At 44.3% G+C, this 72,089-nt stretch overlaps 2 protein-coding genes across 5 annotated transcripts; both read right to left on the bottom strand.

The window, feature by feature from the left end:
• Positions 1-26,780: 26,780 nt before the first annotated feature.
• LOC103640983 (disease resistance protein RPM1) lies at positions 26,781-32,059 on the bottom strand. 3 transcript variants are annotated; one of them, XM_008664412.3, is made up of 3 exons: positions 31,730-32,059; positions 30,482-30,526; positions 26,781-29,828 (listed from the first exon to the last, which is right to left on the bottom strand). In XM_008664412.3, exon 3 carries the CDS (start codon positions 29,796-29,798, stop codon positions 27,087-27,089), a length of 2,712 nt encoding a protein of 903 aa, XP_008662634.1. In that variant the 5' UTR covers positions 29,799-29,828; positions 30,482-30,526; positions 31,730-32,059; the 3' UTR covers positions 26,781-27,086. The 3 variants fall into 3 exon arrangements, with proteins under 3 accessions (XP_008662634.1, XP_008662635.1, XP_020401447.1); XM_008664413.3 differs by having other exon boundaries at positions 26,781-29,865; positions 31,730-31,909; XM_020545858.2 differs by having other exon boundaries at positions 26,781-29,825; positions 31,730-31,909.
• Positions 32,060-58,358: 26,299 nt separating this feature from the next.
• Positions 58,359-61,950, bottom strand: LOC100284281 (uncharacterized). 2 transcript variants are annotated; one of them, NM_001157176.2, is made up of 11 exons: positions 61,719-61,807; positions 61,304-61,365; positions 61,087-61,164; positions 60,547-60,620; positions 60,319-60,448; positions 59,735-60,097; positions 59,537-59,658; positions 59,285-59,420; positions 59,137-59,182; positions 58,944-59,052; positions 58,359-58,841 (listed from the first exon to the last, which is right to left on the bottom strand). In NM_001157176.2, the coding sequence occupies exons 2-11, from the start codon at positions 61,304-61,306 to the stop codon at positions 58,757-58,759; spliced, it is 1,146 nt and encodes a 381-aa protein (NP_001150648.2). In that variant the 5' UTR covers positions 61,307-61,365; positions 61,719-61,807; the 3' UTR covers positions 58,359-58,756. The 2 variants fall into 2 exon arrangements, with proteins under 2 accessions (NP_001150648.2, XP_035818969.1); XM_035963076.1 differs by having other exon boundaries at positions 58,401-58,841; positions 61,261-61,365; positions 61,719-61,950.
• Positions 61,951-72,089: the final 10,139 nt, after the last annotated feature.

Here is a 72,089-nt window from a genome sequence, read left to right as displayed (position 1 = left end):
CTCCGACTGAGTAGATCAGTGAACCGAGATCTTCCTGGTGGAAACCGATTCAACCGGTTTACAAACCGGTTCAACCGGTTTACAAACCTGTTCAACCGGTTTTCGGTTCTTTTCTCCCAACGGCTGCCAGCTTTTGGGGGATCCTTTAAATACCCCCCCCCCACACTCTCTCTCTTCATTACTTCTGCTCTCTCCACGATTTCTCAGCTTACCAAACTCCAAACAAGGGCATTCAATTCACATCTCACACCCGAAATCGCATCTCCTTCGATCGCTTGAAGGATCCTTGGTGTGAGGTGAAGTCGAGCTAACGCGTTGTCAATTTCATCTTGATTCTCCCATTCTCTTTGTTCTTGAGCTCATTGCAAACTTAACCTTGTGCAGATTTGTTACTCTTGGAGCCTTGTGTTCCTTGACAGTTAGAGGTAGCTTGGGAGTCTCCAAATTTGTGGACGACCCCAAGAAGTTTTTATTACCCGCTCTTTGAGCAAATTTGAGAAAAGATTGCCTTGACCTTGGTGGTCGGCTTGTGGAGGATTAGGGTTGGAAAAGACCCGACCCTTTGTGGGCTCCTCAACGAGGAGTAGGACACCTTTGTGGTGGTTGCCGAACCTCGGGTTAAATCGCGTGTTCTTGTGCGTTCTTGTTAAGTGCCTTAAATTGTTGGTTGGTTCATATTCATCTATTTGAGTGGATTTTCTGTAGGGCAAGTCATTAGCAAAATCTTTCACTACTTCGTCATATTTGTTTAACTGATTATTTAATCTAAGTTGAATAGGTTCAAACTTGTTCAGTTGTAAACAAAATCAACTGAACTGGTTTGCACCAGTGCAACTTTAATTTGACCTATCTCAAAGTTTTTAGTGAAAAATTTCAGGTGTAGCCTATTCACCCCCCTCTAGGCTACTTTCGATTGGTATCAGAGCTTCGTACCTCGTTTTACGCTTAACCGCGTGAGGAAACGATCATGTCTACTCAAAGGGACCATGTGGATCCTCTCCTCGAGGAAATCCCCATCACATCTTCCGACGAGGAAATAGACCCCAAGGTCCTCGACCTCGCCATGAAGATTGCCGAGAAGATGTTCCTCAAAATGAAAGAGGAAGATGCTAAGAAAAGAGAAGAAGAAGAATCAAGGAGAAGGGCCGAAGAAGATAAAGGAAAGGGAAAAATTGAATACAATGATGACCTAGTGGAACTTTTGGTGTTGAAGGTGATGAGCAAGGTAAGTCTCAACACCGAAGGATCATCTACCAAAAGTAAAGGTAACGAATTCAGTAATGTTCAATTTGATTATTCTAGAAATTTTATCCCCAACTTCTCTTCCGCCCCACTTGGAAAGTTACCAACTCTTAGTGAGTTGAACTATGACGAGTGGGCCGATAAGATGAAGTCGCATTTAATCGGTGTACATCCTAGTCTTTGGGAGATTGTCAATGTAGGTATGTATAAGCCCGTCCAAGGAGAAGAGATGACTCCAGAAATGATGCAAGAAGTTCACTGCAATGCTCAAGCGGTGAGCATAATAAAAGTAAGTCTTTGTCCGGAAGAATACCGGAAAGTCCAAGGAAGAGAAGATGCTCGTGACATTTGGAACATTCTTAAAATGTCACATGAAGGAGACCCCAAAGCTAAGAGACATAGAATTGAAGCTTTAGAGAGTGAGCTTGCTAGATATGATTGGACTAAGGGTGAGTCACTTCAATCACTCTTTGATCGATTAATGGTGTTGGTAAATAAAATAAGAGTGCTTGGAAGTGAAGATTGGAGTGACTCCAAGGTCACAAGACTATTCATGAGAGCATACAAAGAAAAGGACAAGAGTCTAGCAAGATGATAAGGGACCGTGATGACTATGAGGAAATGACGCCTCATCAATTATTTGCAAAGATTCAACAACATGAATCCGAAGAAGCCCCAATCAAGACAAGAGACTCTCATGCCTTGATCTCAAATGAACAAGACACCCCCAAGAAGAACAAAGACCACAAAGCAAAGAAAGTGGTCGAGACATCAAGTGATGAAGATAGCTCAAGTGATGAAGACACAGCTATGTTCATCAAAACATTCAAGAAATTTGTAAGGAAAAATGATAAGTTTCAAAGGAAAGGAAAGAAGAGGGCATGCTATGAATGTGGCCAAACCGGTCATTTCATAGCGGATTGTCCTAACAAAAAGGAACAAGAAGCCAAGAAGGAATACAAGAAGGACAAGAAGGCAAGAACAAGGGATATTTCAAGAAGAAGAAATATGGCCAAGCCCATATTGGTGAAGATTGGAACTCCGATGAAGAGAGTTCTAGCTCTGAAGAAGAGGAAGTGGTGGCAAACGTTTCCATCCAATCTACTTCAAGCTCGCAACTCTTCACCAACCTCCAAGACGACTCCTACACTCCAACTTGCCTCATGGCAAAAGGAGATAAGGTAACTTTATTTAGTGATGATTTCTCAAATGATGTTGATGAACAAATTGCCATGAAAAATAAAATGATTAAAGAATTTGGCTTGAATGGATATAATGTTATCACTAAATTAATGGAGAAGCTAGATAAAAGAAAAGCAACTCTTGATGCTCAAGAAGACTTGCTCATCCTTGAAAAGGAGAGAAACCTAGAGCTTCAAGAATTGCTACTCAATAAAGATGAAATGCTAGAAGCCTTGACTAAGGAAGTATCTTTAGTCAAGATAACTATGGAGGATAAAGAAAAAGAAGTAACAAATATGAAAACCTCTATAGCTAATCTTGCAAATGAAAAGGATGCACTTGAATCAAGCATGTTAAGCTTGACTGTCCAAAATTAAGAACTTCAAGTGCAACTTGAAAATTGCAAGAACATCAATACCTCATCTTTATTGATTGAATCTAAGTCTAGCTCATCAAATAATACCTTTTGCGAACATTGTGTCAAATACCATGCTTCTTGTTGTTTGACTAACCATGCAAGGAAGAAAAGCCCACAGGTGAAGGTCAAAGAAATATTAAAGGGATGCTCTAGCAAGGATGGGTTAAAGAAAGTTGAACCCAAGTACAAGTCCTTAAAGCCCAACAATGGAAAAAGGGGGCTTGGGTTCAACTCATTTAAGGAAAACCCTAGCATAGTGCATAAAGGGTGGAGATCCCCCAAGTTCATATAGGGAACCACCCTATATGATGCCTTGGGGAGGATTCACTCCTCAAATGACAAGTCAACTCAAGTAAAGGTAAACTTGAGTTCCACAAAGAGTAAGATGAAGGAAGCGGGATCCACAAGTGGAGAAAAATTTAATGATCCTATTTCTCACTCTTATCTTTGTGATTATATGTTGACTTGGGATTTAGGGAAATTGGTTGTTAAATATGTGGGTGCCTACACTAAAAGAAAAGTCATGAAAAGAAGTGTGTGGGTACCCAAGGCTATAACTAACACTGCAGGACCCAATTCAATTTGGGTACCTAAAAGCATAGCCTAAATTTGTTTTGCAGGTCTACTCCTCTGGTGGGTCAAGTTGGGTGCTTGATAGTGGATGTACAAATCACATGACCGGGGAGGAAGACATGTTTCATTCCTTGCAACTAACTCAAGAAGCACAAGAAATTGTGTTTGGAGATAGTGGCAAGAGTAAGGTGATTGGTATTGGTAAAATTCCTATCTCTGACCAACAATCACTTTCAAATGTTTTACTAGTAGATTCTTTAAGCTACAATTTGATGTCTGTTTCACAACTTTGTGGAATGGGTTATAATTGTTTATTTTCTGATGTGGATGTGAAGATCCTTAGAAGGGAGGATTCCTCAGTTGCCTTTACGGGTCGCTTGAAGGTCAAACTTTATCTTGTTGATTTCACAACAAGTAAAGTGACGCCTGAGACTTGTTTAGTGGCAAAGTACGACAAGGGTTGGCTATGGCATCGCCGGCTAGCTCATGTCGGTATGAGGAATTTGGCCAAACTTCAAAAGGATAGTCACATCATTGGACTAACAAATGTTGTATTTGAGAAAGATAGGGTTTGTGGCGCATGCCAAGCAGGAAAGCAACATGGAGTCCCACATCAATCAAAGAATATGGTCACAACAAAGAGGCCATTGGAGCTTCTTCACATGGACCTCTTCGGACCTGTGGCTTACATCAGTATTGGTGGTAGTAAGTATGACTTAGTTATTGTTGATGATTTTTCTCGCTTCACCTGGGTTTTCTTTTTGAGTGACAAAGGTGAAACCCAAGAGACCTTGAAGAAATTCATGAGAAGAGCTCAAAATCAGTTTGAGCTTAAAATCAAGAAAGTGAGAAGTGACAATGGGACAGAATTCAAGAACACAGGTGTCGAAAAATTCTTAGGCGAAGAAGGAATCAAACATGAGTTCTCGGTTCCTTACACTCCACAACAAAATGGTGTTGTGGAAAGGAAGAACCGAACACTAATTGAAGCCGCTAGAACCATGTTGGATGAGTACAAGACCCCTGACAATTTTTGGGCAGAGGCGGTCAACACCGCCTGTCATGCAATCAACCGCCTTTATCTTCACAAGATCTACAAGAAGACTGCCTACGAGCTTCTCACTGGTAACAAACCTAAAGTTGATTATTTTAGAGTATTTGGTTGTAAATGCTTTATTCTTAACAAGAAAGTCAAGAGCTCAAAGTTTGCTCCTAGAGTGGACGAGGGCTTCTTGCTTGGTTATGCATCAAATGCGCATGGATATCGTGTTTTCAACAATACCACCGGTCTTGTTGAAATAGTGATAGACGTGACATTTGATGAGTCTAATGGCTCGCAAGGGCATGTTACTAATGACATTGCAAGAAATGAAGAACCACCTTGTGAGGCCATAAAGAAGCTTGCAATAGGTGAAGTGAGACCTCAAGAAAAGGATGATGAGGAAGGAACTTTGTGGATGACCAATGAGGTTTTTGATGTGGGCGCAAAGGTGGTGGGTGATAAATCCTCCACCCAAGCAAACCCATCAACCTCAAGTCATCCAAGTCTTGAAGAAGGTCATCAACCCCAAAGGATGCCAACCGTGGTAGAAGATGAACATGAAAGTGTTGATAGTGAAGTGCCTCTTGATCAAGTGGATGTTGAGGAGGAGCAAATTCAAAGACAACCATCAGTGCCCCATCCTCGAGTCCATCATACCATTCAAAGAGATCATCCGGTGGACAACATCCTGGGTAGCATCAAGAGAGGGGTAACAACTCGATCCCGTTTAGCAAATTTTTGTGAATTTTACTCGTTTGTCTCCTCCCTTGAGCCACTTAAGGTTGAAGAAGCGTTGGGTGATCCGGATTGGATAACTGCCATGCAAGAGGAGTTGAACAACTTCACCCGGAATGAAGTCTGGTCCTTGGTTCAAAGACCCAAGAAAAATGTGATTGGGACAAAATGGGTCTTTAGGAACAAACAAGATGAACATGGCGTTGTTACAAGAAACAAAGCATGGTTGGTTGCCCAAGGCTACACTCAAGTGGAGGGACTTGATTTTGGTGAAACATATGCGCCGGTAGCAAGGTTAGAGTCAATTAGAATATTAATTGCCTATGCTACTAACCATGATTTCAAGTTATACCAAATGGACGTCAAGAGCGCATTCTTAAATGGACCACTACAAGAGAGGGTCTATGTGGAGCAACCACCGGCCTTTGAAGATCCAAGGAAGCCAAACCACGTCTATCTACTTCACAAAGCGCTCTACGGGCTTAAACAAGCCCCTAGAGCTTGGTATGATTGTCTTAAAGATTTTTTAATTAAGAATGGATTTACAATAGGAAAAGCTGACTCTACATTATTTACTCGCAAAGTTGATAATGAGTTATTTGTGTGCCAAATATATGTCGAGGACATTATATTTGGTAGTACTAATGAAAAGTAATGACGAACAGGTTTGAGATGTCTATGATGGGCGAGCTCAAATACTTCCTAGGATTTCAAGTCAAACAACTCAAGGAAGGTACCTTTCTATGCCAAACCAAATATACACAAGATATGCTCAAGAAGTTTGGCATTGAAAAGGCAAAGCACGCCAAGACTCCAATGTCATCAAATGGACATCTCGACCTAAATGAAGAAGGTAAACCGGTAGACCAAAAATTATATAGATCAATGATAGGGTCACTGCTTTACTTATGTGCATCTAGACCTGACATCATGTTAAGTGTTTGCATGTGTGCACGTTTTCAAGCTAATCCTAAAGATTGCCATCTTGTTGTCGTTAAGAGAATCCTAAGATACTTAGTCCACACCCAAAACCTAGGATTATGGTATCCTAAAGGCTCCCTTTTCTATTTACTTGGCTACTCTGACTCAGATTATGCCGGTTGCAAAGTAGATCGAAAAAGTACTACTGGGACTTGCCAATTCCTTGGGCGGTCCTTAGTGTCATGGAGTTCCAAGAAACAAAATTGTGTTGCACTTTCCACTGCAGAAGCTGAGTACATAGAAGCTGGTGCATGTTGTGCACAGTTGTTATGGATGAAGCAAACCCTTAGAGATTTTGGTTGTGAGTTTAATAAGATTCCACTACTGTGTGACAATGAGAGTGTCATAAAACTTGCAAACAATCCTGTGCAACACTCTAGAACCAAACACATTGATATTAGACATCATTTCTTGAGAGACCATGAAGCCAAAGAAGAAATCGAATTGTTTCATGTGAGCACTGAAAATCAACTAGCCAATATCTTCACAAAACCCCTTGATGAGACTAGGTTTTGTTTTCTTAGGAGTGAACTAAATATCTTGGATTCTCAAAACGTGGCATAAAACTAAAATTTGAATCATGATTGTTTGATATAAAATTGCTTTATGCACAAAATGACATGTGAAATCCTATTTTTATTGCCAAAGTTACTCATGTCACAAATATTGATTGTAGTTAAAGCCTTACCTGGCAATATCTCAAAACAGGTTGAGTAAATCGGCTGAGTAGGCCACTCAACCGGTTTTCCTCTGGTGAAAACCGGTTGAACCGGTTTTTGTCGCCTCTTCATCCGCGCTGTCAGTCAGCCCCGCAGTCTGCGCCGTCAGTCTCGCAGACTGCGCTGTCAGTCTAGCAGGAATTCCACAGTCAACATCGTTTTCTGTGCGCTTTAACTGTTCACACTGTAGCAAAACCTGGTCCGCTGACCAGCCGCCGCCTCCTCCTTTTTCTCCTCCCCTTCCTTCTTTCACTCTTTACCCATTCATTTCTTACAGCCGCCGTCGCCTCTACTTTTCCTCTCTCTCTCACACTCACACCACTCTCCAAATCCCATTTGTGCCATCAAATCCTTGGGAGTTTGTGAGAGATTTGTTGCTCTCGGCCTCCTTCATCGACTCCCTCACTTTCGTTGGGATTTCTGTGGTTGAATCATCAGATCAAGGTATTGCCTTATTTCCTCATGTTTTTAATCAATCTCACACCGTTCTTGATTATCTTGTGTATCTTTTCAAGGATACTATGTAGTTTAGGTGCTTGCAACACTTAAACTGTCTTGTTTTGTCTCGAACATTGTTTGAGTTTAGTAGTTTGGTATTGTTCGTTGTAGTTGAACCGGTCGCATGAACGGTTGAAGTGCATGCTCAATATCATACGCGTCTTTACTCAAACGTGTTTGTTAAAATCCTTGAACATCGATCTCCTTGCTCACCATTTGTTCTCCTTTTTATCTTAAGGATGGTGCATCGTAGGAACCCGTCAGTAGTTGAAACTGACTCCGATGATGATCAAGAAATCCGTGAAGAAACTCCTCTGTGTTCCAGACCAAGCGCGGGCGAGGATCCGGAAATGTGATGCAAGGTGGTGAGGCCTGAGGGTCTCATGGTGCTCGCGGTCGAATGGCCCAGAATCCCTCCGGTCGGTCTCGACCCGCGACAAATCCACATGCATGGGAGCCAACTAGTGATGATGACGGAGGCAAGGATGATGAAGTTGACCTCCCCTCTGCCAATGCACCCATTATCCGGGGGTTGGTTCTTCACAGGGCAGAGGCTCGTCGATCTGCAAATGAGCCTGTCACAGATTTCACTGCCAGCGGAGGGTCCGCCCTTCTCCAGGACATCCGATTCCAAAACCCTACATTGTGTATTCGTGATGCTAGGATCGATGGTAATCGGTTCTGGACCCTTCAGTATGTTGATTTTTTTAACTCTATGATTCTTCCCAAGAAGCATCAGCCTATTCTGCATTAGAGATACATTAACTGGGAAGGATGTGAAGCTATTGGTGATCCAGAGATGACACAGGCTTTGAGGGCTTGTGAGAGGAAGAAAATGAAGAACATTATGACATTCCAATATGATTGGAATGATGAGGTTATTGCTCAGTTCTATTCTACTCTTTGGATCAAGCTGACCGATGAGGAAAGTCCCTATAACTTTCCTTATCTAAATTTCTATATCGAAGGCAGCTGGTACAAGGTGTGCTACCGGAGGTTTGCTCATATACTTGGATTTTCTGATGAAGATACTTCTGGGGACAAGATTAAAATTCATGACTTTCGTCAACCCACCAAAGATGAAGCCCGGGATCTTCATATATCTGAGACTGGTAAATTTTGGGAGTCCACCAATCTGCATAAGTTTTACAGATATATTAACTCTCTCTGCAGAATAACTCTCATTCCAAAAGGAGGTAACCAAATGAATATCTTGGGAGAGAGCAAGGTCTTGCTCTCATTTATGAAGCCAAATAGTTCAGAAAGTATCAATGTTTTTGACATGATTTGGCAAGAAATTATTCATGCTGCCTGCTTCCCTCTCAAGGGATGTCTTCACGCCCCCTTCATCATGAAGATGATTGAAGTGGTGACTCAATTTCGCTATGAGAAAGGCACAAGACATCTATCTTACACCCCCTTCTGGATTGATCCAAACAATTCAACAGGGCGTCTGAGGAAAGCGTCCTCCAGCTCTCGTGGACCTGCTGCTGCCGGACCCTCGCATCCATCTCCTGGTCGCGGATCTCCCACACCACGTGGTCGTGGTCGAGGTCGTGGTCGCGGGATGGGTGCTCGTCTGGCCCATGGTATTGCAACATTCTTTTCCATGTGCAGAAATATATCTTCAGATGTGCATGAGATGGCTCGGCGGCAGCGGGAGACTGATGACAATCTTCGTCGTCAAGCTTCCTCTATGGGTATGCCATTTGCTCCCCGTTCGCCTGATGTGCCTCTTCATCCTCCTCCACCAGAAATCAATGAGTGGCACTAGCAGGCATATGGGGTGCCTTTCATGACTCCAGAAGATGAAGAAGAAGATGAAGAATTCTTTGATGATCGTGAGCAGTTTGCCCCACCTCCCCACTAGGGGATCCGGGTCAATCCTCTTCTTATCCTCCGCCCCAGGATCCTTCAGGAAGCTATCCTCCCCCAGCTCAGTCTGGGGAAGAACACTTTGCAACTCACCTGGCGCATCAGTTCTGTGGTCCGCCTCCTCCTCAGTGGTGATGTGTGGCTGGTGGTTCTCTCCTTTTTGGTGCTAGTTGCCAAAAAGGGGGAGAAGGATTCTCATCTTGGCAACACTTTTAATTTATGTAATGAACACCTGGTCTGTAATAATTATTATTCATCTAACTTGTGATGCATGTGGTGATGGCCTAGAGCCACAAACTTTTTAATGATGTGATGTGATGACCTTATTGTAATAGCCAGTAACATTTCATATCTTATGCTATACAATGATGGACTTGTTTGTGTAATGCTATTTTTTTATCATCACATCTTATTTAATTATGTTGCATCCCTCAGTTTTTGTGTATTGTGTTGGTTGTTCACTCTCTCCAAATATGTTGCAAATTGACATATCAAGTCAATATGAATATCACAAAACTCATGCACATATTTAGGGGGAGCTGCACATACACAACTACTTATATCTCGCCAGTGTTCTTACTTTTTAATTTTTATCTCTACTCTAGTTTGTTTTGGCATCAATCACCAAAAAGGGGGAGATTGTAAGTGCAATCAACCCTAATTGAGGGTTTTGGTGATTAAATGACAAAACAAACAGAGATTCTAACAAGTTTGCTCCTAGCATGTATACAGTTATTCTACAGACAGGAGAAGCACATATCTTATGAGTATAAAAATGTAAAGCACAGCGGATTTAAAATCTACATCATATGGCGTGCTCCAAGTGCTTGGAAACAACGGCAGTATTCATGTTATAATTCTTGAGTTATAGGAATCGCCTTTCAATTAAGAGGGATACGCATTAAGTTAAGTAAGTTATGCAATGAGCTCAATTCAAATTTCTTCAAAATCATCTTAGAGAACACTTTTCTAGATCATGAATGCCTTTTGAAAAACCACTCTTACTCCCCACAAAAGTTCCACCTTGGTTCACTTCAGAATTTTCAAAACTTGCTCTTCAGCTTCAAAAACCGGTTCAACCGGACCTGAAACTGGTTCAACCGGTTTCTGGACTGTTTCTCTGCCACCTCTGCTCTGACCAGTCTGACAGTCAGAGCTGTCAGAAAAGTCGTATGCAGATATTTTTTGGAAACCGGTTCAACCGGATTTTTTTCCCGGCTCAACAAGTTTTGAATCCGGTCGAGTCTCCGGCTGAGTAGATCAGTGAACCGAGATCTTCCTCATGGAAACCGGTTCAACCGGTTTACAAACCGGTTCAACCGGTTTACAAACCGGTTCAACCGGTTTTCGGTTCTTTTCTCCCAACGGCTGCCAGCTTTTGGGGGATCCTTTAAATACCCCCCCCACACACACACACACTCTCTCTCTCCCTTCATTACTTCTGCTCTCTCCACGATTTCTCAGCTGACCAAACTCCAAACAAGGGCATTCAATTCACATCTCACACCCGAAATCGCATCTCCTTCAATCGCTTGAAGGATCCTTGGTGCGAGGTGAAGTCGATCTAACACGTTATCAATTTCATCTTGATTCTCCCATTCTCTTTGTTCTTGAGCTCATTGCAAACTTAACCTTGTGCGGATTTGTTACTCTTGGAGCCTTGTGTTCCTTGACGGTTAGAGGTAGCTTGGGAGTCTCCAAATTTGTGGACGACCCCAAGAAGTTTGTATTACCCGCTCTTTGAGCAAATTTGAGAAAAGATTGCCTTGACCTTGGTGGTCGGCTTGTGGAGGATTAGGGTTGGAAAAGACCCGGCCCTTTGTGGGCTCCTCAACGAGGAGTAGGACACCTTTGTGGTGGTTGCCGAACCTCGGGTTAAATCATGTGTTCTTGTGCGTTCTTGTTAAGTGCCTTAAATTGTTGGTTGGTTCATATTCATCTATTTGAGTGGATTTTCTGTAGGGCAAGTCATTAGCAAAATCTTTCACTACTTCGTCATATTTGTTTAACTGATTATTTAATCTAAGTTGAACAGGTTCAAACTTGTTCATGTGTAAACAAAATCAACTGAACCGGTTTGCACCAGTGCAACTTTAATTTGACCTATCTCAAAGTTTTTAGTGAAAAATTTCAGGTGTAGCCTATTCACCCCCCTCTAGGCTACTTTCAGGACCCCATAAATGGTCCCAGACCCCTTCAACAGGACTGATGGCCTTAGACCCGCGACCTACACTGAGACAGGTCCAGGGATGCCACATGTCCCATAGGAGATGCTCAAAAGTTGCATGCGTGAGTTTGGACCCCCGTAGGGGTCCTGGACCCCTTAGACCGTACTGATGGCCTCAGACTCATGACCTGCATGAAGACAAGTCCATGGATGCCACATGCCCTAGAGGAGGAGATGCTTAAGGGATGTGCTTGCGAGTTCGGACGCCCATGGTTGGATCTTGGACCCCTTCGGTAGGAGTAATGGCCTCAATCCCGCGACCTGCACGGAGACAGGTTTGAGTTGGCTTCTGTTTGGCACCAAAATGAGCACGCGGACGGTCCGGACAGTCCGCGCTTGTAGGCCGGACGGTCCGCGTATGCGCAGAGTAGATTAGGGTTCCGAGTTTTGTGCTATGTTTGTTAGCTAGATTCGCGGAATTAGCTCGGAATCCAGTCGTGTAAAGGTCCAGCCCCCCTCCTCTATAAAAAGAGAGGTCTACGGCCGATTTGTAATAATCATCAATCGAATCAAACACTTCTATTTCACATTTTATCCTAGGAGTAGTTCTAGTCTAGTTTAGGTTTAGCCTCTCGATCTCCAATTTCTCGCTTCTCTTTGACTCTACACCGATTAGAAGAGTCTAGGTCGGCCTGCCGAGCCTAGACATCACCTAGGATCTCTCCTCCCCGATGGGGTCCCTCCCGGGAGCGAGATCCAGGCTGCCGCCGGCGACTTCCGCCGCCTCTGCGTACGCGCAGACCGTCCGGCCCCGAGGGCGCGAACCGTCCGACCGTCAGGCAGAGGACTCAGCCCCTGCGCCAGGTCGCGGACCGTCCGGCCCCAGGCCGCGGACCGTCCGCGCCTAACCAGAGAGCACCGCCACGGTTCTTGTTGAGTGTTTGGCGCTCCGAAAAGGCGTCAACATACTTTTTGGTGACTCCGCTAGGGAAAACACATATAGACTCATCAAATCAGCCCTCAATGGCCGGTTCAAGGGATAGCTCTGATATTTCCCCAAGCAACATCATAGAGTCGACTTGGGACACATTGCCGGCTGACGAACAGCTCCAGTTCGAGGAGCACAAAGAGCAGATGATCCAAGTGGCGAAAGCAAAGTTCTTGGCCAACTTTAAAGTGGACAGGAACAACAAGGTCGTCCGACATCGGGCGACAAATCCGGCTTCACTGTGACCCACGCCAGATATCCCCAATGTAAGTAATACAAACGAGCTGCAATCTCTTAAGAATTATGTAGATGAACAGTGTGAACAAATGCAAAATATCATAGGGGATATGCAAAACGATTATAGGAGACTAGTACGTGCATTTGATAAATCTAGTATAGCAAATTTTCCTTCACACGAGGTTGAATTAGGGGATAACGCACGTAATACATCGGCTAGAGGTTGTCACGACCAGTCACAACCCCTTTATGGGATGCCGATGGACACGTACCCTGAGCAACCGCAAATCGGCAGCAAAACAATCGATCTGCACATGGCCGGACCGTCCGCACGTGAGCACGAACCGTCCGGGCCAGCCACGGCCGGGCCCATTTTTAATGAGGTACCCAGGCACGCACCCGAGCCACCACATATGACACAGAACCCAAACTACCCAGTCGGACGGTCCGCATACAACGACGGACAGTCCGCGTATAACCACAGACAGTCCGGGTACATATCCGGACAGTCCGCGCATGAGTCTTTTGAGGAGGATTATTACCTGAATCCTCACCCGTCCCAGCAACACTTCCCATCACACTATGCAATGCACCAGCCCATTAATTCAAGATCCAGAGCCCAGGAAAGCTTTCCGGCCCCGCCTAGAAGGCCGGAAAGAAACGATCAAACCTATGAGCCATATAGGGCAAATGGAAATGCACCACGTAGCTCAAACCAATGGGGGGAAAGACAACATACTAACACCCAACCAACCCCACCTATGTTTGCCCAGAGAGCCGGTGGTCTTGCACCGGCTGCCATTGATATAGTGAGGGAAGAAATAGCCGGGGCGTTCCGAGATAAGCTCGGAGTAAGCATGGTCCCTGGGGGCAATCATATCGAAAACCTTATGACAGCCGATTTGATCACCACCCGTACCCACAGGGAACTAGGATACCCAAATTTGCAAAATTTTCGGGTGATCAAGGAAAAAACACGCGCAAACATATAGGCCAGTTCTTAGCACAATTGGGAGAATTGGCCGACACAGACGCATTTCGCGTACGTTTATTTTCATTATCTCTAACAGGAACCGCGTTTGCATGGTATGCCGCTTTACCTCCTAATTCCATTTCATCATGGGGGGATCTAGAACAAAAATTTCATGATCATTTTTTCTCCGGTGACTATGAGTTGGATTTGGTAGATTTAGTGTCATTGCGACAGGCAAAAGATGAATCGGATAATGATTACATCCGGAGATTCCGAGATACAAGAAACCGATGCTTCCAAATTCATTTAGCAGAAAAACAGCTAGCAGGATTAGCCTTTAATGGTCTACGATATTATTTAAAAGAAAGATTAGAAGACATCCAATTTTTTACACTAGCACAGTTACACCAGAGAGCTTTGGCTTGTGAAAGCCGGAGCAAAGAAACTGCTAAAACAATTCATCACAACGTACATATAGTAGAATGCGACCAAAGTAGCTCAGATGACGAATCAGCAGATGTGTATGCTGCTGAAATGGTTTGGCCAAAGCAGGCCAAATCTTCGGCTTGTTCCTCCTTACAGCCGGTTCAAAAGAAACAGCAAGAGGAGGTTAAGTTTACGTTTAATGTTGGTAAGTGTGATAAAATATTTGACGAATTACTCAAAAATGGCAATATTAAAATAAATCACACTGTTCCATCCGCCGACGAGCTAAAACGTCGTGCATACTGCAAGTGGCATAACTCATTTTCTCATGCCACTAATGATTGTAATGTGTTTCGGCGACAGATTCAATTGGCCATTAACGAAGGACGATTGAAATTTCAGGAAATGCAGGTGGATACAGAGCCCTTTCCGATGAACATGATCGACTTCGAGGGCAAGAAAGTCCTGGTTCGGCCAAACACAGCCGATAAAGGCAAAGGCAAAGAAACAATCATCGGCGATGCTAAAAAGGCCGATGGGGATTGTAAAGTTTCTTGCAGGAAAGTGGTGGACGAGAAGACTCCCAATGGAGGGGAGACTCTGAAGGTGACCATCACAGCCTCTAGCACTGGGGGGCAAGCGCAGACGGGGAGACAGTTGTGGGAACCCATGCTGCGCATCGCGGACAGTCCGCCATCTAGACGCGGACGGTCCAACGCTTCTCCGGACGGTCCGAAGAACTCCAGCAGACGGTCCGACCGTGCTCAGAACTCGCAGCGGCCACATACCTTCAAACCACGACGACCAGAGATAGGTACGTGGAAAACAAATACATTTAAAGTAGTTGGTCGGCTGGTCAAGCCTGGCCCAACTTTCGATCAATTGTTGTCTAAATACGTGAAAAAGAAGGCCGGTCCCAGTGACCGGCCAGTAAAGCGACCCCGCTCACCCATTCATGAGCAACGTCAGGTCAGGCCGATTGGACCACCCCATCAATCGAAAGAAATGAAAGGTCATACTGTACAATTGAGACCTAACATACCGACATGGACACCTCCACCCCCTTATCCGTCTATGCCATATCCATACACATACTTATCTCCACCATATGTCCCAAATCAAATGTGGGGCATGCCACCATATCCATTTGGGATGCCACAGTACCCCGCCTGGGGGCACCCCAAACATATGTTTTTGACAGGATGGCATCGCCAGTACAAGACCGATTGAGCGATGCTGAATCCGGTCACCAGGCACAGGCCCAACAAGATTGCCGGACTACTCGGCCTCCAAGGCCGACCAATTCGGCAGGGGGGCATATACCTGCAGCAACTCAAAGAACAACGAAAAAGGACATCATCAAAATAGGCACTGCAGATGTTGTCATACAGGAAGACAATAAAGGGCCGATGATTTTTGGCGAATCGGCCAACACAACCAAAAAGGATCCGGCTACCATCAAAACAGCCGATCCAAAATACTCCATGCCTCGATGGTGCCCAGCGGGATTGACACGGTCCCAAAAGCGGAAATTACAGCGCCTAAGACCAAAGGAGAGCCAGGAGAAGGAGGCAGAAAAGATATTCAATGACACACATCCACAGTACCCGCCACCACAAAAGAAATGGAGACCAAAAGCCGTTGAGGAAAAACAAACGGCTACACTTGTGCAGCACCCTGCAGATATGGCAGATAGCTCGACCAGCAAGGCTGGTCAATCTGCATCAGGCACGGACCATCCGGCCCCTGCGCGCGGACCGTCCGTCCTTCACCAGGAAGCCTCCAGACAACCTGCACCAGGCGCGGACCGTCCGGCCCTTCTGTGCGGACCGTCCGCCGTTCGCCAGGAAGCCTCCGACGACACGCCGACATCAATGGAAGAGGATGACCTGCTGGGAGAAGACCTGGTCGACTACGAGGCTTCTCCAGAACGCCCAGGTATGGATGTAAATATTATTACATTTTCCGCCGATTGTACTATTATCGGCGACGATGAACCTGTTGTTGCCCAGTTTGATTTTGGTCCTAAAGAAGCCGCCTTTACTAAACCAAAGGAATCGGTAAATCATTTAAAGCCGCTCTTCGTGCGCAGTCACATTGATGGGATACCGATTGCTAAGATGTTGGTAGATGGAGGGGCGGCTGTAAATCTAATGCCTTATTCATTGTACAGAAAATTAGGTAAACAAGATGACGAACTTGTCAAGACCAACATGACCCTCAGCGGTGTTGGAACTGATAGTTTGATCAAAGCCAGGGGAGTCACATCCGTTGAATTAACCATCGGGACTAAGACCCTTGCTGTTGCATTCTTCGTCGCTGATGTAGAAGGAAATTACAGTTTAATCTTAGGCAGAGATTGGATTCACGCCAATCAATGTATACCTTCTACATTACATCAAATGTTAATACAATGGGTAGGCGATGACGTAGAACAAGTACATGCTAATGTATCGGCCTGCATCGCTGTGGCCGATGCCCCTGTACTCTGGACTTATGAGACTGCTACATGTCTCACAGGAGTAGATTTTTCTGATTATCAATTCATAAGTATAGATAAGAAAGGTTTCATTCCTGTAATGCTAGAGCCGATGGAGAATTGGCTAAATCCTAAATAAAGTTTAAATGACGAATACACACAAAGTTCATGAGTCTTTGATCACGGACAGTTCGGCTTCCAGGGCCGGATGGTCTGGTCTTTCACGAAAAGGTTCGGACTCTAAGACCGAACATATATCACAGCAAAAGGATAGTATTACGGATGATCCGGTCCCCGAGACCGGAAAGTCCGCCGTCACACAAAGATCATCTAATTCCTCTGTGGGGAACATGATAGAGGAATTCAGAGATCTTGATAAACTAGGACAGGGGTTTACATCGGCCGATCCTTTGGAGGAGATTGACATAGGAGATGGTAAAACTCCAAGGCCAACTTTTGTAAACAAGACCCTGGAGACCGATCCTAGAGATGAGATGATCGGTCTATTGAAGGAATATTCAGATTGCTTTGCTTGGAATTACACTGAGATGTCTGGATTAAGCCGAGAGATCGTAGAGCATCGGCTGCCTATTAAATCTGGTTTCAGACCTTTCAAGCAGAGAGCTAGAACATTTCATCCAGATCTTCTCCCACGCATCAAGGACGAAATCCACCGGCTGCTAGAAGCTGATTTTATCGGACCTTGCAGATACGCAGAGTGGGTCTCCAATATTGTGCCAGTGGAGAAGAAGGAGTCAGGTAAGCTTAGAGTATGCATTGATTTTCGCAATTTAAATAGAGCAACTCCTAAAGACGAATATCCCATGCCCATAGCCGACACATTAATCAATAATGCATCAGGAAATAGAATTATTAGCTTCCTTGATGGTAATGCCGGATATAATCAGATTTTCATGGCCGAAGAAGATGCGTCTAAAACGGCCTTTATATGTCTAGGCTTCATTGGTTTATTTGAGTGGGTTGTCATGACATTTGGTTTGAAAAATGCTGGTGCTACTTATCAGAGGGCTATGAATTTGATCTTCCATGAATTGTTAGGAAACACTGTGGAAGTTTACATTGATGATATTGTAGTCAAATCGGCTGAGTTTAGTTCTCATATAGCTGATTTGCGCAAAGCCTTTGATAAAATGTGTCGGTATGGTTTGAAAATGAACCCACGTAAATGTGCTTTTGGAGTGTCGGCTGGTAAGTTTTTAGGATTTGTCATCCATGAACATGGTATAGAGATAGACCCTGACCGAATCAAGTCTATTCGGAATGTGGGACCTCCGACCTGTAAGGTCGAGGTACAGAAGTTTCTCGGCAAGGTGAATTATTGACGAAGGTTTATTTCTAACCTAGCCGGGAAGATTGATGCGTTCACCCCTATTCTTCGGCTTAAGAATGATGCCGAATTCACTTGGGGGGCAGAACAGCAAGAAGCATTTGATCTCATCAAAAAATACTTATCTTCGGCTCCCGTATTAAAAGCACCACGAGCAGGAGTACCATTCCGATTATACATTGCAGCTGAGGATAAGGTCATTGGGGCTGTTCTGACACAAGAAACTGAGGGGAAGGAGCATGTGGTGACATCTAAGCCGAAGGTTGGTGGATGCTGAAACAAGGTACACTTTTATTGAGAAATTATGCTTATGCTTGTTTTATGCATGCACCAAATGTAGATGTTATTTACTGTGTAGTCATTGCACTGTTTCTGGTCAAGCCGATGTGATCAAATACATGTTGCATAACCCAATTATGAGTGGTAGAACTGGTAAGTGGGCTTATGCACTCATAGAATATGACTTGGCCTATGAACCATTGAAATCTATGAAAGGCCAAGTCATAACGGATTTCATTGTAGAACATCGGATTAATGATATTCATAAACTAGACATGTCATACCTCACTATTACTCCTTGGACTTTATATTTTGATGGATCGGTTTGCAATGAAGGGCAAGGAATTGGCATCGTACTTGTTTCACCAAATAATGTCTCCTTCGACTTCTCTAGCCGATTGAAAACTTATTGCACTAATAATCAAGCCGAATATGAGGCCCTCCTATTCGGCTTGGAACTTTTAAATGGTATGGGAGTAAAACATCTGAAGGTATTTGGTGATTCTCAGCTGGTTGTCCAACAAGTGTTAGAAGAATATCAATGTTTTGATGGTACTCTAAATAGTTACCTTGAAAAATGTTGGAGCATAATCCATTCTTTTGACGAATTCAGTATTCGGCATATCTCTAGAGTTGAGAATCATAGAGCTAACGATTTGGCACAAAATGCATCAGGTTATCGGATAAAGAGAGGGAAATTTCACAATACTGAAAATCTGATAACCAGTGCAGAGTCAAATCCCCAGGTCGCGAACTGTCCGCGTGATGACGCCGGACCGTTCGGGGTTACCAGGGAAGTTCTCCTAATCGATTCGGCTGATAATGAAGCCGATGCAGGAGATTGGAGGACGCCCATAACTAATTATTTACGAAATCCCAACGTTAGGACAGATAAGAACATTCGGCGTACAGCTTTCAAGTATGTTTTGATGAGTGATGAACTCTACCGTCGAACAGTCAACGACGTCCTGCTCAAGTGCTTGGGCCCAGATGATGCTATATTAGCCATGGCCGAAGTACATGAAGGAATTTGTGGTACCCATCAATCGGCTCCAAAGATGAAGTGGCTGTTGCGAAGGTCTGGTTTTTATTGGCCTAATATGATAGCTGATTGTTTCAAGTACTACAAGGGTTGCCAAGTGTGTCAAAAATTCGGTGACCTACAGTTGGTCCCCGCAGCCGAATTACATCCTATCATCAAGCCTTGGCCTTTCCGAGGATGGGGATTAGACTTTATTGGGGAAATTCATCCTTCATCATCAAAGGGTCATCGGTTCGTGTTAGTTGCCACGGATTATTTCACCAAATGGATTGAAGCCGTTGCTCTGAAGAACATGACGCACAAGGAGGTAATTGAGTTCATAACTGAACATATTGTTCATAGATTCGGCATTCCCCAGACCTTGACTACAGATCAAGGGACTTCTTTTATGTCAAAGGAGGTACGTGAGTTTGCTGAATTATATAGAATTAAATTGCTTAATTCATCTCCATATTATGCTCAGGCCAATGGACAGGCCGAGTCTAGTAATAGGACATTGATTAACTTAATAAAAAAGAAGATATTGGATAATCCTAAGCATTGCCATAAGATTTTGTCCGAAGCTTTGTGGGCTCACAGGATATCTAAACATAGTGCTACTAAAGTGTCTCCTTTTGAGCTTGTATATGGGCAGGAAGCAGTGTTGCCTGTGGAAATAAGTTTGAATGCTGTCAGGTTCGCCTGACAAAATGATCTAACCATCTCTGATTATTACAATTCAATGATGGATAATATTGATGAAGTGACCGACAAGAGGGTGATAGCTTTGGGAGCAATAGAAAAGGACAAAATCATGGTAGCCAGGGCCTACAACAAGAAGGTCAAAGCAAAGTCATTTCAAGTAGGGGACCTGGTGTGGAAGACCATCCTGCCTCTAAGGAATAAAGACCGGAAGTTTGGAAAATGGTCGCCAAGCTGGGAAGGTCCTTATAAAGTAAAACAGGTAATATCTGGTAACGCCTATTTACTACAAACATTGCAAGGCAAGGATTTACCCAAAGCTTTGAATGGGCGTTTCCTCAAGCAGTACCATCCTAGTATGTGGCAAGATGCTTAAGAAAACCGATGTGATCACATCGGATTAAGGTGCTTTTGGTTTGCCTAGCTCCACCAAAAGGCAGGGGGCATATGTTTGGCACCAAAATGAGCACGCGGACGGTCCGGCCCTGAGGCCGGACAGTCCGCGGTCCGGACAGTCCGCGCTTGTAGGCCAGACGGTCCGCGCATGCGCAGAGTAGATTAGGGTTCCGAGTTTTGTGCTATGTTTGTTAGCTAGATTCGCGGAATTAGCTCGGAATCCAGTCGTGTAAAGGGTCCAGCCCCCCTCTATAAAAAGAGAGGTCTACAGCCGATTTGTAATAATCATCAATCGAATCAAACACTTCTATTTCACATTTTATCCTAGGAGTAGTTCTAGTCTAGTTTAGGTTTAGCCTCTCGATCTCCAATTTCTCGCTTCTCTTAGACTCTACGCCGATTAGAAGAGTCTAGGTCGGCCTGCCGAGCCTAGACATCACCTAGGATCTCTCCTCCCCGACGGGGTCCCTCCCGGGAGCGAGATCCAGGCCGCCGCCGGCGACTTCTGCCGCCTCTGCGTACGCACGGACCGTCCGGCCCCCAGGGCGCGGACCGTCCGGCCGTCAGGCAAAGGACTCAGCCCCTGCGCCAGGTCGCGGACCGTCCGGCCCCAGGCCGCGAACCGTCCGCGCCTGACCAGAGAGCACCGCCACGGTTCTTGTTGAGTGTTTGGCGCTCCGAAAAGGCGTCAACAGCTTCTTTCTCCTTTTACCCTATGTTGACGCTTGTTGAGTGCACTTGTCAACAAGGGGGAGAATTTTTGGGTATTTTAATGCTCCCGTCAAGGGGAGAGTTTTGGAGGCTCGAGGAGAATTTCATGCAAGGGGAAGAGTTTTCTGTTTTTGGAGGAACGTTTTTGGAAATGTGCATTTGTGGGAGATTTTAGTGAGTTCTTGTATACACATTTTTATGAGGATGTCTTGCTTTTTGTGAGGCTTTTCAGATGTGCTTCAGGGAGAGACATTTTTCTCAAGGGAAGCCTTTGAGCCATTCAAGAGCTTTTCGCTAGTTGTGTTGAGCCTTTGCCTCTTTCTGGAGGAACTAGCTTTGCTTTTAGCTTTTGTTGGTTTTGGCTGCTGGTTAGTGGTGTTGAGCCCTAATTTTGCCTCTTCTTGAGGACTAGCCTTTCTTGCTTGGTTGTCTTGAGTTATTGCCCCATCTCTTTGGAGACCAAGCTTTGCTCACTCTGGATGACTTGTTTGGCTCTTTTCTTGCTTTTGGTCATTTAGGTGAGCTTCTCTTCTTCATTCTTTCTACTTATAAATGTCCATGTGGTGGTGTTGACAATGCAGTCATCAAGGGGGAGATTGTGAACACAAAGTTGATTGGTCCCTTGTGGTTTGGGTTGATGATGAGTGATTGTCAACGGGTAGCGTCTCGGGTTGAGTCGTAAACTAACCGAGGCATGAATTATTGTGTTGTGCAACCATGTCTCTTGGCTTGTGATGTGTAGGTGTGGAGCACATGTACGGTGGTTAACGATGAAGGTGGAGGTCATGTAGTTTCGTGTCGATGGACCGGGAGCGGTGGTGAAGGACGAGCGCTGGGACTTGACTGAGGGACCAGAGTCACCGGGTGACTAGCCGCAATGGCTGACACCTAGGACACGCACCGGCGCGAGGATGTTGCAAAGCGGGTCGTGTTGTCGGCGTGACCGAGGACTGGCGGGACACGTGTCCAGGATGTGGGGGACGCGCACGAGGTGCAATACTCATGGGATTTGGTGGTTGAACCTCAAAAAATCGCCCAGCAATATGGACGGTGGGTTGTCGATCGAGCTTGGCCTCAAAACTCGGCGGTGGCAGTTCCAACAAGAAGTGGTGGCGGCACGTGGCATCACAGCAAAGGGTGCGTCAAGGCGAACCAACTTCGTGTGGAGCGCATGACCATTGGATCAAAAACCCAGGAGTTGGTTCATTTTTCCCCCGGTGGAGTGGATAAGCTCATGTATCCTAGGGGTACCTTAGTCTAGGTTAATAACTCTCTATAAATAGAGAGGAAGGGTTGTTGTTACAGCCATCTTGGAAGCCACATCTTATTGAGCACTAGTTTAGACTTCCACTTGTGAGAGAGCACTAGTTTTCTGTCTAGTTTTGCTCCTGCCAGAGATTCGCAAATAGTTTTGAACTGCATCTGTGTAATCTGCAACGATTAATCTAAGGAAGGGTGGCCAATAACGCCCACAACGTTTGTTGGCTCTCAATCTCAGTTTTGCTTTGCTTAAGTTTTTTAGTCATCTTGTTCTTGTGTTCTTCCCTTTCCTCTCTTTATGAATTTGTGAAGAACCATCACGTTCTTGTGTGAGGATTTGATTTAGGGATTGATTAGTAGTTAGATACACTTCTTAGATCACTACACATACCTTGTTGATGCAGATTTTGGTTGTGATTCAAGATGAAATCAGTTTGAACTCATTCTAGAAAACTCCATCAAACCCCCAATCAAAACAGAATTTCTAATCTGCGCTATGAGTTTTGAGTTTCTCGGGTTGGTACTTTAAGAATCATCTTCATTCCCCCGCACAATCTTTCTACGAAGTTTGGAGCAATTCTGCATTTTTCAATGCACGACACTGTTGTGGCCCGACACTGTCGGCCAGACGTGTGGCACTTCTTTTGGTTCGCTTAGCTTACCCAAAAGGCAGAGGCATGCGTTGAGCACCATATTAGGCACCTGGGAAAGCTGGACGGTCCGACCCTATGGCTGGACGGTCCGACCCTATGGCCGGACGGTACGCAGGTATGCCCAGATAGTCCGCGATCGTATCAGAACATGTGTATTAAACCCCTTTTTCATGCATTCTTATCCATCTAATCACGTGGATGTTGTTGGGGAACGCCTAGAAATGGGTCCAGACCTCCTCTCTATCTGTAATATATTTATATATATATATAGCCGATTATGTGTACCAACAATTGAACCAATCAATCTATATTTCATTCTTTTACTTTCTTGCCCTATGAGTAGCAGTAATGTAGCCTTCTTCCATCTCAATCTTCACCTCTCTTCGACTTTACATCATTTGGAGGCGTCTTCGGTGGCCTGCCGACCCTAAGACACAACATAGATCTCTCCTCCCTGACAGAGTCCCTTCCAACAGACTATCCGGACACCACGCGCGGACCGTCCGGCTCAGCGTAGGGAAGACCTGCTCCTACAGCAGGATCGCGGACCGTCCGGCCTTAGACCATAGACCATCTGTGTCGCTGTAGAGAGCACCGTCGTCGATATATCTCGTAGTGATTGGCGCCAGATCGGCACCAACAACAGAGTGATCTTATCTAAATAGAAAAAGGTCCAAATTATAATCTCCGTGTTTTCTATCAAAAAATGCGTCCAAGGACTGATTTTCTATTTAGCTTGGGGAGCCAGCTAACAAGCAGCAATAGTAGGACCGGTCTGACTAAGTCTTAAATGGGCCAATATAATTGGGCATGGCATGGACGCATGGTCTAGAGAGGCCGACCTACCAGGTCTCAATCCAGCCAGGTCAGGTACATTGGGCTGGCATGGGAAGGCACATCAAAGGCATGCAAGGGAGCAGGGGGAAGACGCCCTGGCAAGTTAGCTTTAGGTGAACCCGAAAACACAAGCAAAACCAAAGGTGGAACATATCTGGTTATTATAAATTTCATGATATTTGCATTCTATGGGTTGGAGTTTGTTACCTTGATTAATATCTCATCTTGCAGCAAATCATTTATCAAAAGTTCGGGTGTTCCTTTGAATTGCATTCTCAATAAATTACCATCTACAATTTTTTAGCTCTCTTTTTATCTTTTTTCAATGTCAAATTCTTGGAGAAGTGTTGGTCGCCTATTGAAGCTTCTGTAAGGAACCCTGTCCTTTGGGAGACCTCAATGGGGACATAGGTTTTTTTAACCAAAACTTAGTAAAACAAATCATGTCTCCTTATGTTCTTTACCATTTGCCGTGATTTGTTCTTCTCTTTCTCCCCCTCTAAGTTCTCTTGCTTCGACTTTAATTTGAGTCACTTGAGTTGCTCTCTAAGTTAATTTCATATTCATAAGAGAAACAAGTCCAAGATAACTTCTCTCCCTTCCACTACTCTGTGTTGATTATCTCTTACTCTAACCTCTAATTTGGGATTTAGTTTGTTTTAAGTGTTGAATTTTCAGGTGGTGCCTATTCATCCCCTCTAGACAATTATCAATGGTTGTACAACTTGGGATTGTTAACGGGATGTTTTCAAAAATCCAACAATTTCTACATTTTCATATGCATCGTAGCATTACCATTGCAACTTCCATGCTCCAAGTATCCGCTAGTTGTCACTTAATGGGCTGAATCACAACATGGGGGTTAGATGTTCTTGGTGGAGCTATTCTAATCGCTTGACAGCATTGCGGATAGTGTTTCTTATCTCTAAGATACAGTTCTCACATGTGTATAGTCCAATTTTATATTTCTTCTTTTGAGCATGGCTTTGGTATTTAAACGGCCTTGTAAGAGCATCCAGAAGAATAGTTTATGTTTTGGTTAGCATTTCACATTTGGATTTCCACAAAAAGATGAACGCCGGGGGGCGGGGGGGGGGGGGGGGGCGGGGAAGACCTTGACATATGTTTGTAGGCTTTCTATGATGAGTAGTTTTTGTTTTCCCAGTCGTATTACCATACGACACAGTGACCAGTTGCATGTTGCCCTTGAAGCGCGTTAGTGAAGAGCTGAAATGGCCCAAATGCCTCATTTGACATAGGTAAGTGGGTCATGTCCTGATGTTGTGTGATCACCTTTGCTTGCATGAGTGTAATGTCTTTCTCAATGGCATAGGAGAATAACTCAGTATACATTGTAGAGTGATTTTTAGTGTCGCACACATCGTACTCATACCATAATTGAACAGTACGACCATCCTCAATAGTTGCTTTGGAGATTCCTTTGAATGTATTTAGAGTTTTTAGCACATCTTTCCACCAGAAGGACCCCACCTTTTTGCTAGAAGGGACTATTCCAGATTTATAATGGTTATTCCAGACCAAGCTCACCCAAGGTAGCTTATGTGTGTTAAAGAGCTTGTGCAGATTCTTCATCAGCAGGGATTCATTATGTGTTGCCAGTTTGAGGATTCCCAAACCCCCTTGGATTTTTGGTCTGCATGTCAATCGTCATGCTGTCAAAGCTGTCTGAGATGGATTTTTTGCATTGGTACCAGCCCCTCTCCACAGGCAATGTTTCATGTACTTGTCTATGTGCTTAATCACGGAGCTTGGAAGCCTAAGGGTGCACATGTAGAAGGTAGGCAGTGATGAGAAGACTGAGTTGATCATCTGTAATCTACCAGCCTGTGATAAGAATAGGGAAGTTGATGCTATGTGTTTCTCAATTTTCTAGACTAGTGGTAGGAATGCTTCTAGATTGGGTAATTCCATGTAAGTAAAGGCGAAAGTCCCAATTTGGCACTGAAAAGTTCTGGCCAAAATAACCATCTTTTGATCAATCACATTGATGAGATATATATTGGATTTATGATAGTTGACACGAAGACTCATGGATTCAGCGAATGAGTTTAGGATTGCTTTCAGGAAAAAAAGTTGCTTCGGATAGGCTTCCATAACTAAGATAGTGTCATCAGCATATTGGATGATGGGGAAGTCTTGTCCACATGATTGCTGTAGAGGGAGCCTAAGAAGACCAAGATATTTTCCATGTTAATGATGGGTTGCAATAGATCAACAACAATAACAAAAAGGTGTGGAAAGAGTGGGATGCCTTGTCTAACTCCTCTTCTACAGTGGAATGGTTTACCAGGGACACCATTCAGAAGAATTGCAGATGTTCTAGAGTTCATAATCATTTTAGTCAATTTTAGCCACTTGGGGCCAAAACCTTTATGCTGCAGAATAGTATAAATGACCTCGTGCTGAAGTTTATCAAAGGCTTTCTTAAAGTCAAGCTTTAGGATGACCATTTCCTTTTTTTAAGTGCTTACAGAGATGCAGATATTCAAAGGACCATGTCAGCCAATCTTCTGAAGTCTGTTGGCTTGCTTACCAGTTGAATGACCATGTGAAAAGATCTATGACATTTATATTTTATATTTATATTTGTCATATTTTTTTATCATGAAATTTTTATATTTTCTTATTATTATTTCCTTCGGCGTGTTTGTCTGTGCTGTCTATAGCTGCAACAGGCAAAGAAACAATAAAATGCTGCTCTGGACAACTACAGAAGCAGCTAAGAAACGAGCGCGCCATTTTTCATATTTGTGTAATATATTATTTTTCCTTTTCACAGTAAGCCATATAATTGTTAAATAATTATGTTTCAACTTTCAATGGCATATATGATCTCAACAACATTTGTTCGTAGTATGATAAAGCTAAGCCTATACTCGTGGAGCTGAAAAATATGGCTGCAATAAGATTATACATGGACAAGTCGTAATATAAATCAAACTAAAATGTGATTTTATTTTGGATATGAATCATAGAGCGTCTAAAAACTTTGTCAAAAACCTGTTTGGGACGGTTGCAAAACAAATAGGAGTATTAGGCCATTACACCTAAAAAATAAGCATTACACTTATCCTCACTCATTACGTGTTAGTTTTTCATTCATGCATGACTCCACATGTTGTCACTACCTCTCATCACAACCAAGAAAATTATTCAACAAAATATGCATGCTACTATACAGTTTTCTTTGTCACACATAACACAACAAAAAATATAGATGCCCAAAATATAACAACCCGCTTACATGACAATTCACTGGAAATCAAGGAACCACTAAAGAAACTAAAGATATATAATCATTACAAGGACAGGAGAGCTTGTTGTCACATACATTCAATGTTGGCAATGTGCCGAACAAAGCCCTGGCAACTTCCCTCCAGTTCCTCCACGAAATCTGCAGGCATCTTTCGTGCATACAAGTGCTGAAGAGACCTAAGGTATACAAGGCCTTCAGGGACACTTTTTAGATTCCACAGCTCATGAAGTTCCAGGTATGTTAAATTTTCAATGGCGCCATCACTTATTTGAATTGACCTCAGTCTCTCAAGCTTGCCTAGGTAGAGTTGCTTGAGCTTTGGAAACCACCCAGAAGAGAAGATCAAGCATTCCCCATCGTATGCACAGTAAAGATTAAGGTAGACGAGATTTTCCATTTGACATAAGGAACTTAGGGGGTCGTGTGTTAGCTTAGACCAGCGCATTGTTAGGACCTTAAGTTTCTGAAAACCATTAGATACTGGAAAAAGCTTCCCTTCTGCCAACTTGCCGGTCAAGTAGAACTTCTCCAGGTTCTTGAGCGGCCTCAGCTCTTCAAAACTAAGCACTTCGTTACTCTCGCCAGGAGTTGCGACGGCTAGTTTGTTAAGGACAGTCATCTTCCTGATAGAAGCCCAAAGATCTGCATTGTGGCTTTGTATGACTCCAGTAATTCCTAAGCTTCTTAGTTGTGTCAGGTAACCAAGACTTTTAGCCAAATCTTTGTTGACTTTCACCTCTCGAAGAGTTTGCAGGTGCTTGAGACTGCGGATAGTACCACAAATTGATGTGCCATACAAGTCGTCACTCACAGACAAGTGGCGGAGGTTTGTGAGCATTGTTATTTCAGACGGCAACTCCCTCACACGGGCGAACCTGAGATGCAATGTCTCTAGTTTCTTCAGCCTTGCCACTGATCTTGGTACCTTCCTTACTTTAGTACGAGAGCAGTCTAGATGGTGCAGATTGAACAAACAAGTCATGGCATCTGGAATGTCCTCAAGGAGGGAGTACCTGAGGCACAGGACTCTTAACAGTTTGAAGTCCGATGAAGCGATGCTGATCCATGAAAGCGGCACGTGTTTGTCAAACAACAAAAATGAACGCAGATGCTGCGAAGACGGACCTGGCTGATAGATTTGGCCCCCACTGTGCACTGATACACGTTTTCCTACATCGCCAATGTCTGTTACATCTGGCTGGTCACTTACATGACCAAACCTCTCATTTCTTGATATGGCCAGTGTCATCTCTCTAACAAGATCGTGCACCTGGAATCTTCTTGGCCGTGAAAATTCATTCCTTTCCATCACTTGAAACAGTGAACGCCGTGTGAGTTCCTTGAGGTACTCCTCGGCCACTTCTTCCAGTGTAATCTCTGTTCCCCGGTCTTCCACAAAACCTTCAGCTACCCACAGTCTGATTAGACACTTCCGACGTATTTGATAGTCTTTGGGGAACAAGCCACAGTACAGGAAGCAATTCCTCAAGTGGCTTGGAAGATCATTCAAGCTTAGCTTTAGGACGCTCGATACGAAGTTGAGTTCTGGGTTATTTGTCAGTTGCCAATTAAGTTGATTGTAGAAGAGTCTCCACTCTTGTTCCTCCATTTCTCTGTATGACAGAAGGCTCCCTATGGCTACAATAGCAAGTGGCAGACCTTGGCATCTCTCGAGGATTTTGTTTGCCCATTGAACAAGGCCCTGAGGGCAGGTCGGTTCTTCCTTGCCTATCTTTGAGAATGCCTTTCTGCCGAAGAGCTTCCATGACTCCCCCTGTGAAAGAAGGCCAATTCTTATAGTATGGTTCAGCTCAGCTATTGACGCAACAGCTTCTGTTCGAGTGGTAACGATGACTCTACTTCCATAAAGATTCTTGACAAATACTCGATCAAAGAATAACCAAGACTCCCTGTTCCACATGTCATCCAAAACAACAAGGTACCTCTTGTCCTTGAGATGATTCTGGATCCTAGCAACCAAATGTGTACTGTCAGTTGCATCAGGCACATCTTGGATGTGGAGTTCCTTTATGAGCTTGTTCAAAAGGTCTTCGACTTGATAATTCAGTGATACTGTTATCCAGGCACAGCACTGGAAGTTCTTTCTAACTTCTCGTTTTCTATAGATGCCCCTTGCAAGGATTGTTTTTCCTGAACCGCCCATTCCCCAGATGGAGATAACTGCACGATCTGCACCAGCACCATCTATGCATTCTGTCAACTTCTTTACTTCATCTTCGTTGCCTACCATTACACCATCACCATCATCATTCAGGTAGGAAGATTCAGACAGGTAATTCTTACGACTGTTATTATGGCTTGATGATCCACCACCAGGTCCAACTACTGTGATGCCATATCTGTCTTTCAGAACTGTCAAATTTTGTAGGCGTGCTTGCACTTGCTTCAACTGAGAAGAAATGTCACTCCATGCAGTGATGTATCTCGAATGGTGGAACTTCTTCGCCAAGTATCCTGCGTTGTCCAGTTTTCCAAGTAGAAAGGCATATTCATCAATGATGTCCTCGACTTCAGAAGCTATTTTTCTTACATTCTTCAACCATGGTTTCAGAATTTTGTTACTTTCACTGTACGGGTCTGCTTGACTTATGTATGCTTGCATTATTTCGAACTCACTCTCAATTTCTTTCATGCTGTTCTCTGCTTCAAGTAAAATGTTGGCTCCTTTCCCTAATTTTGACTTAATTACACTCAATGCAGCTCCTCCTAAGGTGGTTGCGATTTTTTGAAGCACAACTAGTATCAAACCTTCTGCCATTCTTCTGGCCTTCAGTTATTTCACTCCCTTCTGCATGTGATTTTAAAACTTAGGTAGGTGAAAATACCTGTGAACAAGGCATACAGGTCTAAAGATAAATTCTTTCAAGGACCTGTTTGGGTTCTAGGGACTAATTTTTAGTCCCTTTATTTTAATCCCTTTTAGTCCCTAAATTGCCAAACACAGGGACTAAAAGAGACTAATTTTTAGTCCCTCTATTTTAGTCCCTTTTAGTCTCTGTGTTTGGGTAGGACTAAAAGAGATTAAAATGGAGGGACTAAAAATTAGTCCCTAGAAATCAAACGGTCACTTATTGCTCTCGTTTCCATTTTTAGCATGTTATCTATTTCTCCTACCAGATAATTCAACGTTCACTATATATTCAAGTAGGCAGACAGGTAATGTTCTTATGAGATAGGAACACATATATTAGGGGGTGTTTGGTTTCTAGGGACTAATGTTTAGTCCCTAGATTTTATTCTATTTTAGTTCCAAAATTACCAAATATAGAAACTAAAACTTTATTTTAGTTTCTATATTTAGCAATTTATACACTAAAAAGGAATAAAATGAAGGGACTAAATATTAGTCCCTAGAAACCAAACACCCCCTTAGAAGCACTGGTATGAAGGTATGTTTCGCTCGATACCCTAACATAGGCAAAGAAGTGGCGCTATTCTTACCCTTTGTTCAATGATTGACTGAGCCGTTCAGAACTCCAAATCCACCTACACATAGAAGAAACAAAACTCGTCATGAATATGTATAACTAGCACATCAAGCCGTCAGTCACTAAGCACAGCATGATAGAGCTAAAAGAGAGACATAGAGGAACCCACAAGAGACACATTTGCGAGGACAGAGATTTTGAAGTTATCAATAGCGTAAAAAATGGGAAAAGATTTTTGATTTGGAGTTCGCAAACTATGCATGGTTGTCTCTCAAATAAGACCATACAAAAGCTCAGAGTATCGGGTACAGGCATCATCCATCCAGGGAATATGATAATAGAATGTCTTTACAGGGTACCTAAGTAGAAGGATCTCTGTACTTGAACGAAAAGAGTGGGATGCCTGGTTTTCTATTTTATTGAATTCAACGTTCTGAAATTGAAATTGATTTTTGTTTATTTCTTGGGCTCAAATAAACTAAAATGGAGTAAGCTTGCTGCTTTGGGCTTTCCAATTCCAGAGAAACCAGAAAGCTAAGTATACTGCTTGATCTAAACTTAGCTAAATGTCCAGTCTTTTCAATCACTACACTTGCCTACGATGTTCTGTTCACAACCATATGTCATGGGAACCACTACCACATACAACCAAAGATGATTTCCTGTGTTAAGAATCCTAGATTTTCCTCTATAGAATTTAATTCTAAGAAACGAATTATACAGTTACAATCAGTCTGGTTAACAAATCTTCACAAAGATTTCCTCCTCTGTCAGACTGTCAGTCAACATTATTTGCTACTTTAATTTGGAATCTCAGATGTTGAATCCAAAAGGTCAACAGATATTCTCCTAAATACTGCAGTGAAATAATTATGGAGCGCACGCCTGACTTCTTTTGTTTAGGCCTTTTGAGTTGTTCAGTAGAGTGGGGCGTGACGCGTGATTGTGGTTGTTCCTCTGTAATTCCTTGTACAGTTTATTTTCCTTTCTTTCATCCAATAAAATTTGCGGCAAAGCTTTTACCGTCCTTTCTAAAAAAAGAAATAATTGGAGAAACAGAGTAAAAAACACACATGTTCAGAAAACGAGCAAACACATATCATAGCTTTCTCTGCACAGATGAAATCGGATATTAAGCCGAGTTGATTTGGTGACATGAATCTCAAGTATCCAAGCAGAACTGCTGCTGGACTCGGACGTGGGGTCTCATCTGCTGCTTGCAGGACTTGACGAACGTGTGAGGACCGAGGAGAAACCATACCTTATCTGCAGCTTCAAGCCATGATGGAAACGACAGAAGGCTGAGATGGCGCAAACGTTGAATTGGTGGATGAACGCTGTCCAGCGACGAGAGTGTGTGATGAATGTGAGTTTGCAGTGGAAGGCTAGGGGAAATGAGAAGGCAAGTCATATAAATAAGTCAAAAGCTGACATTTCGCCCAGTTGGCGAAGATAAGCCTATGAGAAGCAATGCAAGGCTGTCAATTAGCTGAACTGTCGCAGTCGTTGCTCGGTCGTTAAGACTGGAACTTGATGAAGGTTGTTGAGAACTATTCTTGACTGACAGATTACACTACTTGCCAACTTGCACCTGCAAGCAACTAGGTCAACTAGATTTAGCTAAGCAATTATTCAGTGTCAAAAACCTGGAATCCTTACACAAAAAGATATAGGAGGCGAATAGATTTATAAAGATCTATAGATTCCCTAATTCAATCCAAAATTTCCTCCCATCCCAGATTTTTAAAATTTGTTCCATCAAAAATTTTCAAAATATTAACCACATCCACTGTTCATAGGATTAAATCGTTTTCTTTTATATTCGGAGGCCCCACCTAACTCATTGGTCCACCCCACGACATGGTCAGCGTAATGGCTCGGCCGTCTTTAAACCATTGCACCTCTTCCCCATTGATCCTTTAGCACTGCTCATTGCCCAACATCCACGCTGCCCGTCCCCATGTAACGTTGTCTCCTTCAGCACCTTTACAGCCCCCACTTCGTTGCTTTTTAAAAAAAATGTACAGGAGGGGAAGCTTCTGCTGTGGTAGATATTTATTAATATAAAGAAGAAAGCGGACAAAGAGCATGAACAGTCGCTCCCAAGACAAACCAGAAGTAAACTAACTAAAGCACAGGGAAAAGAACTATCTGCTATCTATAGGAATTTATAAGCGAGGAGAAAAGAGTTGATTTCTCTTCAGAAAAGCGGTTAGCTTGCAGAAGAGCTTCGGCGCGGAATTCTTTTTCCAGCCAAGGAAAGATGGTCGTCCCCTGTCAAAGATAAAATTGTTTCTTTGCTTCCAGATTTGCCAAGCTGCTATGATAAAGACCTCCATAAAGAATGGTGAACCGTGCAAGTCCTTGGCTTGTTGAAAGGTTGCAAAGAAGTCAATCTGGTAGTTCCACTGACCCCACTTCGTTGCTCGATGACGACAAGGCTTCATCTCTATGAAAAATGATGACGCAATACCTATTGTTTTAGCTACTGCTACCATCGTGCGCACTGCTCGTGTAGAACGTCATGGACACGTTGGGGTAAGCGTGACTACAGTTATGACACTTGGGCCTAGCGCTGCGGGCATAGGGTCCCACAACACGGCGTACCGTGATGGAATAAGTCTTGAACATCTAGAAGACAGCAGTCGCTTTTGACTGTCCTCTGTAGTCCTTTAGCATCTAGAGGACAGCTTGACTGTCCTCTGTAGTCTCTTTAGCATCTAGAGGACAGCAGTCGCTTTTTGACTGTCCTCTGAAGTCGCTTTAGTATCTAGAGGACTGAAAGTCGCCTAGAGGGGGGGTGGATAGGCGAAACCTGAAAATTAAAACTTTATCCCCCAACTAGATCCCTTGATTAGTGGTTAGAACAAGATATAAATATAGGAGTATACAAACTAAGTTCTTGCTTGAAAAGAGTATTGCTAAATAATGCGGGAGAGATAAATCAATACAAGTAATAAGTTATGGAATAACAAAGCAAGAAGTCTTAGATGAGAAGAGCACTAAGTCAAGTTCTTTCTTGCGAAGAGTTGCTTCACTAAAAGGGAATTTTAACTTGAAGCAACACCAAATGATATTAGCAAATAATGGTGCAAGAAAACTTATAGCAAGGGAAAACAAACAAATCACAAGCAAGAAACACAATGGACACGGGTGATTTGTTTTACCGAGGTTCGGCCCTCGAAGGCCTAGTCCCCGTTGAGGAGTCCACTTAAGGACGGGTCTTTTTCAACCCTTTCCCTCTCTCCCCCGATCACACAAGGATCGGCGAGCTCTTCTTCTTCTCAAGGATCACTCTCGATCCCACAAGGACCACCACACTCTTTGGTGTCTCTTGCTAGCTTTTACAAGCCTCCAAAACTTTGGAGGAAGTTCGATGGGAGTCAACACTCAACGCACAAATGAACACAAAGATGTAGCACACACTATCTCTTAATGAATCTCACAAGGCGCTAGGGCTAAACTCAATTGAGTAGCTCTCAATTGCTTGCTCTCTCTTTTGTGGCACTTGTGTTGGTTGTAGCGGACTAAATCTTGTGTATAGGATGGATCAATGAATATATGTGGTTGGGAGGGCTTGAGTATGTCAACTAGATGACTTGGAATGTTGCTTGGACTCCCACACCTTGAAGTGGCCGGTTGGGGTGGTATTTATAGCCACCATCCAATTTTGTAGCCGTTGGAGAAGCTGCTGGCGATGGGCGCACCGGACAGTCCGGTGCACACCGGACATGTCCGGTGCGCCAGCCACGTCATCCTATCCGTTGAGATTTGATCTGGTCGACCGTTGGAGGCTTTGTCCTCATGTGGCACCGGACAGTCCGGTGCCCCTCTGACTTCTGCTCTGACACTCTGAATTCAACTGTACACTTTGCAGAGTCGACCGTTGCGCGCAGATGATCGTTGCTCCGCTGGCACACCGGACAGTCCGGTGTACACCGGACAGTCCGGTGAATTTTAGCGGAGCGACCTCCCACTTTCCTGAAGCTGGCCAGTTCGGAGCCGCTTCACTCTGGAGCACCGGACACTGTCCGGTGGTGCACCGGACAGTCCGGTGAATTATAGTGGGCTGCGCCTGAGAAACCCGAAGGTGAAGAGTTTGAAGGCAATCCTCCCTGGTGCACCGGACAGTCCGGTGCGCCATACCAGGGAGCACTTCGGTTTCTCTTTGCTCCTTTCTTTTGAACCTTGTCTTGTTCTTTTTATTGGTTTTGAGTTGAATCTTTGACACCTGTAGAACATGTAATCTAGAGCAAACTAATTAGTCCAATTGTTTGTGTTGGACATTCAACCACCAAAATCATTTAGGAAAAGGTTTAAAGCCTATTTCCCTTTCAATCTCCCCCTTTTTGGTGATTGATGCCAACACAAACCAAAGCAAATATATAAGAGAATAATTGAACTAGTTTGCATAGGATAGGTGCAAAGATTGCTTGGAATTAAACCAATATTTATTTCATAAAATATGCATGGATGCTTTTCTTTGTTTTTGACATTTTGGACCATGCTTGCACCTCAAGTTTTGTTTTTGCAAATGTTTTGGAAATTCTTTTTCAAAGTCTTTTGTAAATAATCAAAGGTAAATGAATCATAAGATTTGGAAATTTCTCCCCCTGTTTCAAATGCTTTTCCTTTGACTAAACAAAACTCCCCCTAGATTAAATCCTCCTCTTAGAGTTCAAGAGGGTTTTAAGATATTGATTTTTGAAATACTACTTTCTCCCCCTTTTGAACACAATAAGATACCAATTTGAAATTTTCAATTGAACTCATTTTAAAATTAGGGTGGTGGTGCGGTCCTTTTGCTTTGGGCTAATGCTCTCTCCCCCTTTGGCATGAATCGCCAAAAACGGAGTCATCAGAGCCCATTCTATAAGTTGTCTTCCCCTTTGGTAAATAATATATGAGTGAAAGATTATACCAATGTGGAGAGATAGTATGGAGTGATGGCGAAGGGTAGATAATACCAATAGAGTTGAGTGGAAGCCTTGTCTTCGCCGAAGACTCCATTTCCCTTTCAATTTACGACTCAGCATAGTAATATACTTGGAAACATATTAGTCGTAGTCATGGTACGGGAATAATAGGATATATGCATTTGTACCAAAATGAAAGAGATATGATCAAGAGATATGTCAATTAAGCATGATCATAGTTCTATATAATATAGATTTCTCCCCCTAAATATGTGCCTTGAGAGGAATACATATTTTGGCCTTAAATGCCAAGTGCACATAATTAGGTTAATGAGAACAAGTCTATATCATAGAGAAAGTGAAGTGCATTGTGTCATAGTATATGTGTGATGCTCAAGACAGTTTATGCACTAATGAAAGCATGTTGCAAACATTTTAAGCATTTTCCTTTAAAGATTTCAAAGAGACTTAAGGATCATCCACCTTTGGAACAAAGGTAGCTTATCCTCGTTACAAGGTTAAGCTTTAAGCTCTTTGACAATAGAACCACTTCATCTAGTTTTAGCAAAGATGCAATAATGCATGAGTGAAATTTTAAGAGGTTAAACTAGGTATGAAGCAGGGATAAATGCAAAGAACATGCTTTCTCTTCCTTTTATACAAGATGTGCAAAGAGTGTATATAAGAGGAAGATTTTAGGTACATATGTAAATGATAGGAATAAGTTTTACCTGTTTTGTACCTTTACTTGTAGACGCTCTCTTCATTGTGCTTTTGTCCTTAGTCTTGTTTGCTTAAGACCTATGCTCAATGACAATGTGTGAAAATATTTTGCACAAGAGAGAGTTCTTACAACTAGTGATCCTTTTCTAAGTCATGGTTAACATATATTAAGTGGATCACAAATTGTATAAATGAATCATGAATTCTCCTTTTAACTTAGTGCATATCAAGAGAGGTATCGATTGGAAAGAATATGAGGCACTAAGTGTCATTTGATGTTATTCTATGATCAAACAAACAATGGATGCGATCAAGAGAGTAACATATAGGAATTAAGCTTAAAATAGGAGAATCCAATAAGCATGCTACTTTAGTAATGAGAGCAACAATCCTTGATAAAAGCAACATTATTTTAACAAGATGGATTGATGTGAAGTAGCATACCTCATGAGAAACACTATTCTCATGCAAGAGACTATATGAAATTACTAAGATAAAGCAATAGTCTCAACATAAACAAAATATAAGAATGAACTCCCCTAAAGATATGCATCAAGAAATTGAAAGAATTGATTTTGATGCATTCACCTTTAAAGACACAAAGGGAGACCCATTACACACCTTGATCGAGGCTTATAAAATTTGCGATAATCAACTTAAGCCTGGTAATTCCATAATGAAAAGGATTTGGAATGCTTACAACCACACCATCGATTGTTGTGAAGACCTTATTGTCCAAGTAGGTGTTATTGTCCTTGATGTTCTTCCTTTTTCATTTGAGTGTCCTCCCTTTGTAGTTGTCTCTTTTTCCTTCCAAGCTTATTGAAAATACTCAAGAGAGATGTTAATAGCGCAAGGGAGTATATGATGAAAGATGATTATTTTAGATAATTAACATACATGATTCATCATCCACAAGTTACACAGACAAGAAGTAAAAACCTTAACATTTGTGCTTATTACTAAAAAGGAATATGCACTTTTTAACTATTTGGTCAAACATAGGATTTTGCTTCTTCATATTGAATTTTATTAATTATTACTTAAAAGCAAGTCAATATGAGAACATTTATAGCAAAGGTATGAAATAGATTCTAATGGATAAGTGCATTTATGAGAATGTGATTGAATGCACATCAAGACAAATTTAGTACTCCAAATAATCTATTCTTCAAGAATGATAATTTAGAGAGAATAACCATTGAAAGGAACTATATTAAAGAGATGAGTTCCCATATCTTTGCTTTTACCTTTCTTCCTTTTTGGTGAAGAGTACCCCTTGAGGCTTGTGGCTTTAACCTTGCACTTACTCTCTTGTAGATTTTCTTAAGTAGACTCAAGAGAAATGTTAAAAGCAGCACAAGCACTAGTTTCCCTTTTTGTAATCATTTTGATAAGGAATGAAAAGTGGATTACTAAAGCATGGAAACTTTATAATATGAACTAGATTATTCCAATAAGTATGCTAAGTTTTAATTCATAAAACAAGCATGGTTAAATTCTTGATACTATGGGAATAAATCTAATCCATAACATGGAGAGCGATAAATGAAGAAGAATCATATCCAATTTAAGCAATAAAACATACAACATAAATTATTGGATTGATTTTTCTTGACATGATAAATTACGCATCCCCAAAGAGAAATTTATTCCTATAAGTGAGACTACTTAAATTACTTAGATAAAAACATTAGTCTCACTTTTCTAGCTATAGAGAGAATTTTCCTTTTATAAGTGTCCTAAGTATTTGAATTCCTTACATGACACTTTATTCTTTTAAGAATATGAAATATCTCTCTATATCTAGAACAAGGCAATAATAGAATAATTAGTGTAAACCTTGCCATGGGAAATAGCAACAATTTTAAAGCATGTAGATTGTCATAATGAAGAATATGCAATCTACCATATGGGAGGAATTTCTTTAAAGAATGGTGACATAAATTTAAAAACATCTTAAGTGCTTCCTTTTTCTATGTGACTACACAAGACACATAAGAAATGATAATTTAAGATACTTGTACTTAAAAGCATAAGTGTTACCATCCTTTGACAGTCCTCCATGTTGTAGGCCTTGATTTTCCGCACATGATGATTCTTCAATTCCTACAACATCAATATCTTCCCCGAGATGATATGGGTTTTGGATACAATAAATTGAAGTAACCTTGGGTCAATCTTGAATATGTAGATCATTTGAAGATTGATAGCTTGAGTTGATAAGAATTGAATTAACTCCCTCAAGCACCCCAAGGCTTCATACCATCTCCTTCTCCTACAAAGCTTGTCAAGCACATTTTGGTACCCATCGCTTGATGGGTCCGTTAAGGTTAGTAAACAAAGATCTAGGAACCCAAGTGTCCTTTGTGCTAGCGCTTGGTAAACTCGTTACCTTTCTAGCACAAGTTACAATCTTGGGTTGCCTAGTTATATATGAATCAAATGACAAGTTAGGAGTGGGATTTTTACCAATGGGACAATCTTCGCATTGATGTCCCTTCTTCCGGCATGTGTAGCATAGACGTTTTCCAAGTTTTAAAGATTTCTTCTTTCCTTGTTTGTTGCTTGCTACATGGTTAGTAAAAACTTTCTTTTCTAACATCATGCCTTTTTGTTTTAAATAGGGACAAGATTTAACTAAGTGTCCCTTCTTTGAGCATTTAAAACAAAGTCTATCATCCTTGTTAATAATCAAGCCATTTTTAATGTAGGGACATGACCTAATCAAGTGACCCTCTTCAAAGCATTCACTATACTTCTTATTTTTCTTAGTGTGAAGTGTGGCTTGATTATTACCTTGGATGTTACCTTGTATGGAGGCACGGTTGAGGCTTTTGGAAGAGGTATTGATTTTCTTCTTTTGTTTCCTCTTCTTGACAACCTTCAAGTCCTTGACATTTTCTTCAAGGGAGTTAGTGCATGCTTCGGTTGTTCCCGTCTCAAGCTTCTTCACCATGTGGTCACGGTTATCTTGAGAAGGTTGAGCAATACACTTCCCTTTAAGTTGTGTCAAGCTCATCCTTAGCCTCTCATTTTCTTCTTTGAGCTTTTGATATGTATCATCATTTGTTTCTGCAAGTTCTAGCTCAAAAGAAGATTTGCTTGTCGACGGACAACAAGCATTAGCACATGGTAATATAGTATCAATATGAACACATGTGCAAGAGTGAGGTTGTTGGAATTTTAAGTTTTCTATCACAACCTCATGAGCAATGTTTAATATGATATGATCATCCATAAGATTTTCATGAAAGCATAGGAGCATATCATATTTTCCTTGAAAAGCTAGATTTTCAACTTTTAGCATTTCTACTTGGTCCTTAAGCAAGGTATTCCTATTTACTGATTGAGCGATACAACGTAAAGCGTTATCTTGCTCAATTGAAATAGTTTCATACCTTTGAACCAAATCAACATGAGAGCACTTTAGCTCCTCATGTTCTTTAGTCAACTCGTCAAAGTGTAGCATTTTCATGGAGAGAATATCTTCTAGCCTTTGACGAGCTTCGCTTTGCTCTCTCGCTCTTTCTAGAAGTTTGAGCATGACCGCCTTATCTTCTTGGCTTAGGCGAGCGTAGAGTTGTACAAAGCTCCTTTCTTCCTCCTCATCCTCATTTGTGCTTCTGCTATCATTTTCATTAGCCACACAACACATGTGGGAATCAAAATGGAAAGACAAACCTTTTGGAGAGGTGGATTCATCGTTTGGTCTCCATCGTTCATTTTCCTCTTCCTCCTTGCAAGGGTTAGTATCACAAGTACCAAAGGAAGTAGAAGCACAAAATGGACTATCATAATAGGACTCATCAAATTTGCTTCTAATTCTAGTCCAAATATCATGCGCATCATGGATTGATTCGTCATAATTTGATATGAAGGCACGATAATCTTCTTTACTAAGAGAATTAGTCAAGATGTCAAAAGCTAGATAGTTTAATTGATAACATCTTTGATCCTCCTCGGAATTAATTTTTTCATTGAAATTAGAGGAAAAAATACTCTTGTCTATAATTTGTTCTAATCGTGGATCTATGGTTCTAAAAGCTTTTAACACACTAGTAGACCATGAATCATAGTTAGAACAATCATCAAGTAAAATCTTAAGAGTTACCTCCTTCCGAGTTGTGTTCTCCTGGGTCTTCTTGTTCTTTTGGGATCTTCTCCGAGCCATCACTTCGCGTTGTTAGACTCAAGATGAAGTGCCTAGCTCTGATACCAATTGAAAGTCGCCTAGAGGGGGGGTGGATAGGCGAAACCTGAAAATTAAAACTTTATCCCCCAACTAGATCCCTTGATTAGTGGTTAGAACAAGATATAAATATAGGAGTATACAAACTAAGTTCTTGCTTGAAAAGAGTATTGCTAAATAATGCGGGAGAGATAAATCAATACAAGTAATAAGTTATGGAATAACAAAGCAAGAAGTCTTAGATGAGAAGAGCACTAAGTCAAGTTCTTTCTTGCGAAGAGTTGCTTCACTAAAAGGGAATTTTAACTTGAAGCAACACCAAATGATATTAGCAAATAATGGTGCAAGAAAACTTATAGCAAGGGAAAACAAACAAATCACAAGCAAGAAACACAATGGACACGGGTGATTTGTTTTACCGAGGTTCGGCCCTCGAAGACCTAGTCCCCGTTGAGGAGTCCACTTAAGGACGGGTCTTTTTCAACCCTTTCCCTCTCTCCCCCGATCACACAAGGATCGGCGAGCTCTTCTTCTTCTCAAGGATCACTCTCGATCCCACAAGGACCACCACACTCTTTGGTGTCTCTTGCTAGCTTTTACAAGCCTCCAAAACTTTGGAGGAAGTTCGATGGGAGTCAACACTCCACGCACAAATGAACACAAAGATGTAGCACACACTATCTCTCAATGAATCTCACAAGGCGCTAGGGCTAAACTCAATTGAGTAGCTCTCAATTGCTTGCTCTCTCTTTTGTGGCACTTGTGTTGGTTGTAGCGGATTAAATCTTGTGTATAGGATGGATCAATGAATATATGTGGTTGGGAGGGCTTGAGTATGTCAACTAGATGACTTGGAATGTTGCTTGGACTCCCACACCTTGAAGTGGCCGGTTGGGGTGGTATTTATAGCCACCATCCAATTTTGTAGCCGTTGGAGAAGCTGCTGGCGATGGGCGCACCGGACAGTCCGGTGCACACCGGACATGTCCGGTGCGCCAGCCACGTCATCCTATCCGTTGAGATTTGAGCTGGTCGACCGTTGGAGGCTTTGTCCTCATGTGGCACCGGACAGTCCGGTGCAGCACCGGACAGTCCGGTGCAGCACCGGACAGTCCGGTGCCCCTCTGACTTCTGCTCTGACACTCTGAATTCAACTGTACACTTTGCAGAGTCGACCGTTGCGCGCAGATGACCGTTGCTCCGCTGGCACACCGGACAGTCCGGTGTACACCGGACAGTCCGGTGAATTTTAGCGGAGCGACCTCCCACTTTCCCGAAGCTGGCCAGTTCGGAGCCGCTTCACTCTGGAGCACCGGACACTGTCCGGTGGTGCACCGGACAGTCCGGTGAATTATAGTGGGCTGCGCCTGAGAAACCCGAAGGTGAAGAGTTTGAAGGCAATCCTCCCTGGTGCACCGGACACGGTCCGGTGGTGCACCGGACACTGTCCGGTGGCACACCGGACAGTCCGGTGCGCCATACCAGGGAGCACTTCGGTTTCTCTTTGCTCCTTTCTTTTGAACCTTGTCTTGTTCTTTTTATTGGTTTTGAGTTGAATCTTTGGCACCTGTAGAACATGTAATCTAGAGCAAACTAATTAGCCCAATTATTTGTGTTGGACATTCAACCACCAAAATCATTTAGGAAAAGGTTTAAAGCCTATTTCCCTTTCAAGGACAACAGTCGCTTTTGACTGTCCTCTGTAGTCTCTTTAGCATCTAGAGGACAATCCTGTTGTGTAGTGTGTGTGAGAAGGGTGTGGTAGTGCAGCCTCTAGGGCTATAAATAGGGGTCTCCAACCCTTAGATGGGTATGGCATGTGTAGTGTTTGAGGAAATAAACAGAAAAATTGCTCCAACTCATAGTGTCATCCTTTTGATGAGAGTTAGAGTCCCTCTACTTACAATTGGTATCAGAGCCAAACTATCCTGCAGCCTAACATCTCGTGCTCATCTCCTTCCCGTGCCTCTCCCCACACTCAGTCGACAGCAAGAGCTCCAACTGTTCCTTCCTCCCCTGCTCAGACGAGCAACCTTTCGTCTGAGACAGCCTCTTCCACACGCAGCGACCCCTCACTAGCCCACCATGTCCATACGCTCGGCCACTTCGAGTGCGCGGCGCCAGCAGGAGGCCGAGGTCGCCACGGCACAAGAACGCGAGCGAGCAGCAGCAGCGGCTACAGCGACAGCGGCGAGGGCAGCACGGTTGGCGGTGGCGGAACTGGCAGTGGCGAGAGCGGAAGTAGAAGCAGCGGAGGCGGCGGATGCTGCACGTGCGGCGGCAACAGAGCTCGAGGTTCTGCGCGGCAGTAGAGCTGGCAGCTCTGCTTCTGTCGACGACAACACCGACGAAGAGCTCAGGCTGGCGAGGGAAGCAGCGCGAGAGCAGGCGGCATAGTGGGCAGCCGCGCATCCCCATGGGGGCGCGCGTGGTGGCAGCCCGGATAGGCGCCGACGCGCTGACGGCGCTCCAGGCAGGGGCGCACGCGGCGGCAGCCCAGACGGGCGTAGACGCGCCGGCGGTGCTCCCGGCGGCGGCGACCGAGTCGACAGAGATTGCGGCCTCTACAGGCGGCGCGGTTCTCCCTCCCCGGATCGGTACCATGGTCGCCGCATGGCCCAGGCCATTGTCAGGGACATCGGTCCTGGTGGTGGGTGGCCTACCCTCACCAAGACCAACTACGTCGAGTGGGCCGCGGTGATGAGGGTACGACTCCAGGTTCGCCACATGTGGGAAGCAGTTCGTTACGACGACGTCGACTACCACGAGGATCGGCGGGCTGATAGTCGCCTAGAGGGGGGGGGTGAATAGGGCGAAACTGAAATTTACAAAAATAATCACAACTACAAGCCGAGGTTAGTAATAATAAATGAGTCCGCGAGAGAAGGTGCAAAACAAATCGCAAGCGAATAAGTAAGTGAGACACGCGGATTTGTTTTACCGAGGTTCGGTTCTCGCAAACCTACTCCCCGTTGAGGAGGCCACAAAGGCCGGGTCTCTTTCAACCCTTCCCTCTCTCAAACGATCCACGGATCGAGTGAGCTTTCTTTTCTCAATCACTTGGAACACAAAGTTCCTACAAGGATCACCACAAGATTGGTGTCTCTTGCCTCAATTACAAGTGAGTTTAATCGCAATGAAAGAATCAAGAAAGCACGATTAAAAAGCCAAGCAACAAGAGCGACAAATAACACACGGATCACTTTCTCTCTCAAGCTACTAATCACTAATGATCTCTTTTCTCAATTGTGAAACTTGGAGAGATGGAGGCTTTGAATGTGTCTTGGAATGGATTGCTAGCTCTTGTATTGAATGTTGAAGGTTGGAATGCTTGGATGATGTGAATGGAGGTGGTTGGGGTTGTATTTATAGCCACCAACCACTTCCTAGCCGTTGGGCCTTTCTGCCGAGCGCGGACGGTCCGCCCTCCTGGTGCGGACGGTCCGCCCCTGTAGATCAACGGCTGAAAATGCAACGGTCAGCAGTAACGGCTATATCAACGGCTATATTGCATTTAATGCGACGTCAGATGTCAGACAGAGCCAGTCGCGGACGGTCCGCCCGCCTGGTCCGGACGGTCCGCGAGGCCGCTATAATTCATTTTTCCGAACCCGTTACCTTCGGGTTTTTTGGTTTCTCACCTACCGGACGGTCCGCGCCAGAGGCCGGACGGTCCGCTCAAGGGCTCGGACGGTCTGTTTTTCCTCCGGACAGTCCATAGCACAGACTTGGATTTTTGCATTGGTTCTGGCCGAGTGACATCCTCGTGTCGCGGACGGTCCGCCGCAAGGGCCCGGACGGTCCGCGCTTGGCCTGTTTTTCCAAAAAGCTTCTCCTGTCCGGAATAATCTACGGTATTCCGGACAGTCGATTTAGTATAGATATAGATGAACCTTTGGCACCTGTAGAACATATAATCTAGAGCAAACTAGTTAGTCCAATTGTTTGTGTTGGGCGATTCAACCACCAAAATTAATTAGGGACTGGGTGTAAGCCTAATTCCCTTTCAATCTCCCCCTTTTTGGTGATTGATGCCAACACAAACCAAAGCAAATATAGAAGTGCATAATTGAACTAGTTTGCATAATGTAAGTGCAAAGGTTGCTTGGAATTTAGCCAATATAAATTCTTGCAAGATATGCATGGATTGTTTCTTATATAACATTTTGGACCACGCTTGCACCACATGTTTTGTTTTTGCAAACTCTTTTGTAAATCCTTTTCAAAGTTCTTTTGCAAATAGTCAAAGGCAAATGAATAAGATTTTGAGAAGCATTTTCAAGATTTGAAATTTTCTCCCCCTGTTTCAAATGCTTTTTCTTTTAACTAAACAAAACTCCCCCTAAATGAGATCCTCCTCTTAGTGTTCAAGAGGGTTTTTGATATGTCATTTTGAAATACTACTTTCTCCCCCTTTTGAACACAATAGGATATCAATTGAAAAATATTCAACACTTAAGTTTTTGAAATTGGTGGTGGTGCGGTCCTTTTGCTTTGGGCTCATTTCTCCCCCTTTTTGGCATGAATCGCCAAAAACGGAATCATTAGAGCCCGCCTGGTGCAATCTTCCCCTTTGGTCATAAATAAGTGAGTTAAGATTATACCAAAGACAAAGTCCTTTTGCGTTTGAGCTTTTACTCTCTCCCCCAAGGATGAAGTCCTTTTCCTTGATGCTCATTTCTCCCCCAAAGACGAGAGAGTTGCTCGGAGTGATGGCGAAGTATGAGTTACGGAGTGGAAGCCTTTGTCTTCGCCGAAGACTCCAATTCCCTTTCAATATACCTATGACTTGGTTTGAAATAAACTTGAAAGCACATTAGTCATAGCATATAAAAGAGATATGATCAAAGGTATTCAAAAGAGCTATGTGTGCAAGCTTAGCAAAAGAAATTTCTGGAATCAAGAATATTGAGCTCATGCCTAAGTCTGGTAAAAGATTGTTCATCAAGTGGCTTGGTAAAGATATCGGCTAATTGATCTTTAGTATTAATGTAAGAAATCTCGATATCCCCCTTTTGTTGGTGATCCCTAAGAAAATGATACCGAATGGCTATGTGCTTAGTGCGGCTATGCTCGACGGGATTGTCGGCCATTTTGATTGCACTCTCATTATCACATAGCAAAGGGACTTTGGTTAATTTGTAACCGTAGTCCCGCAGGGTTTGCCTCATCCAAAGCAATTGCGCGCAACAATGTCCTGCGGCAATGTACTCGGCTTCGGCAGTGGAAAGAGCGACCGAATTTTGCTTCTTTGAAGCCCAAGACACCAAGGATCTTCCCAAGAACTGGCAAGTCCCCGATGTGCTCTTCCTATTGATTTTGCACCCTGCCCAATCGGCATCCGAATAACCAATTAAATCAAATGTGGATCCCCTAGGGTACCAAAGCCCAAACTTAGGAGTATAAGCCAAATATCTCAAGATTCGTTTTACGGCCGTAAGGTGTGATTCCTTAGGGTCGGATTGGAATCTTGCACACATGCAAACGGAAAGCATAATGTCCGGTCGAGATGCACATAAATAAAGCAATGAACCAATCATCGACCGATATACCTTTTGATCCACGGACTTACCTCCCGTGTCGAGGTCGAGATGCCCATTAGTTCCCATGGGTGTCTTGATGGGCTTGGCATCCTTCATCCCAAACTTGGTTAGAATGTCTTGAGTGTACTTCGTTTGGCTGATGAAGGTGCCCTCTTGGAGTTGCTTGACTTGGAATCCTAGAAAATACTTCAACTCCCCCATCATCGACATCTCGAATTTCTGTGTCATGATCCTACTAAACTCTTCACATGTAGACTCGTTAGTAGACCCAAATATAATATCATCAACATAAATTTGGCATACAAACAAGTCATTTTCAAGAGTTTTAGTGAAGAGTGTAGGATCGGCCTTGCCGACTTTGAAGCCATTAGCAATAAGGAAATCTCTAAGGCATTCATACCATGCTCTTGGGGCTTGCTTGAGCCCATAAAGCGCCTTAGAGAGCTTATAGACATGATTAGGATACTTACTGTCTTCAAAGCCGGGAGGTTGCTCAACATAGACCTCTTCCTTGATTGGTCCATTGAGGAAGGCACTTTTCACGTCCATTTGATAGAGCTTAAAGCCATGGTAAGTAGCATAGGCCAATAATATGCGAATTGACTCAAGCCTAGCTACGGGTGCATAGGTTTCACCGAAATCCAAACCTTCGACTTGTGAATACCCTTTGGCCACGAGTCGAGCTTTGTTCCTTGTCACCACACCATGCTCATCTTGCTTGTTGCGGAAGACCCATTTGGTTCCTACAACATTTTGGTTAGGACGTGGAACTAAATGCCATACCTCATTCCTCGTGAAATTGTTGAGCTCCTCTTGCATTGCCACCACCCAATCCGAATCTTGGAGAGCTTCCTCTATCCTGTGTGGCTCAATAGAGGAAACAAAAGAGTAATGTTCGCAAAAATGTGCAACCCGAGATCTAGTAGTTACCCCCTTATGAATATCGCCGAGGATGGTGTCGACGGGGTGATCTCGTTGAATTGCTTGGTGGACTCTTGGGTGTGGCGGTCTTGGTTCTTCCTCATCCTCCTTTTCTTGATCATTTGTATCTCCCCCTTGATCATTGCTATCATCTTGAGGTGGCTCGTCTTCTTGATTTTGTCCTTCATCAACTTGAGCTTCATCCTCATTTTGAGTTGGTGGAGATGCTTGCGTGGAGGAGGATGGTTGATCTTGTGTATGTGGAGGCTCTTCGGATTCCTTAGGACACACATCCCCAATGGACATGTTCCTTAGCGTTATGCATGGAGCCTGTTCTTCACCTATCTCATCAAGATCAACTTGCTCTCCTTGAGAGCCGTTAGTTTCATCAAACACAACGTCACAAGAGACTTCAACTAGTCCAGTGGACTTGTTAAAAACTCTATATGCCCTTGTGTTTGAGTCATATCCTAGTAAAAAGCCTTCTACAGTTTTAGGTGCAAATTTAGATTTTCTACCTCTTTTAACAAGAATAAAGCATTTGCTACCAAAAACTCTAAAGTATGAAATGTTGGGCTTTTTACCGGTTAGGAGTTCGTAGGATGTCTTCTTGAGGATTCGGTGAAGATATAACCGGTTGATGGCGTAGCAGGCGGTGTTGACCGCTTCGGCCCAAAACCGGTCCGGTGTCTTGTACTCATCAAGCATGGTTCTTGCCATGTCCAATAGAGTTCGATTCTTCCTCTCTACTACACCATTTTGTTGAGGTGTGTAGGGAGAAGAGAACTCATGCTTGATGCCCTCCTCCTCAAAGAAGCCTTCAATTTGAGAGTTCTTGAACTCCGTTCCGTTGTCGCTTCTTATTTTCTTGATCCTCAAGCCAAACTCATTTTGAGCCCGTCTTAAGAATCCTTTTAAGGTATCTTGGGTTTGAGATTTTTCCTGTAAAAAGAATACCCAAGTGAAGCGAGAATAATCATCCACAATAACTAGACAGTACTTACTCCCGCCGATGCTTATGTAAGCAATCGGGCCGAATAGATCCATGTGTAGGAGCTCTAGTGGCCTGTCAGTAGTCATTATGTTCTTATGCGGATGATGAGTGCCAACTTGCTTTCCTGCCTGGCATGCGCTACAAATCCTGTCTTTCTCAAAATGAACATTGGTTAGTCCTAAAATGTGTTCTCCCTTTAGAAGCTTGTGAAGATTCTTCATCCCAACATGGGCTAGTCGGCGGTGCCAGAGCCAACCCATGTTAGTCTTAGCAATTAAGCAAGTGTCGAGTTCAGCTCTATCAAAATCTACCAAGTATAGCTGACCCTCTAACACTCCCTTAAATGCTATCGAATCATCACTTCTTCTAAAGACAGTGACACCAACATCAGTGAATAGACAGTTGTAGCCCATTTGACATAATTGAGATACAGAAAGCAAGTTGTAATCTAAGGAATCAACAAGAAAAACATTGGAAATGGAATGGTCAGGAGATATAGCAATTTTACCAAGACCTTTGACCAAACCTTGATTTCCATCCCCGAATGTGATAGCTCGTTGGGGATCTTGGTTTTTCTCATATGAGGAGAACATCTTTTTCTCCCCAGTCATGTGGTTTGTGCACCCGCTGTCGAGTATCCAACTTGAGCCCCCGGATGCATAAACCTACAAAACAAGTTTAGTTCTTGACTTTAGGTACCCAAATGGTTTTGGGTCCTTTGGCATTAGACACAAGAACTTTGGGTACCCAAACACAAGTCTTGGAGCCCTTGTGCTTGCCCCCAACATATTTGGCAACTACCTTGCCGGATTTGTTAGTTAAAACATAAGATGCATCAAAAGTTTTAAATGAAATGGCATGATCATTTGATGCATTAGGAGTTTTCTTTCTAGGCAATTTGGCACGGGTTGGTTGCCTAGAGCTAGATGTCTCACCCTTATACATAAAAGCATGGTTAGGGCCAGAGTGAGACTTCCTAGAATGAATTTTCTTAATCTTATTCTCAGGATACCCGGCAGGGTACAAAATGTAACCCTCGTTATCCTGAGGCATGGGAGCCTTGCCCTTAACAAAGTTAGACAAGTTCTTAGGAGGGGCATTAATTTTGACATTGTCTCCCCTTTGAAAGCCAATGCCGTCCTTAATGCCCGGGCGTCTCCCATTATAGAGCATGCTTCTAGCCAACTTAAATTTTTCATTTTCTAAGTCATGCTCTCTAATTTTAGCATTAAGTTGTGCTATGTGATCATTTTGTTTTTTAATTAAGGCAAGGTGATCATGGATAGCATCAACATTAATATCTCTACATCTAGTGCAAATGGACACATGCTCAATAGTAGATGTAGAGGGTTTGCAAGACTTTAATTCAATAACCTTAGCATGCAACAAATCATTCTTAGTTCTAAGGTCAGAAATAGTAGTATTGCAAACATCAAAATCCTTAGCCTTAGCAATTAATTTCTCATTCTCATTTCTAAGGCTAGCGATGCAAGCATTCAATTCATCGATCCTAGCAAGCAAATCAACATCATCATTTCTAGGATCAATGCAAACATGAGAATCAACCTTAGCCAACAAATTAGCATTTTCATTTCTAAGGTTGTCTAAAATCTCATGGCAAGTGCTTAGCTCACTAGATAATTTTTCACATTTTTCTCTTTCTAGAGCATAAGCATTTTTAACCTTAACATGTTTCTTGTTTTCCTTGATTAGGAAATCCTCTTGGGAGTCCAAGAGATCATCCTTTTCATGGATAGCACTAATTAGCTCATTTAATTTTTCTTTTTGTTCCATGTTAAGGTTGGCAAAAAGAATACGCAAGTTATCCTCCTCATTTTTATCATCCTCATCACTGGATGTTTCATATTTAGTGGAGGACTTCGATTTTACCTTCTTTTTGCCGTCCTTGGCCATGAGGCACTTGTGGCCGACGTTGGGGAAGAGGAGGCCTTTGGTGACGGCGATGTTGGCGGCGTCCTCGTCGTCGGAGGAGTCGCTTGAGCTTTCGTCGGAGTCCCACTCCTGACAAACATGGGCATCGCCGCCCTTCTTCTTGTAGTACTTCTTCTTCTCCTTCCTCTTGCCCTTCTTATCGTTGTCCCTGTCACTGTCACTTGATAATGGACATTTAGCAATAAAGTGACCGGGCTTACCACACTTGTAGCAAACCTTCTTGGAACGGGATTTGTAGTCCTTCCCCTTCCGTTGCTTGAGGATTTGCCGGAAGCTTTTGATGATTAGGGCCATCTCCTCGTTGTCGAGCTTGGAGGCGTCAATTGGTTGTCTACTTGGTGTAGACTCCTCCTTCTTCTCCTCCGTTGCCTTGAAGGCCACGGGTTGCGCCTCGGATGTGGAGGGCTCATCAAGCTCGTTGATCTTCTTGGAGCCCTTAATCATGCATTCAAAACTAACAAAATTCCCGATGACTTCCTCGGGGGTCATTTGTGTATATCTAGGATTGCCACGAATTAATTGTACTTGAGTAGGGTTAAGGAAAATAAGGGCTCTCAGAATAACCTTAACCACTTCGTGGTCATCCCATTTTGTGCTCCCGAGGTTGCGCACTTGGTTCACCAAGGTCTTGAGCCGGTTGTACATGTCTTGTGGCTCCTCCCCTTGGCGAAGACGGAAGCGACCGAGCTCCCCCTCGATCGTTTCCCGCTTGGTGATCTTGGTGAGTTCATCACCCTCATGCGCCGTCTTGAGTAGGTCCCAAATCTCCTTGGCGTTCTTCAACCCTTGTACTTTGTTGTATTCTTCCTTGCTTAAAGAGGCAAGGAGAATGGTTGTGGCTTGAGAGTTGAAGTGCTCGATTTGGGCCACTTCGTCCGTGTCGTAGTCCTCATCCCCTACGGATGGTACCTGTACACCATACTCAACAACATCCCATAATCTTTTGTGGAGAGAGGTTAGATGAAATCGCATCAAATTACTCCACATAGCATAATCTTCACCATTAAAAGTTGGTGGTTTGCCTAATGGGACGGAAAGTAAAGGTGTATGTTTAGGAATGCGAGGGTAGCGTAGGGGGATCTTACTATACTTCTTACGCTCTTGGCGTTTAGAAGTGACGGACGCCGCGTCGGAGCCGGAGGTGGAGGTCGATGAAGTGTCGGTCTCGTAGAAGACCACCTTCCTCATCCTTTTGTGCTTGTCCCCACTCCGATGCGGCTTGTGAGAAGATCTTTCCTTCTTCTCCTTATGGTGAGAGGAGGAAGATCTTTTCTCCTTCCGTTTGGAGGATTTCTTTTTCTTCTCTCTTCTCTTGGTGCGGGACTCTTCCGATGAAGATGAAGTGCTCCCTTGGCTTGTAGTGGGCTTGTCGTCGCCGGTCTCCATCTCCTTCTTGGCGTGATCTCCCGACATCACTTCGAGCGGTTAGGCTCTAATGAAGCACCGGGCTCTGATACCAATTGATAGTCGCCTAGAGGGGGGGGGGTGAATAGGGCGAAACTGAAATTTACAAAAATAATCACAACTACAAGCCGAGGTTAGTAATAATAAATGAGTCCGCGAGAGAAGGTGCAAAACAAATCGCAAGCGAATAAGTAAGTGAGACACGCGGATTTGTTTTACCGAGGTTCGGTTCTCGCAAACCTACTCCCCGTTGAGGAGGCCACAAAGGCCGGGTCTCTTTCAACCCTTCCCTCTCTCAAACGATCCACGGATCGAGTGAGCTTTCTTTTCTCAATCACTTGGAACACAAAGTTCCTACAAGGATCACCACAAGATTGGTGTCTCTTGCCTCAATTACAAGTGAGTTTAATCGCAATGAAAGAATCAAGAAAGCACGATTAAAAAGCCAAGCAACAAGAGCGACAAATAACACACGGATCACTTTCTCTCTCAAGCTACTAATCACTAATGATCTCTTTTCTCAATTGTGAAACTTGGAGAGATGGAGGCTTTGAATGTGTCTTGGAATGGATTGCTAGCTCTTGTATTGAATGTTGAAGGTTGGAATGCTTGGATGATGTGAATGGAGGTGGTTGGGGTTGTATTTATAGCCACCAACCACTTCCTAGCCGTTGGGCCTTTCTGCCGAGCGCGGACGGTCCGCCCTCCTGGTGCGGACGGTCCGCCCCTGTAGATCAACGGCTGAAAATGCAACGGTCAGCAGTAACGGCTATATCAACGGCTATATTGCATTTAATGCGACGTCAGATGTCAGACAGAGCCAGTCGCGGACGGTCCGCCCGCCTGGTCCGGACGGTCCGCGAGGCCGCTATAATTCATTTTTCCGAACCCGTTACCTTCGGGTTTTTTGGTTTCTCACCTACCGGACGGTCCGCGCCAGAGGCCGGACGGTCCGCTCAAGGGCTCGGACGGTCTGTTTTTCCTCCGGACAGTCCATAGCACAGACTTGGATTTTTGCATTGGTTCTGGCCGAGTGACATCCTCGTGTCGCGGACGGTCCGCCGCAAGGGCCCGGACGGTCCGCGCTTGGCCTGTTTTTCCAAAAAGCTTCTCCTGTCCGGAATAATCTACGGTATTCCGGACAGTCGATTTAGTATAGATATAGATGAACCTTTGGCACCTGTAGAACATATAATCTAGAGCAAACTAGTTAGTCCAATTGTTTGTGTTGGGCGATTCAACCACCAAAATTAATTAGGGACTGGGTGTAAGCCTAATTCCCTTTCACGGGCGCTGGATGCCCTCATTGCTGCAGTCCCGCCCGAGATGCAGTTTTCGCTTTCCCAGAAGCGGACTGCCAAGGAGGCCTGGGACGCCATCGCTGCGACCCGCATCGGCAGCGATCGTGCCCGCAAGACCACACTGCAGGCACTTCGCAAGGAGTGGGAGAACCTGGCCTTCAAGCCAGGTGAGGATGTTGACGACTTTGCTCTCCGCCTCAACACTCTGTTGCAGAAGATGGTGCAGTTCGGCGACGACACCTACGATGAGGAGAGAGCTGTTGAGAAGCTCTTCCGTTGCATCCCCGAGAAGTACAGGCAGATTGCTCGCTCGATCGAGTCTCTGCTAGACCTCTCCACGATGACGATCGAAGAGGCGATTGGTCGCCTCAAGGTGGTCGACGGCGACGAACCACAGGCTCTCTCTGGGCCTATCACTATCGGCGGGAAGCTACATCTCACTCGGGAGCAGTGGGAGGCCTGCCAGGGTGACAAGAAGAAGGGGGAGTCCTCCTCGACACGAGGCCGCAAACGCGGCAAGCCGCGCAAGGCGCGTGGAGGCGCCCAGGCCGGGGCGCGAGGACATGCTAAGGGTGGTGCACATGGAGGTGCCCAAGGCGGCGCCGTCGGCAACAAGAAGTCGGCACGAGACGACGGCTGCCACAACTGCGGCAAGCTTGGCCACTGGGCCAGGGATTGTCGGCAGCCACGACGTGGCCAGGCCAACGTCGCACAGGCGGAGGCGGAGGAGGAGGCCCTGCTCCTGGCACATGCAAGCATCGAGCCATCTCCAGCGGCACCGGCCGCAGCGGCACTCCTCCACCTTGATGAGTCGGAAGCACGCGCTTTCCTCGGCGACGGCTCCAACAAGGACATGATCGAAGGATGGTGCCTCGACACCGGCGCCACTCATCACATGACCGGCCGACGGGAGTTCTTCACCGAGCTTGACTCTAGCGTCCGAGGCTCCGTCAAGTTTGGGGACGCCTCCGGCGTAGAGATCAAGGGCGCCGGCTCAGTCGTCTTCACCGCCGCGTCTGGTGAGCACAGGCTGCTCACCGGAGTCTACTACATCCCCGCGTTAAGGAACTCTATCATCAGCTTGGGACAGCTGGATGAGAACGGTTCGCGAGTGGAGGTCGAGCACGGAGTCATGAGGATTTGGGATCCCTCTCGTCGCCTTCTTGCCAAGGTACGCAGGAGTCCAAATCGGCTATACATCCTCAATGTGAAGGTGGCACAACCATGCTGCCTTGCTGCTCGTCGAGACGACAGGGCATGGCAGTGGCACGAGCGCTTCGGACACCTTAACTTCGAGGCCCTGAAGCGGCTCAGTGCCAAGGAGATGGTACGAGGCCTGCCGTGCCTTGACCATGTGAAGCAATTCTGCGATGTTTGCGTGTTGACAAAGCAGAGACGGCTCCCCTTTCCCCAGCAGTCGAGCTTCCGAGCCAAGGAGAGGCTCGAGCTCGTGCATGGGGACTTGTGTGGCCCGATGACACCAGCCACACCGGGAGGACGACGCTACTTCTTGCTGCTCGTCGACGATCTCTCCCGCTACATGTGGGTGATGATCCTTGGCAGCAAGGGAGAGGCTGCAAACGCCATCAGGCGTGTGTAGGTCGCTGCGGAGGCGGAGTGCGGCCACAAGCTGCGCGTGCTGCGCACCGACAACGGCGGCGAAGTCACGGCGGCTGAGTTCGCGTCGTACTGCGCGGCTGAGGGCGTTCAGCGCCACTACTCCGCGCCATACAGCCCGCAGCAGAACGGCGTCGTCGAGCGGCGCAACCAGACGGTTGTGGGGATGGCTCGGGCTCTCCTCAAGCAGAAAGGAATGCCAGCTGTCTTCTGGGGAGAGGCGGTGGTGACAGCGGTTTACATCCTCAACCGCTCGCCCACCAAGGCTCTCAACGGGATGACACCGTATGAGGCTTGGCATGGGCGCAAGCCGGCGGTCTCTCACCTACGGGTCTTCGGCTGCCTCACATTCACCAAGGAGCTTGGCCACATCAGCAAGCTCGACGATAGGAGCACCACGGGGGTGTTCATTGGCTACGCGGAGGGCTCGAAGGCCTACCGCATCCTTGACCCAAGAACACAGCGTGTGCGCACGGCGCGCGACGTAGTGTTCGATGAAGGGCGAGGATGGGCGTGGAACAAGGCGGTGGACGACGACACAACTCCGACGTACGACTTCACCATCGAGTACGTCCACTTTGAGGGAGCTGGGGGAGTAGGCAACTCTTCTCCGAGCAGGTCTACCCCAGCCCCCAAGTCTCCACCGACTCCAGCGCCAAACTCTCCAGCTCCTGCTACAACGAGCTCTTCACCACCACGCACTCCAGCCACGACTCCGGCTGCAGCGAGCTCTTCGCCACCACGTACTCCAGCACCGACGGTACCCTCTCCGGGAACGTCCTCTCCGACACCAGCTCGTGTCGAGCACGACCCAGTGGAGCTCGTGACCCCTCTGTCCCGCGACGAGGAGCGCGTCGGCGCGTGCTACGACGGCGAGCCGTTGCGGTATCGAAGGGTGGAGGGCCTTCTCATCGACCCGTCGGTACCAGGCCCTACATCTCGTATTCTGGCAGGAGAGTTGCATCTTGCATGCGACGATGGTGAGCCTCGGTCTTTCGCAGAGGCCGAGAAACATGCGGCTTGGCGTGCCGCGATGCAGTCGGAGATGGACGCGGTTGAGACGAACCGCACCTGGGAGCTCGCTGATCTCCCTCATGGTCATCGCGCGATCACCCTTAAATGGGTGTTCAAACTGAAGAGGGATGAAGCCGGCGCCATCGTCAAGCACAAGGCTCGCTTGGTGGCACGCGGTTTCCTACAGCAGGAGGGGATCGACTTCGACGATGCTTTCGCCCCCGTGGCACGGATGGAATCCGTGCGACTCCTCCTTGCGCTGTCAGCCCAGCAGGGCTGGCACGTTCATCACATGGACGTCAAGTCGGCGTTTCTCAACGGCGACTTAAAGGAGGAGGTCTACGTACACCAGCCGCCAGGTTTTGCGATCCCTGGCAAGGAGGGCAAGGTGTTGCGCCTACGCAAGGCTCTCTATGGCCTGCGACAGGCACCGAGGGCGTGGAATGCCAAGCTGGATTCCACACTCAAAGGAATGGGTTTCACGCCAAGCCCGCACGAGGCGGCCATCTATCGGCGGGGCAATGGAGGAAGTGCCCTGCTGGTGGGTGTCTACGTCGACGACTTGGTGATCACCGGCGCCAAGGATGCAGAGGTGGCAGCGTTCAAGGAAGAGATGAAGGCCACCTTCCAAATGAGTGACCTGGGGCATCTCTCCTTCTACCTGGGGATTGAGGTGCACCAGAGAGACTCCGGGATCACACTTCGCCAGACCGCCTACGCCAAGCGCATTGTTGAGCTGGCTGGGCTCACCGACTGCAACCCAGCTCTCACTCCGATGGAGGAGAGGCTGAAGCTGAGTCGCGACAGCACGACGGAGGAGGTGGATGCTACACAGTACCGGCGTCTTGTGGGGAGCCTTCGCTACCTCGTCCACACACGGCCTGACTTGGCATACTCCGTCGGCTACGTTAGTCAGTTCTTGCAGCGACCGACGACGGAGCATGAGCAGGCTGTGTAGAGGATCATCCGCTATGTTGCGGGGACTCTCGACCACGGTCTCTACTACCCGAGGTGCCCTGGGGAGGCACACCTTGTCGGGTACAGCGACAGCGACCACGCCGGTGACATCGACACTAGCAAGAGCACAAGCGGGATCCTCTTCTTCCTCGGCAAGTGCCTCATTAGCTGGCAGTCGGTCAAGCAGCAGGTGGTGGCCATGTCCAGCTGCGAGGCCGAGTACATAGCGGCGTCCACTGCTTCGACTCAGGCGATCTGGCTGGCTCGACTGCTCGGTGATCTCCTTGGGAGAGACACTGGAGCGGTGGAACTCAGGGTGGACAGCCAGTCCGCTCTGGCATTGGGCAAGAACCCCGTGTTCCATGAACGGAGCAAGCACATCCGGCTGAGATACCACTTCATCCGAGACAGCTTGACAGAAGAGAGCATCAAGGCGCGTTACATCAACACCAAGGATCAGCTTGCAGACCTGCTCACCAAGCCCCTTGGGAAGATAAAGTTTGTTGAGCTTTGCTCCAGGTCCGGGATGGCCCAACTTTCTCACAAGACGACGCCCAAGACTTAGGGGTGAATGATGGAATAAGTCTTGAGCATCTAGAGGACAGCAGTCGCTTTTGACTGTCCTCTGTAGTCCTTTAGCATCTAGAGGACAGCTTGACTGTCCTCTGTAGTCTCTTTAGCATCTAGAGGACAGCAGTCGCTTTTTGACTGTCCTCTGAAGTCGCTTTAGCATCTAGAGGACAACAGTCGCTTTTGACTGTCCTCTGTAGTCTCTTTAGCATCTAGAGGACAATCCTGTTGTGTAGTGTGTGTGAGAAGGGTGTGGTAGTGCAGCCTCTAGGGCTATAAATATGGGTCTCCAACCCTTAGATGGTTATGGCATTGTGTAGTGTTTGAGGAAATAAACAGAAAAATTGCCCCAACTCATAGTGTCATCCTCTTGATGAGAGTTAGAGTCCCTCTACTTACATACCGCCCCCTGGTCCTCTCGGACGGTGTCGCCTTCTGCTAGGTTGTCATGTCGTCATGCTCTATAATTGATACAACCAAATAGTTTTCAGCTTTCTCATAGTTTACAACGGTTTTCTCATGGCTAGAATAAAAGGAATCTATAGCTAAACCTTGACTTTGGTTGCATGAATCACCCTTATAGTCTACGGAGTAAAATTTAGAAAATACTCTTGGTTGTCGATTTTGCACAAGAATTCAAGATAAATATGCTGATCAGAATCCGTAACTGACCTAAGCAAATCAAAATAGTGATGAAGGGGCTATCTGGTTTCCACCTCCTAAACTTTAGTTGACTAAAATTTAGTCACTTTTAATCCCCAAACTACCAAACGGTAAGACTAAATGTGTTCTCCCAAAAAGAATTTTTAGGGACTAAAATTTAGTTACTAAAGTTAGGAGTATGACTAAAGGAACCAAACACCCCCTAACATATCTAAATTCGCTTTGCTGCCAGGGCCCCTTTGCTATTCCAAGACCAACCGGCCTGACTTCTGAGCAATGTTGATTTGCAGTGATCCTGCAGCCTCTTGTATGCCGTTCTTTTGAAAGTCTCATGTTAAATACATGCCAGTACTTCTTTACAGATGATGAGCTAAATATATTTCCAGTTGATGTGAATGGAATTCGAACCATGATGCTCAAGTTTCATTCTTATTCTAGTTGTGTCAGGTCACAGGTGCATCATGTTTGTGACACGTCTTAATGATGTCCACACATGCAGCTATTAGAGACAAAGAGAACGATATTTTCTCAACTTGAACGGCAATATTGGTTATTTGAATTCAGACTAAAAAATAGATCTGGAAAAGGGTAACAGGGAAGAAATAACTGGTGACCGGTAAATGCTGCTAATCTGGAGCTAAGTCTTAATTCAGAAGACAGAATGACAGATCAGTGAGGGATTGAGGTGAAAGCATACCTGTCTTCCCTTTCTTCAAGAAGGCCCTCTCGTAGGTACAATGTGAATATGCGACGCGCCATCGTCCTCGCCGTCCGATCGCTGCCTCGAGCCAAGGCGGGCGTGCTCGCGATCGCCATCGCACTCCGACCGCTGCCCCACGCCAAAGCGCACTCGCAACTCGCGCTAGGGCCGGCAGAGGCATCGGAGGCTCCGCCGGTCTGGACGGTGTCCGATGAAGCGGCGTGTGACGCCTGCGGCGACGCCAGCGAGAGGACCAGACCAGCAAGAGGGCCGAGCTTGTAAACATAGTCGCAAAGTGACGTTTGGGAACATACTTGTACCATTTTCAAATATCAAACTCAAATACATGAAAAGCAATTTGTCCCCAAAGTTTACACTTGCTTACGGCAGGGCGTACTTAACATAAAAAAACATTTCTCTTTGGTCAGAACTACGAGTTAGTTCTGTGCAACATGACCCAAGAGTTGAAAGAATCACAACATAATCCAGCAATGAGCTCAATGTTATTCAGACCACTATGAAAGAACATTTAGATAGGCTCCATCACATTATCCAACCACCAAATACCTCTCAACAGCAGAAAAGTACACAATCCCTAAAAAAAATAAGGTACAATTCCTTGCTATGATTTTGCCTCCTTGTGGCACCCAAACAAATAACAAATGGAAATAAATTCCATTTTCGTTTCCTTCTTTTTCCTAACTAAGATGTTTTTGAAGATATCAGCTCATGGGAATTGATCCAAAATTCAAGTCAGTGCTTCTGCTGTATCATTTTGAAGAATGCTTTGGGTCATCTAAAACGCCAATATAAGCCCTTGTCAAAAGGAGTTAACTGAGCCAATCTTAAGGCCCCTTGTTCGTCCAGGCGCACCGCCTGAGAGAGACGACAAATCAAGTGCCAGCCTGCAGAGAAATTCATATACATAAACAAGTTTAAGCACGAATTCAACAGCAAATACTAATAGCAAGGAATTCTGTAAAAAGAATATTGGGCCAATGACATACAAGTGTATGGCTCCATTTTTGCCTTCGTTAGTCTCAGATTGCAACAAAATTTCTGAGTCAGTTTTGGACACGATAGAGTAACTTGCAGTTTCTTTGTCCTCCTTGTTAACTGAAGGATAATGGGATCCACCATCAGAAAAAACACAATGAAGCATCAGTACACAGTGGAAGTAAAAATATTTCTTGAACTTACAAAAATCATCTGAATCTTCTTGGTCATCATCCAGAGAAAGCAACTTCTGTAGGTTACAACAACAATTATTTAGAAAAGATTAATGTCATAATTGAAGTATTGCGTTGAAACAATCCAGGCAAGGTAGCCAATGATCTGGGTGAATTACCTTCAAATTCTCATAGCATGTCTCAAGGTCATCGTTGACCAAAAGATGATGAAAGAGACCTGGTTCATTGGACTGATCAAGTTCAGCCTGAGCATTTCTGAGTCGTTTCTGGATTTGCTCCTCTGTTTCAGTACCCCTGTATGACCAATTTACCAGAGAATAAATCAAGCATGTCATCCAATTATGGTTAAGAATGAGACAAACATCACATATTGTTATCCAAACACTATATTTCATGAACTACAAATATACCGTGCCCGAAGGCGCTTCTCTAGTTCCTCGAACGATGGAGGGCATACAAAGATGAATATTGCTTCAAGAGAAGAAGCCCTCACGGATCGAGCTCCTTGGACATCAATGTCGAGAATACACCTCTTCAACGAAAAAGCAATGGAAAGATGAAGCAGTTCACCTTTCAGAAAGTTTTATTAAAGATTGTATTAATCTTACCTTTCCCTCATCAGTTACAGATTCGACTGCTTCGATACTTGTGCCATACACATTTCCATGAACATGAGCGAATTCAAGAAATTTGCCCTCGCTTATATCTTTCTCTATCTTGATTCGTTCTGTGAAGTGGTAGTGAACACCATCTATTTCCTTTTCCCTTGGAGATCTTGTAGTGTGGCTAACAGAAAAACCAAACTTCGATGGATAGTCTTTCATCAACTTTGCAATCAATGTCCCTTTACCAACACCAGAAGGACCACTAATCACAACTGGTTTTTGGCCAACGCCGATTACTCCCTTGCTCCAAGAAACAACTTCTGTTTCCTTGATTTTCCGTTGTTGCTTAACAAAGGGGGTGTCTATCTGAATAAATGAAAAAAAAACAGTAGTGTGTCCACTTAGTTAGGTTATGGGTGTGTAGAAGAAAAAGTCTGACACAAGAGACTAGAAATTTGTTAACATATGTAGGAACAGAAACAAATTAGGAAGCACCCTGTGCAAGCTGCCGGTGCATTCAAAATATCTAAAGAGGAACAGTATTTCAAATCCAAAACAGAGCATTGTATCAATTTGCTAGTGTATACCTCAAGGAACCAGATGGACTCATTCAAGGGAACACCCTTCTCGATAACTAATATCTTCTCATCACTGACAGGAATCACAGACTGTGACTTGGTTAGAAGTGGCTGTTCCCCAAGTATTGTGGGTGAGAGCCTGCAATGCAACAAGACAAAAAAATATGAATGAATAGGTACAAATAAGTTGAGTGCAAAGGAAGCAGAGCAGACCAATGAAACGATGAAATGCAATACCAAGTCTGAGTGAGCTTGTCGTGAATTTTAACAGCAGATGTTTTCAAATCATCATCTGATCTACAAATAACATACTGCAAAAGCAAGAGAATGTTGGGACAATTTAGATCCAGAATATTTCGCAGAAAAATAAGCAGCAGCTGATAACTGAAAGTGCAAGGTTAAAGTCACTACATATTAGCAAAGGAATTAGGTTATGCAGCCTGTCATCTTAGTTAATTCCAAGCTGATACAAGAAGCTCATACAGTATCATGTACTGTGCATATCCTGCCTTTCTGCTAGAAAGAGAAAGGTCTAGCTGAGATGATGTGTGCTTTTTGAAAGTGACAAGGTACTCAACGGGCTATCCTTCTTACAAAGGTTCACATTCATAAAAAGAGCAGCAGCTATTTCATATAGGCAGGACAAAGCACGAGCATTTGCTCCAAGCCTTAAAGTCATAAGCATAAAACAAGAAACAACCCCCGAGCAAACGTCTAAAGAACCATGGAACACCAGGCAGCTAATCTGAACAGGCTAATCCATTCCATCGCACTCACCGTCTTATCGCCGACTTCAAAGGCACTCTGTTTGCAGTCCTTGGCGTCGACGACGCTGAAGTGGACAGCTTCCTCACCCTGTTGGCCCGATCAATCAAACAGATCAAAATCAGGAGGCACTATTCCAACACTACTTGACGTGCACATAACAAACGAGCAAGGTGCCAAACGCACTTGCAAGCTCATAGATGTAGCACCAGCAGCTAATCAAACTCACCATGAGATGCGCGGCGGCCAATCCGATCCGGGGGCAGATCGAGCGGAGGCTCTATGAGGGCCCTGTTGAGCACGGTAAAAGAAGTTGCTTAGGACCACATCACAGCGAACGAACGAGTGCATTTAACAACAGAGCCACACGCGAACCAGCCGGATCCGGGAGAGGGAGGAACCCTGGGGTTCCACGGCTCACAGGCACAGCAACGAACAAAAATGAATGAAACAACCAAAACGAGCACCCCGCGCAAGCAAGGAAATATCAAGCGCAGGGATCATCGAGACGCACCCGGCAACCGGGCGGATTCCGGCTCGGCGCGAGCCCAGGTGGCGCCGGCGGCGCGGGCTAACAAAGCGGAGAGATTATTATATTACAGTAGGACGCGACGCGCGGGCGCAGCCGAATGAGAGGAGGGTACCTGGATCTGGAGCGGGAGAATGCCGGGGCAGGCGGGGCGGTCAGCGGCGAGGAGGGATCACGGCCGGCGGCGGGGAAAGATGGACTCGGAATCAGTGGGGGGAAGCGACGACGAGGTCCCGGTGTCTTTATACGACTTTTGCTCCCTTTTATTTTAGTACTATTTATTGTGTTTGTTTGGACGACGCGGAAGCGGAGCTGGTTGGGATTCGGCGGATCTGGTCGTGGCCCGGCAAAGCTGCCAAGCCCAAACTCCAAAGCGAGGGTCCTTTTCGCTTTCCCCGCTTTGCACCTCACCTGGTCACCAATTCGGGCTCTCGCTTTGCGTCTCCTTGCATTTTCTCAAGTTGACTTGTTTGTATTGAATAACTACGTGATACGTTAGATTAGTCGTGAGAAGATTTGAAAGGCATTTCTCCTTTCGCAGAAGCACAACAGAGAACACATGAGACACAGAATGTGAGGTTGGACCTTTAGCCCTCTTTCTCTTCTGTTATGAGAGTGTACGAGTTTCTTTATATAGAGACGTGAGACATATCAGGGGCAAAGTCGGTATTTGCCCACATAATCTTAACTAGGGTTACTTAACACTCTCCTTTGGGCAAATACTGCGACCAACACATGCCTCGTTAAAAACCTTATGTGAGAAACTTCAGGAAAACTCATCGAGGGAAAAAGAGTATAACAGTTGTCATTAGGACATATTTCGATCTTCAGGATCTAGATTCCATCGAATCTTCTACAATGACTAAATTTAGAAACAAGCTCCCCCTGATCCTTGCAAAAATGTATCAATATGTCAAAACATCTTCTTTTGGAAGTTTATGCACATAGAGATTTAGAAAACGGATTTCATATCATTGCAAGGATTATTTTAGGAACTTCACATCAACTCACTTCTATGATACACGAGGTAAGTGCACGTATCAACACAAACAAGCCACTTTGATTGGTGGTGTTCGATCGACTGGATCTACATATTTGATAGAAACTTTCATAAAGGTTTACATATTGGTCATCAAGCTGACGTCTTCGGGGCATACAATATAACATGCAATGTCCCATAATTATTATCAATATTAAGCATTCACTCCCCCTGACGATGACACGTCAAAGTCGTTATCACTCATAACTAAAACATATTTCTTCAAAATATGTGTCTCATTATTTATCTGGAATAATGAGGATGGATGGGGCTAGGGAACTACACCTTTCATTCTATCATACACCACAATGTATACATAGTTCTGCAAAGCAAATAACTTGTCCTTTCACAGGACTTAGGGGATACTATAGTTGTAATAGTACATATTCTAGCTCCAACCGTTTATTCATTACAACTTAAATGATGGTGTAACATAAGTGCATCAAAGATCGTAATCCATCAGAGATTCTTCATCGATCAGATACATCATTATAGTCTGACATTCTAGCGCAATGGGGATATTTTGCCAGTAACACCTAAACCTTATAGGTTTCTGTCATACTCTGTTTGATCCCAAATAACACATGTTTTCTATCAGTAAGGCAAGTGGACCTATCCCCCCCCACATACTCTGTTTGATCCCAAATAACACATGATTACTAGGTTTACATTTATTTCATGCATAATTTGATGGGTTACCTAATTAGATGTATCCAACCTTTTCAAAACTTTTCCTTGTTTACCCTGGGTTATGATTTAATCAAGTAGCTATACTATTGCTACAACTTCAACCCTATGATGTCACTCTTTAATGATATTAATGTTCCAAGTTTATGTTATTGTTGCGATCATGAGATAACAAGATCATATGTATTAATTGGAACATGGAGTGACATATAAGAAAACAGTGCAACCACGAGTGCTATCATGGCTCTAGCTTTGGTAATTAACTTATTGTGTTTTATGCTTAGCAACCCTACCTGAAATATGGGCAAGAGGGGACGACAGTGGTTTGGTGGCAGATCACATTAACATGGGGTGGTATTCTTGGCTAAGGTACCTCACTAAGAGGGTCACCAATACTGACGTGGAAACCTTAGAGGGTAGCTTTGTACTAAGTATATTTTGTGAAAATCTCACAGTGGATCCCTAGCCATTCACCTTGGAAGTGAATACGAGGTTGGTCGACCAAGCTAGAGGGGATACACGGCTTGTGGGTAAAGTTGTACAACCTCTGCAGAGTGTAAAATTGATATATCAGCCGTGCTCACGGTTAAGAGGTCTGGACCCTCACATGATAACTGAACTTGAAGATGGAGATAAATCATGATCGGTTTTGTTTAAGCGGTATGCTTAAGTGGTTAGCTCAAGTGGTTGAGCCTCATGTTGATGTTATTTTGTTCAAGTGGTTTGAGCTTATGTTGATTATTAATTATGCTTAATTAGGTTTGGTATATACTAACACTTAGTAATCAGATGTTGGTAATAAAATACTGACCAACTAAAATGTTAACCACATTGAACCTTAGCCTTACCTTGTTAACCTTACATTTTCACCCCACTTGTTGAGCTCCCACCGTAAGTGTGCTCACCCCTTGCTTAATTTTGATTAGAAGTTTGCAGATGAAGACTATGATGTTGTTCGATGGATTCTAGTCTAGTGATACTGTCACACCCGGTTTTGGAAGGTAAACCGAATGCGAACCATGTACGTGCCAGGATCAGGACTCACGTACACAGCGATTACATAATGGGACATCATCACACAATGCTTGAATTAAATAGCGAAAAGGTACTTAGTTACATCAAGATGTCTGAGACATCCACAGAGTCTATTACATAAACATAGTGTTAATCATTAAATCAAAGTGCGAAGTAACGAAACGTAGAATGTAAGCCTACATAGGCAGCTAACTGAGGGTTTGCCACTAAAATAAACTAGAACTCATCGTAGTCCTGGAACTCCTCAAAGTCATCCATGTTGCTAGCTTCACCTCCTGAGCACTGAGAACAGTGGGGACAACCTAGGGTGGGGTGGTTTGTAAAGCAAGGGTGAGTACACTTCAACGTACTCAGCAAATGTCCCGTTTGACTAAAGTGGACTAGATGTATGTGGAGTTTAAGGTTAAGCAGTTGCTTTTAGTTGGTCAAGTTTTATTACTATAAGTAGTGCCAAGTTTTAGTAATAACCCAGTTATTACCCAGAGGTACTCCCTCCAAGAGGAAATACCAGAGATCAAAATTATAACCATCATTGCTAATCATCATCATAAAAGTAACCAATGTTCTTCTAATCGAAGAGGATCCCAAGGCTGCTCATAACCGTGAGCACGGCTGATATACCAGTTTCTAACACTCTGCAGAGCTTGCACACTTTACCCATAAGCCTTGATTCCCATTCTGCCTGGGGTTCTAGCCTCCCCATTGATCACTACCAAGGTGACCTAGCAGGGTCTCACTGCGTAGCCTTTACAAAGATTTCCCAGAGGACATAGCCGCCCGTTAGGTTTCTCCAGTTTAATAAACACAGTACATCTCCCCAAAGGAAGAGTGACTAACAAAACCAAATCAAAGAACCTCTGCAACCAGCCTCGGCAGAGCAAGTACTGTGCCCGGACCACATTGACGAAGTGTAACACAATAAAAATCATTAAATAAAAATAATACATTTAGTTATTAATGGTATTTATGGTAATAAATTTTCTGTTAAGTGTTTATTATTTATTTGCATTTGGAATGATTTTTGATTGCTCATAAGTGATTTTGGATATTGAATATCATTTCTTTTTAAATGAAAAACCAAATAATATATAATAATATTAGTCATAAATAAATATTTTATTTATAAATAGTTTTGGTTTAATTATTATAAATTTTAGGGTTATTTAAATATGTATTTCGAAATTAGAAAAGGAAATAGAAAAAAAGAAAAAAAACAAAACCTAACCCTAATCTACCCTGGTCGAATCGGCCCATTAGGCCCATGTAGGTCGGCCGCCACTTTCCCTAACCCTAGCCAGTAGCGTGCCCTGCCCTTCCCTGCACAGTCGCCGCTCCCTGGTGCTCCCACCCGACTGCTCTCCTCCCGTTCTCTCTCCTTCTCTTCTCCCTTGCTCTCTCCCCTCCCCCTGACTTCGCGCGCACACAGCCGCTAGGCGACCCCGGCCATCCCGAGCACCCGCTCGCCGAACCGGCCGCCCTGCGCCCAACCGGACCAGAGGCCGCCCGCGACCCGGAGCCCGACCCCGCCATCCGCGCCAGCCGCTAGGCCACAGCGCCGCGCCTGCAACCGCCCGCGCGACCCGCCGGGACTCGCTCCTGCCCCGACGCCCGAGCAGCCCAGGAAGACTGCGTCAAAGTGCCGAAGTGCCGCACCCAAGTGCCCAGTACCCGCCCTTGCGACCCGACTGCCCTACCGTGCCGCGACAGCCAAGACGCGCGCCCAAGCCAGGAACCGACCACGCGTCGTACCCCGAAGCCCGTGTCCGTTCGTCTTCGCATTATTGGAGCTTCAATGCCGCCGTTACCTCCCTCTGTTGATGGCCATCAATGGAATTCATGCCCGCCATTTATCCCTCTCCCCTCGGCGTCTCTCTCTCTCCCTCCCGCTCTCTATAAAAGCCCGGTCACGCCATGGAGCTCTCCCTCCCCAGCCGAGCCTCCTCCCCCAAGTTCTCCCTCGCTCCTCACATTCGCGCCCTGCTCTTGGGACTGCCTCGCCGGAACCTCGCCAGTGTCAACGCCACCGCACCAGAGCCTGCGCAGCACCCCGTCAAGAACCCCTGCCCGCGCGCGCAGCAGCACCACCGCTCGCCGTCGTGCCTCGTCGGAGTTCGTCCACACCGTTCGCCATCCATGGAACCTCACCGGAATTCGTGCCCGCCATCCAAACGCATCGCCAGAGTTACACCGTTTGTTGTCGACGCGATCGCGTAGCACACCAATTGGATCATCCGCGCCCAACGCTGAGCCTCGTCTGCGCCATCTTCGCTCGTCCTTGGTCGTGCCTCGCCTCACCGCGACCGAATCCCTCCATTCACCACAAGGTTGAAAACAACCCCAAATGTTGATTTATGTTCTAAAACACGTTTTGAATCAATTTATGAATTATTGTTTTTGAGATTATGCGATTTGGCGATTCACGTGTATGACTTTAGAGATTCGATGTATACGTGTAACCAAAATTGAACACCGCGACAATACTTTGAAAATGCGTATGATTTTATAATTCTAAAAATGAGCACGGTCACTATTCACTACCTCGGTGACTTTCATACTAGAAAACGTTTACAGATTTGATTTCGCTTTAGTGTGTGGAATAATAATTGTTAGTAGTATTTTAAGTGTAAACTGATTGACGTGAAGAAATTGAAATAGGCACTAAGTCACGTATTTTCTAGTCGAATGAAAATATATAGATTTTACTATTCATAATAAATGTATTCATAAGTATAGCACTTAATTACGTAGAATAGTAAAATGCTCATTTATGTCATAATAACCATGAATAGGTTATTAAAAGTCTTATTTAGTAATTTACAATTAATCCTTAGTATATTAATGTCAGAAGAATTATAAATAAACAATTTCTAGTTATATGTATAAATTCTATTTAGAAAAGAAAAGGAGAAAAACAGAAATAATAGAATTTATAATAATGTTAAAATGACTTAATTAGTCACTCATATTTTTCTAATAAAGAAATTGATAGTATGTTGATAAATATAGGTTTCTTACTAAAGAATTAGATAATTTGTTTCTAACTTTAAAATGACCTTTTTAATAGACATCATGATTTTGATTTAATAAGTTTCATTATAGATGTTTAAATATAACCGTACTAAATAGTAATATGTCATATAACTTTTCTAATAATGATATAATGGCTTAATTAAGTGCTCACACTGTCATAACTAAAATGATAGTTAATAATATACCAATAAATATAGTATTCATTTTAATTATCTGGATCATTTGTTCCTACAATGGAATTAAAGATAATTAATAGATTAATTATCATTTATCAGAATTTATTAATCAAACCGATAGTTAATTTGTTCTTAACTAGATTTATAGCATGATTAATGATTTCATAAAATTTAGTCCACATTATATACGAATCACTTAGTTTTTCCTAAGGAATAAAATAAAGTAATAAGAGTTTAAGTTCTTTTATAACTTAAAATGTTACTTTAAATATGAACTTCGAATATAATAATATAAGCCATGTACTTTCTAATAAAAATAAAATATAGTTGTTTGTTCATTGTCTCTTACATAAGAGTTCATTTAAGGCATATATCATAACTTTCCATAAATAAGTGTTTAATAATAATGATCCTTTCACATAAAACCTATTTAGACTTATATCTTAATTTGTCATAAGTGAGTGGTTAACAATATTGTATAATATGTTTCATAATGCTTCATAAAGTAATAATTAATAACGTGATTCGTAGCTCATTAACCTTAGATATATAACATATATTTTCTCTAAAAAGTTAAAAAGGTTTAATATTGTTATTACGTGTTTTATCATCTTATAAACCCTTTATCTTAGACGTGTCACGTATGTGAAAGGGAAATGTGCCCTTGGACAATTTCTATAATGTTTTGGTGATTAAGTGCCAACACATAATCATTGAGTTGTTTTGTGCCAAACAAGCAAAAAGTGCAAATCATGTGACAAGGTACGTTTCTAGACTTAGTACATTATTTTGAGTACTAACATATTTTGTCTAAGTGCTAGAAACAGGAAAAGAAAGAATTGCAAAAGACTTGGCTGAGTACAGCCGAAGTCCAGCTCGGTCTGGCACACCAGACTGTCCAGTGGAGCACCGGACAGTGTCCGGTGCGCCAGGCCAGCCTCCGGTGAATAGGTCACTCTCAGGAAAAATCGGTGGCGTACGACTATAATTCACCAGACTGTCCGGTGGTGCATCGGACTGTCCGGTGAGCCAACGGCCGCCAGCGCAACGGTCGGCCGCGCAATCCGCGGGCGACGCGTGGCCCACGCCTACGGTCGGCAGGGGGCACCGGACTGTCCGGTGTGCACCGGATAGTGTCTGGTGCGCCAACTGCCACGAATCTGCAACGGTCGTCTACGCCAGAAAAGAAAACAGATCCGCACCGGACCGTCTACAGTGACTGTCCGGTGGTGCACCGGACTGTCCGGTGCACCACCCGACAGAAGGCAAGGATAGCCTTCCTTGTTGGCCTCCAATGGCTCCTAGCTGCCTTGGGGCTATAAAAGGGACCCCTAGGCGCATGGAGGAGTCACCCAAGCATTCACTAAGCATTCTAAGTCTCCCACACTCCGTCTCCGCGCACTTGATCGATCGTGTTAGTGATTTGAGCTCCGTTCTAGTTGTGAACTCTTTGTGCTTCATTTTGAGCTCAAGTCTTGGCTTGTGTGCGTGTGTGTGCTGCGGATTTGTGTGTGTTGCTCCCCAACCTTACTCTTGTGTTTTCATTGTGATCTTTGTTGTAAGGGCGAGAGACTCCAACTTGTGGAGATTCCTCGCAAACGGGAAAAAGAGATAAGAAAGAAAAGTCGTGGTATTCAAGTTGATCATTGGATCACTTGAAAGGGGTTGAGTGCAACCCTTGTCCATTGGGACGCCACAACGTGGAAGTAGGCAAGTGTTACTTGGCCGAACCATGGGATAAAAATCGCGTGTCTCTTGTGTGCTTTACCTTTGATCATTTGTGTTCACAAGAACTCGTTTCAAACTACTTAGTCATTCTAACTTACATAACAAAGTTTTGTGGCTATTAGTGTTGAATTTTATAGGATCACCTATTCACCCCCCTCTAGGTGCTCTCAATTGGTATCGGAACCATTCTCTTCATCTAAGGGACTAATCGCCCGAAGAGATGGATCCTAAGGGAAAGGGGATGGTGGTCAACGACAAGGAGAAGGAGTCCCTCTTCAACGAGCCAAGGGACGACAAGCCCACTGACTCTGGCTCGAGTCATAAGAAGAAGGACGGGAAGAAGAAGAGGCGCATCAAGAAGATCGTCTACTACGACAGCGACGAATCCTCTTCTTCACCAAGAGACGACGACGATGACGATTCTTCATCAAAGAAAAAGACGGTTAATCAAAACTTTAACTTTGATTATTCCCGCATTCCGTACAATTCAAATGCCCATTTACTTTCTATTCCTCTTGGAAAACCCCCACACTTTGATGGAGAGGATTACTCATTTTGGAGTCATAAAATGAGTAGTCATCTATTTTCGCTCCATCCTAGCATTTGGGAAATCGTGGAGAATGGAATGCATTTCGATAGTACGGATAATCCTGTGATGATTAATGAACAAATTCATAAGAATGCACAAGCTACCACTGTTTTGCTAGCATCCTTGTGCAGGGATGAATATAACAAGGTTAGTGGCTTGGACAACGCCAAGCAAATCTGGGATACCCTCAAGATCTCACATGAGGGAAATGATGCCACTATGATCACCAAGATGGAACTGGTGGAAGGCGAGATGGGGAGGTTTCCCATGGTCAGGGGAGAGGAGCCAACTCAAACATACAACAGGCTCAAGACCCTGGTCAACAAAATCAGGAGCTATGGAAGCACAAGATGGACGGACCACGACGTCGTCCGACTAATGCTAAGGTCATTTACCGTAATTGACCCTCATCTTGTCAACCTTATTCGTGAGAATCCTAGGTACACCAAGATGACGCCCGAGGAGATTCTTGGGAAGTTTGTAAGCGGGCGCATGATGGTGAAGGAGGCTCAATATGTGGACGATGCACTAAACGGTCCACTACCCATCCACGAGCCTCAACCTGTGTCTCTTAAGGCTACTAGCAGCAGGGAGACGCTACCAAGTAAGGTGGCACAAGTGGAGGCCGCGGGCCTCAACGAAGATGAGATGGCGCTTATCATCAAGCGCTTCAAGACTGCATTGAAAGGACGCAAGGAGTACCCCAACAAGAACAAAGCAAGGGGGAAGCACTCCTGCTTCAAATGCGGTAAGACTGGTCATTTCATAGCACAATGTCCCGATAATGATAGTGACCAGGGACAAGAAAAGAGCGGGAAGAAGGAGAAGAAAAAGAGCTACAGGAAGGCAAAGGGCGAGGCACACCTCGGAAAGGAATGGGACTCGGACTGCTCTTCCTCCGACTCCGACGACAAAGGACTCGCTGCCTCGGCCTTCAACAAGTCCTCTCTCTTCTCCAACGAATGCCACACTTGCCTCATGGTCAAGGAAAAGAAGGTAAGTGTTCGTGATACCCCTAAGTACACTACTTCTAGCGATGATGATTCTAGTGATGATGAAGTAGATTATACTGATTTATTTAAGGGTTTAGATAGAACTAAACTAGATAAAATCAATGAGTTAATTGATGCTTTAAATGAAAAAGATAGATTGTTAGAAAAGCAAGAGGATATTTTATATGAGGAGCATGATAAGTTTGTTAGTGTGCAAAAATCTCTTGCTTTAGAGATTAAAAGGAATGAAATGCTATCTTCTGAATTATCTGCTTGCCATGAAACTGTGTCTAGTTTAAAGAGTGTAAATGATGATTTAAATGCTAAGCTAGAGGAAGCAAATAAATCTAGTTCATGTGTAGAGCACGTTAGTATTTGTAATAGATGTAAGGATTTTGATGTTGATGCTTGTGATGAACACCTTATGTCTATTACCAAATTAAATGATGAAGTGGAAAGTCTTAATGCTCAACTTAAGACTTGCAAAATTAATTTTGATCAATTAAAATTTGCTAGGGATGCCTACAACATGGGTAGACACCCCTCTATTAAGGATGGACTTGGGTTTCGAAAGGAAACCAAGAACTTAACAAGCCAAAAGGCTCCCGTTCTCAACAAGGAGAAAGGGAAGGCTCCTATGGCTAGTAGTTCCCAAAAATGTCATGCTTACATTTATGATAGAAAACTTTCTAGAAATGCTCATTATAATAGGAGTCATGATGCGTTTAATTCACATGCTGTGTTTGCTTCTAGCTCTACTTTTGTGCATGGTAGAAGTAGGCCTAGAAAAAGTAATGTTGTGCCTCATGTGCCTAGGAGAACATGTAATGAACCTTCTACCATTTACCATGCTTGCAACACTTCATTTGCACTTGTATGTAAAAATGAAAAAGTAGTTGCTAGAAAGTTGGGATCCAAATGCAAGGGAGACAAGACTTGTATTTGGATTCCAAAGGCTATTGTAACTAACCTTGTAAGACCCAACAAGAGTTGGGTACCTAAAACCCAAGCGTAAATTGTCTTGCAGGTTTATGCATCCGGGGGCTCAAGCTGGATTATCGACAACGGATGCACAAACCACATGACGGGGGAGAAGAAAATGTTCACCTCCTACGTCAAGAACAAGGATTCCCAGGATACGATCATCTTTGGAGATGGGAATCAAGGCAAGGTCAAAGGCTTGGGCAAGATAGCCATCACCAACGAGCAC

Source organism: Zea mays, chromosome 10 (genome assembly GCF_902167145.1).
Source record: "Zea mays cultivar B73 chromosome 10, Zm-B73-REFERENCE-NAM-5.0, whole genome shotgun sequence".
In the NCBI taxonomy this organism is placed as follows: domain Eukaryota; kingdom Viridiplantae; phylum Streptophyta; class Magnoliopsida; order Poales; family Poaceae; genus Zea; species Zea mays.
The sequence above is the reverse complement of the archived record's forward strand: the minus strand, read 5'-3'. Positions and strand labels throughout refer to the sequence as shown.

Excerpts from the sequence above, each read along its gene's own strand:
- LOC103640983 (XM_008664412.3), bottom strand. The coding sequence starts at position 29,798 with ATGGCAGAAGGTTTGATACTAGTTGTGCTTCAAAAAATCGCAACCACC.
- LOC100284281 (XM_035963076.1), bottom strand. Across the intron at positions 60,449-60,546 it reads GACAAGCTCACTCAGACTTG|GCTCTCACCCACAATACTTG; the intron begins GTATTGCATTTC and ends GTTGCATTGCAG. Across the intron at positions 59,053-59,136 it reads AGAAGATTCAGATGATTTTT|TTAACAAGGAGGACAAAGAA; the intron begins GTAAGTTCAAGA and ends ATTATCCTTCAG.